At 35.5% G+C, this 72,089-nt stretch overlaps 1 protein-coding gene across 1 annotated transcript; it reads right to left on the bottom strand.

Annotated features, from left to right (window-relative positions):
- Positions 1-43,110: 43,110 nt before the first annotated feature.
- LOC131064290 (protein RGF1 INDUCIBLE TRANSCRIPTION FACTOR 1) lies at positions 43,111-46,805 on the bottom strand. Its single transcript, XM_057998390.2, has 5 exons — positions 46,439-46,805; positions 44,736-44,927; positions 44,546-44,620; positions 44,293-44,433; positions 43,111-43,687 (listed from the first exon to the last, which is right to left on the bottom strand). The coding sequence occupies exons 1-5, from the start codon at positions 46,439-46,441 to the stop codon at positions 43,367-43,369; spliced, it is 732 nt and encodes a 243-aa protein (XP_057854373.1). The 5' UTR covers positions 46,442-46,805; the 3' UTR covers positions 43,111-43,366.
- Positions 46,806-72,089: the final 25,284 nt, after the last annotated feature.

The following is a 72,089-nucleotide window of genomic DNA, read 5'->3' on the forward strand; positions in this document are numbered from 1 at the left end:
CATACAAATTGCAGTTGACACCCTTACCCATTTGATTCTTGGTACTAACCTCCCCAGTACCGATTCCTCTCTATCCAAACTCAAACTTCTATGTATCGTAGTGGAGGACCAGGTACAGTGCTTGGAAGATGTTGTTGAAGCCACTGCAAAGAAGAACCATGAAAAGGCACTCAATGTTGCCTTAGTCAAGCAAATGAATGAATTGCGGTCACAACTATTGAAATAGCATAATGATATCAGTGTTACTATGGGTGAAGGTAAATTACTGTTGAGTAAAATCTGCCAACCCCATCTATTTTGTGACAATGTGCTTAAACAGAAAGCTTAACTCCAATCGGAGTTACATGATTATATCAGCAATTTCAAGATGCCATATGATTCATTCACTACATATGGGCAAACGGTTCATCATTATCATCTTCAAACTGCTAAGATGGACTCAGAGATCGGCAACCAGACTAAAGATTTGTAGGAGCTTCAACTGCTCCTATTGCCAAGATTTTAGATTCTTTAGAAATGTTTTCTCAACCTGGAAGCTATCATGGTAACTCAAGAGATGAGTACCATCAATGCAATGAAAGAAATAGTATTCTAGATGAAGACTGAAAGTGAGGTTGCTACCTCATTACTTGAGTCATGGACATTGGCCCTGAAAATTTTTATCCAGGACTTCAAATCTGTTTTTGAGAAATTTCATTCCTTATTGTCATGAACATCTACTCTATTTTATTATATCAGGAAACAGGGGTTATTTTTCATTACTTTTTCATTGTTGGCAAAGGGGGAGTAGTGTACATTAAAATTTTGGTGAATGATACCATTTCATGTACTTTCATGTTACCACTTTGGGGAATAGTGTACATTGTAATTTCTGCAAAAGGGATAGTGTATATACTTAGGGGGAGTAATTTTGATTATGGCATTTTTGTTGTAAAAACACTTAGATGTCATAATTTTCCTAAGTGTTGCCATCAATGCCAAAGGGGGATATTGTTGGAATTTTGAAGATGTTTTGATTGTCATTGATGGACACACACTTTCTTGATGTATGAGTTATGCTCAACCGGTAATTTCTCCAATCGGTATTGTGTATTATTGGATGTATAGTCTTTAGATTATCGGTGTTTTGTAGAAAATGGTTTACCGATCACAGATTGTATGAAGATCACAAGCGGTATGAAGACCCCAAGCGGTATGAGGATCCCAAGCGGTTCGAGGAGCTCAAGCGGTATGAAGGAACCAAGCGGTAGTTAACTTTTTATCGGAACACTACGATCTACCAGTCTTCATTTTTGACAACCAGCAATCAGTATATTGTATTAACCGGTATTACTCTGTGATGAGTTACCAACCGGTATTACTGTAATGTGTGATGAGTTATCATCCACTGACACTTTGGCGGTGATTTTGTGTTGTGTTACCAAATGTGTCTAGATGCACTGAACCTAGGAACTTGTAGTATAATTCTATTGAACCGACATGAAATCAGATTCCTTTATAAGGACATCATGTCTAGGGTTTGTATGTATGAGATAGAGTATGAGAGATAGAATAGAAGAGGTTATGTGCGATCATTGATGAGAAGATTACGTCTATGTGAAGAGATAGAGTGTGGAGATATTGAAGACTGAAGTAATGCTAAAATGCATTAACAATGAGTTGTCAATGATCTAACTAAGCATATTGTGCTATTATCTAGATCATTCACTTGTTGATTACTAATATCTTCGACAAGTCTGAAACCCTTAACCAAGTAGGCCCAGCAAAGCCTTTGTAAATCCTCTAACAAGGTGGTTCACAACTGTGGATTTGAAATCCTTTAACAAGGTAGTCTTTAACAAGACTTATCTCCTAATAGAGATCTAGATTCCTAACAGGACCTGTTCTGGTGAAGAACATTGTATGAGCTTAACCGGTCTGACCTTAACTGGTCTGGTTTCTATTCTGCAGATAGTTACTTGTGAGTTTCTGCTCATTGTGGCTTTTCCCATTTGGGTTTCCACGTCAAATATCTTGTGTTATGGTGATTGTTCTCTTGTGGGTGAATGCTTTGTTTTCTATTTGGTTTGCATTTATCTTAACTAGTTTATTAGTGAATCTGTTGCACCGATTATCTGCTAAATTGTTTAGAAGTTTGAGTACAGTATTTTTTGGTATACTAATTCACCCCCCCCCTCTTAGTATTCATCAATGACATCCTGAAAACATATTGAGAAGCCCAATCAACACGTTACATTAAGCTGGTTCATAACCTAGATAGTACCAGACCCAATTTAGGTCCACACACGCTAAAGCAATGATCCTAATCAGCCAAGTCTCGAACACAATCACTATCAGCATCATGAATCTCTACTAGAAGCCACACCAACACCACTTATGCATAACATCAAATATCTCCAACAAAACTCTACCGGTGAAACCCTCACCGAATCAACAAACCAAGTTTACCAGCATATAAGATAGCATCTAATCACCAAATCAAAACCAATTGACTGAATATGAATCTTAGTAGCATGAATATAATATCTAAGCCAATTCCAAAAGACAAAGCATACTGGAGTATATCGAATCATCATGATCTAATCCAACCAAAAACCAAACAACCTACCGGGACAAGAAGAATGTCGGTAAACAACCAAAACAATTGATGTTAACATCAATGACAAAACATCAATGCAACACATAATCAATTCCTCCAAATGACCAACAAATATTGGTATTAGGAGCATGAGTCTAACCTAATGCATCTTTTACTAATAATTTACAATAAAAGAAGAATCCATTCCATGAAAGTTATTTTACATATAATCGTAATCTAACCCCTTATATATTGCACCTCCAAGGAATCTAAATTTTAATGGATGACAAAATAAAGAAATATATAATGATCCTCACCAATTGTGTTCAACCAATTAAACTACAACCCCTAGGTAAGTGTGTAAAAATCATATATAAATAGAGAGGGGTGAAGGTGTTTAACTAGTTGCTAAGGATCTATTAAAATGTATAGACAAATCATGTGTTTATTATTTTTTGAAAATATTGAATCAAATAAATAAATAGTCACAAAGGATATATAGATTCAAACAAAGATTAAGATAAATCAAGATTTAACATACAAAATATAAATAATGATATTTGTGGCTATTTAATTTTAGTTTTATTTTTTATATGTCACATGTATTATTTAAAAAAATTAAATTTATATGAATTAAATAATTTTTAATGTTGGTATTCCCACAATAATGAATCCCAAACTTGGGACATCAAATATTGAAAGTTGAAGGTACTTTTTTAAATATTTGTTTCAAAACTACTATGTTGAGACAGGTCCCAATCGGTCATGGTACACAAACAGGGCCCTACCAACTAATCCCTCATGTTGCACTTCTAAGGCTACTTTAAAGCTTAGATTGAAGCATGAGCTAGGCAATCAATAAGGGATTTTTTGGTAAATATTCCCCCAATGTTTTCTTTATCTTTGAACAATTAGAACCCATAATTGCCTCATCATGAAGAAATTTAATGGTTATATGCACAATTTGCCCATAATACTAAACCAAATCCACACAATTTGATATAAAGATGGAGACAACTTGTGATGAAAATAATAAATAGGGAAATGGTACATGCAATACATGCTCACTTGTGAGATCTCTAATTGCATCCTCTACTTGATTGTAGTTGAGTACGAATGTTCTATAGAGATAGTCTTGATTGATTTTTTAACTAGTAGCAACATTCTATAGTCATATTGACGATATGTGTTGTTGGAAGTATTTGCCAATGTTGTCATCATCTATTGAGAGAAAAACCTACAAGCCTACAATATTGAAAGATGATGAAGAAAAACTAATGCGTGAAAAGACACTTCATCTTGGTATAAAAAGACAATGATTGTAGTTTCAAGATTAAGTTTGCCAACCATTGATCAGGGAGATAATACGGTGGATTATCTTGGATGGAAAATCTCAAATTAACATATGTGAAAAGACCACTGAGTGTTAGGATCAATGTTGAAATTAATATAATTTATCGCAAGGCTCAAATCTACACATTTGGGGTGTCCTTGACAAGCAATGTTTGATGAGCTTTGACAAAAGTATGCTAGTTGTGAAGATCCATTGAGAGCAACAAGGTAGATAGATCCAATGCCTTGCATAAAAGTTTCAAAACCCACGTTAATAATAATAAACATTAATGAGTTTCTTTTGCAATGAATTTAGTTGATGTGGCATAAGTAATGAGGGAATAATGTATGAAAGATGTGATGCCAACATCTTGATCACAACCCAAGTTGGCAAGCCAATCAAAAAAATTCCTTCCATGTAAGAATTATTTATTTCAAGACTAACAAATGTGTCCATCAACTTCCATACCTAGTTCAAGATGTATTCCATTTTTCAATTCAGAAAACGCTGTAGCCTACATGCATTCACCACCAAAAGGGAATCACCTTCAATTTGGATGCTTGTGAAGTTCAAACTCTTGGCCATCTTTAAACCTCTAAGTAAAGATTGAGCTTCTAATATGTTATTTGTGCCTATTGGAAGAATTATTGTCATTCCTCTAATAAGTTTACCTGTATGATCCCAAATCACACATACTCCCCCTAATTTCCCTAGGATACCCTTGGAAGCCTCGTCAAAATATAGTTTAGATTTATCCTCTAGTGGAGGAATCCATACACTCCTATCTTCTTTTGGCTTCCCCTATTGGAAAAGGCTTCCTTGGAATGGTAAATCAACATTTTCCATTCCTTGAGAACCGAAGGATCCCAATCTGTGAAGGTAGAATTCAATATTTTTTTCACTACATATGCATTTGTATGCTCTAAAATTGATTTTCAATTTAAAAAAAAATATATTAAGCCCTGAGACCTTCTTTCTGATGGTCCTTTGATTTCTCTCCCACCAAATATTCTAGACAATCATTGGAGGGGCAATCTTCCAAATTCTTGCAAATAGGGAAGACTTATGTAATGTTGGCCAACTTGTGAATATATCCCAAAGAGCGTTTGGTAAAGGAGCAATGCCAATTTAACTTATTCATAACAAATAACCAATGGTTTTGGAGAAATCTACATTGGAGCAGAAGATGGTCAACATCTTCTTAAAATTTTCCACAAAGTACACACATGAAATGTTCTGAAATAAGTAGTTTTGAAAGCCTTGAGCTAGTCAAGATTCTATTTTTTAAAGCTAACCATGCAAAGCAACATGCCTTTGGTAGAATAGAGTCATTCCAACAGAAAGAGAAAGATCTACGAGTCTCTACTTATCCCCCTTGGGACATCAATGCTTTATACCCTTGTTTGACCAAGTAGTTCCATGACTTTGATGGACCCATATTAGCTTGTAAGTTTCATGTGTTATGAAGATGGATTTCTGGTTTAGATGAGATTGAAATAACAAATTGTTGTCTAATGAGAGTTGAATGTTTCTCAAATATTTCCATACTCTACCTTGAGAATTACCATATGTTGCTTGCAAAATAATCTTTCATTTTGTCCTCCAGATAGATTTTAGAAGACCTTTGGTTGGATTGAGTTCTTCAATATTGGATAGAGGTGGATATTAGTTCTAGGAGTCCTCCCAAAATAAGGCTTTTTCTTCATTATTAATTTTCCAAGTGGAGAACTATAATCTCTCTACTTGTAATCATGAAGTTCCACATTGTTGATCTTGATGGAGGATTAGATATTGAGAAAACATCGGGATCAGATATTGAGAAAAAAATTGTTGGGGAATTTAAATCCAAGTATTTGGTCTGCATGATTTTACACCATTTTGATTATGGCTTCGAATACATATACCAAGCCATTTTGGATCCTAGTGCAAGATTTCAGACCTCTAAATTGTGTATTCTCGCACCTCCTTTCAATTTGTCAATACACAAGTGCTCCATTGAAACCAATGTGATCTTCTTTTTTTGGTCTATATTGCCATTCCAAAGAAATTGTCTGATGATCTTCTCAAAGTTTCTTAAGATTATTTTTGGAGTTTGGAGAACAACCATGAAGTAGTTGGGGATTGCAGATAGGAATAATTTCACCATAGGATTTTTTCCTTCTAGTGAAATCCATCTACCCTTCCAAGTAGATATTTTATTTTGAATAGCCATAGTTATTGTAGACACCCAAATCTGTCCACTTAATTAAATGAATACTTAGCATTTATTTGAAAATTTAACCATCAATCAACGATTAATTAAATTAATATTTAATTAATTCACCCTAACCCTCTTCTCCTATTAATTAAATAAATTATTCAATTTATTTGATTGAATTCATTTGGCCAAATTCTAGCTTTAAATTAAATAAATCATACTTATTTAATTAAATCCCCCTTTCACATTTAATTAAATACCCCTTTTGACATTTAAATAAATTAATATTTATTTAAATCTATCCAATGCAAGTTGCAACCAATAAATTGAAATAAATTAATTTTGTTCCAACTAAAAATCCTAAAATCCCCCCCACTTGCATTTTCCTACAAAATCCACTTGCTCACTAACCCCCCTTCTAGATTCTTCTAATCCCTTAAGAAGGGGTCACTTCTCAAAAACATGCAAAGTCTTCATAAACCATTATAGTCTTTATCCCTTCTACAAGTTAATCCTCAAAGTCTTCATAAACCATTAAAGGCTAAAATCTAACTAACCCACCTTTGACCCTTGGTTAGAGACTTTCTCTCTAACTCAACCATCCATTTAACCCACAAGTCTTTGTTGGTGTTGGAAATAAGCCACACCTAGGACCTTCCATCAATCACACGAGAGGTGTGGCTTAAGGGGGGGTGTTGGTGTTGGAAATAAGCCACACCCAGACCGACAATGGACTAGTCCAAGAGGGGCTAGTAGCTCAGCGGTAGAGCACTCCAGTAGTGTATGGAAGGTCCTAGGTTCAAGTCCTAGCTTGTCCATGTCTCAACAGTCTCTTCAATCATTCAATTCTTTGACCATGGTTATCCTTTAACTCTTTCACATTCTTTTATCCCTTGCATAAAATAATTATCCATTAACTCAATCCTAACCAAACCCCCTAGGGTAACCATCATGTCCCCTCAGGCATTTAATGTCTCGTCTCTCTCCTCTCAAGCCTTCTTATGTTGACACTTGCCAACATAGGATTGGTTTGAAAGTATCACATGGATTGAGGATCACTACTTCCTCAAGCAATCCTAACCCTTCCTCAATCAACTCAATCTCAACCCTTCATTTTCCCATTTTCCCTATAAATAGGGCTCATTCCTTCATTGTTGAGGAGAAATACACACACATAGGAGTTATCTATGGATTATCATTGCTAATTAGAATTTGGATATTTTGTAGGAATCCATTGTATTAGTTTTTATCTCTTCCACTTGTTGGAATTTCTATTTAACCTCTAATACTTCATTTGCATCCCCATTCCACTCTCCACAATCATCAACCACTTCAAACCTTCATTTGTCATCTTGGTGTGAGTGCTTAAGATGAGGGCATACTTCATGTAGCCACGAGATCTTGAAGAGGAGAAGGACAAGGAAGAGTCAATATCATCAAGAATAGGGGGAATTATTAGAGTTACCTATTTCTTTATCTTCCTATTTGCTTTGCTACTAATCTTTCTTGATATGATTTTAATGGATTTATCTTCATGTTATGCTTGTGGTTGAAAATTTACTAACATGATTTCATTGTGATTGTCACTAATCCCTTTTTTCATTGCATCAGTTATCTTGTCCCATTATTTTATCTGGTTGACCCTTGTAAAGAAGGGAATTCTCAAATACTTATAGGAAAACTCAAACAAATGAAATCCTAATGTATGAACAACTCTTCTTTGATAAGGATTTTGGTGTTGAAGATGCATATTTTTTATTTGGCTATGTCAATTTTGTACTTGAGAGACAAGAGTATATCCATATACACCATTTTGAAGATAATCCAAATTTTTTTAGCACTTGGATTAAGAAGTCCCAATCCACTTTGTCAAATGCTTTCATCATGTCCAGCTTAATAATGAAGGTTGGAATCTTATTTTCTTGAATTGAATGCAAAATTTCACATGCTACCAAGGCTTCTTCTCGAGTTTCTCTTCTTGAAACAAAATCTCCTTGCTTCTCTAAGATGATCTTGTTCATGAGGAATCTTAAATAATTTGCCTTAGTAAATATTTTATAGAATGTGTTACATAAAGAGTGGTCTGAAATCTGAAAAAAGAGCTTGGACTCTTCATTTTTGGAATCATAGAAATTTGTGTTACATTGAATTGTTTCAAAATATTTCCTAATCTTCTCGACTCTTTCAAATCATGTAGTGAATCCACAAATGAAATCCCAACATTTTTTGAAAAAGATGGTTATGAAGCCATCGTGGCATGGAGCTTTGTCTCGTGGAAAAGAGAAGATTACCACTTTCAACTCTTCCAACAAGAATGATTTGAGTAAATGATTTTTTCTTCTTAAGAAATCATAGGAGAAATCACTACTAAAAGTTATTCCCTCATTTGACCAATCAACTTGTAGTGTCCCTCCTTGACTTGATTTGACTTGATGCTTATCTCATTCATGATAGACTTATCTAGACTCTTTATGATGTTTTGGATTATGATTATACATGTGTTTTAGTTACTCGCTATGATGCTAGACATTATTGGACATATGTTATTCTGATGGTTTATATGGATGATCATGTTATCATTATTAATCATGTGATTTGATGGATTCTATATGCATTACTATGTTGATGGATTATTCATGATTTATATTGATCATGGATTTGATGTTGTTAAGATTGCACTAACCCTATTTCATGATTACATATGGTGAGATGTTTATGAAATGTGTTTTATTATTGTATTATTGTCTTCATGAGAGGGATGATGTCACATCACTCACTGCAAGCGACATGTGTCGTTGCGATTCCCTATCACTTGCCTGTTATGAGATATATGCATATGTTGTATCATTGCTTTGTGGTTGAAGGATTTGCAGGTACCAAACACCGACTCCACCTAGCTCCACAGGTCTGAGTGTGTCTTTAAATCTCAATGGTATGTGGTTCGAAGATGGCATGAGTTCCCTTCCAATACTCGAGGTCTAAGATGTCTACCTTGAGTCGTCAGTGTCTTAGAGTAATTCACCATGTCAGTCAGTGAGTTATGGTGTTGTGAGTATGGAAGTGTGTATTGATTTGTTTAATTAATTTGATGTGGGATTATATGGTTTATGGTTGATTAATTGAATTGTTGGTTTAATATGGTTTTATTCGAGTATTTAGTTATTTGGGATTTAATGCCCATTTATTTATTATTGATTTATTGGTGTATAATTATTTAAGATTTAATATTTATTTATTTATTGCTTATTTAGAATTTATTGTTTATCTATTTATTTATTGTTGGTTAATGATTTATTTAGTATTTATTGTAATTTATAGTTGTGGTTTAATTATTTATTTATTTATTTATTGTTTATGGTTTATTTATTTATTTAGTGTTTAATATTTGTTGTGGTTATTTATTTACTTTATAAGCATTTTGAATTATTTATTTATTAATCATCATTTGATTTATTTAATCTTAGCCTATGGTACTTCCATAATTTAATTATTAATTATGTGGGAGTAATAAAGTATCTTATGTTATATTCTTTTTACATCCCACTTATATTTATAAAAGTTTTTTAATATTTTCCCTACCTACCCTCTATTCTCATTGGTTGACTTTTAGGTTAGGGTTTTGTCTTGGAGGCTAGGGTTTAGGTTTGGTTTTCTTTTTATCTGGTTGCCTGAGCTTGTTGTCGGGTTACCATCTTTTGAATTTCTTCTGCAAATTTTACTTGAGCTTGGATTTTTTGGCTTTGGGGAGCTTGCTGGATTTTGGTTGGGTGCTTCAACAACTTTCTTCCATCACTTCTAATCCAAGTTGGAGGCCCTTCCTTTGAAGTTTTAATTTTTGGTTTTGTGTTTTCACCGTGTCTATGTGTGGGAATTTTTTAGGGAAATAATCCTTATTATAAATTTTTATAATGTTAGAAAGGAAATATTTTTAAGGGAAAATCTATGTGATATAGTTTTACTTTAGCTTTCCGAGAAAATTTAATCATTTGTGGCTCTGAGTTTTTCTTTGCCGCACGCACGACTCTACATATTTTCCCCTTTGTAAATATTTTTTGTGTGGGTGCCTTGCCTTCTTGTGGGGGGGTGGATGGGGGGGGAGGGGGGGTGTATTGGTTTTCTCCCTAGCCTATAATGGTTTGTGGATGCCACTTTGACCTTATTGTATTATCTGCAAGTTTTCCTTGAGTGTATTCTAAGTCTGTGGTCGTGAAGATGTATTACAAATACCTTCTATTATAGTTCATGATTTCCTATTGTGTTTCTTTCTATCATTTTGTATTGTCTGGTGGTTTCTTTTAAGCCCTTATTTGGAAGATTTCATGATGTCTTTGATTTTATATCTTTGTCGCAAATTGTATCTTTTCGAGTCTGTGGTAAATGCACTAAAACCCTATGTATATGTGTTGAAAGAATCAGTAAATGCGCAGTTTGTTTTAAGGAATGCGATGTCTATTTGAGAAAATGTGTTATTTTATATTATATGCGATGTTTAAATCTGTGTATGCGATTTTTTATTTAGTGTATGTGTTGTTTGGGTCAATATATGTGATGTATCATTGGATATATGCATTGTACTGCATGACTAAGGCGCTAAACTACCCAGTTTGGTTACTTTGATCATTTTTCTCATTTTATTTTGGTTTTCTGATTTTACTATCATACTAGAGGCATTTATGGAGGTTTGTTGATATTTTCCAGCTTGAGTTTGATCAGATTTGATGGCCTTTTGTGGTTTTTGCTTCTATTTGTTGTTATGCTTCTTTGTTGAGGTTTTGTACTCTCTTGATGAGCCATGATTGTGAGTGTTGTTTCATTATTGTTCAGCCAGCATGTGAATGTGCCTTGCTATAGCTTTCATTTTGTATTGGTGGCAGAATTTGATGGCCTTTTTGTGGTCTTTGATGTATTAATTTTCTATGAGGCTCTTTATTGGTTTACTTGGCATTATGGCAATTGGGAGATCAAGCATAAGTTATGGCTGCATGGTGTTACCTATGGGTTCATATTTTCATGTTGATTATGAGCCTCTTGTTGAGATTTTGTTGGGTCCATGTTAGGGGAAGTGGGCTTCCTTGTGATGACCAGGGTCACGAGAGATATGCTTGCATGAGGCTCCTTGTAAGGATGCATGAAGTCTAGACCACCAGGGAACATTGGAAGTTTACCATGGTTATAAACAAGTGATAACCTAATAATAAATTAATGGGTTGGGTAAATAATTCACTAATCAAGATAATGAATAGTTGAGCCCCGTGACTTGATCCTAGGGAGGATGTTTTAGGATAAGCTTGGGAAGGCCATTGTGGTGGTAAGTCAATTTGTCCTTGATTCTCTCATAGGTTGAGTTGGCTCCATATGTCTATCGGGTTTATGCTTTGAAGGGTTGTGTTTCTATATTTTGGAGGATAGCATGTGATGACACTCCACCCCTACATGTGTCCCCCTTGTTGATTTGTGATTATGCCTTGTGGATTTGTATTTATGACTTGATGATTTGTAAGACTTTGGGAGTTTCTTCTTGTGATTGTTTGTGGTTGGTCCTAGCTTGAGAGTCCTTGTATTGTTTTAGTCTCTTTGGTTGTTAGGTACCAGCTTAGGTCTAGAGTGTGTGTTGGGACCTTGTGTCATCTCCTAGCACGGGGGGTGGTACCTTTGGTTCTACATGGTCAAGTGGCTGGTGCTTTTCAAACATTGGGATATTCTTTGGATTCTTCATGTGTGGATGTGGATTCTTCTCATTGTTGCTGCTTATGGATGTTCTTGAAGCATATTTATGTAATGGTTATCTTGGATTCATATAATGTATTATTATGTAAGGATGTAGATGAATCATGTATTAGGAAAGAGTTATGCACATAATGTATTATTCATATGAATGTAATTGTATTTATATTGAAGTTGATATCTTAGGACTATGACATGATTTGTAATAATGAGACTATGAAATGCATGGTGATGATCTTGTATTATGAAAGTAAATGATTTCTCATGTACGTATATGTTTGTAATGGAATTATACTTGGAATAGAATGGATTCATGTGATGGGTTATTTGTAGTAGTTTAGATTCCATAGTTATCATCTAGGATGTAGATCAATGTTTGAAAATATCTTAAGGAAATGGAAAGAATATAATGTAGGAATTATGGTTGTTTAATAATATCATGTTTAGTTGATAATGTCATTCATGTGATTGCATTGAAAGTTACAAAGCATTGTATTATCCTTATAGATGAATAATGATCATGTAGATAGAAAATGGTTAAGGGTTTATGCATATTTGGATTTGGTATATAAAATGAACGTAGAAAAGGGATTAGTCTTGCATGGAATGAGTAAGAATATCATGTTAGAGTAGAGTGCATCTCATAATGGCTAAATAATAAAGTAGTTTGCATATCGTAATGGAAAAGAATATATAAGTTGCATTCGAGTAAGATTAAGGCTTAATTGATGATAAGTGTGGCAATCAAGTGAGTAGAATGTTATTGCTTAGGATAGTTAATTAAGTAATGGTGTTAAGGTACTCTAGATAGTTGTAATGATTGTGTTGTTTATTTCACTTGTGTATTTGGTTAATGAACTTATGTGAATGCTTTAGGTTCTTTATGCTTAAATTATAATGAGTGTTAATTCATTGTATAGAAGATATGATATGTAGTAGTAGATGTTTTAATTTTTTTTTTATCTTTTTAGTATAATAGATGCTTAGTTTCTCTAGAGTATTTTTGTGGGCATTACACAACTAGTCTTGCAGCACTAGTTTGCCCAACAAATTTGAAAAGAACTTAACCGCCTCCTCTTGAATGTCTTGATCCTTGTGAAGTGTTTCCTGTGAAAGGTTGTCTTTAATTGAAAAAATGGAATTCATTTGTTTCTTGATTATGGTTGAAGCATGGAAAATAAGTATTGCAGCTTCCTTTCAACTAAAGCTCCCTTGACTTTTGTCTCTAGAAAATATCTTGTTTAGAAATAAGTTCTACTAATTCACCTTGTAATATTTGTTTTAAATCATATGTAGTTGCATCCAATCCATGAGAAATAATGAAATTATTGACTTTGGTGAGTTTAGATTTGTTGGTGTAATTTATGTCTCATGTAATTGCACTTTACTTAAGTTGACTTAGGTTAATTGTATTTCATAGTAGTTTGCATATGACACTTAGGGAATATGGTTGTAGGATAAATTCCACCTTTGGTGGGTGATCCACCTTTATTGAAATTATCTATTATTAATCCTACCGAACCCCACCTACCCTTGCATCTAATTGATTTGCATGTCATTATTGTGTGTGTGATGCTAAAAATGTAGTAAATAGAAAGGCATACACATATAATGAGACAATAAAACATAATGGAAAGCTTAATTGAAAACTAAATTAAAGATGCAAACCATAAGCCTTCCTTGAAATGTCTCATTTTCCTCTATTCTTGAGGACCTTGAAGGTGTTGGATTTATTGGCTCTGAGCAGAGCAATGACCTTCAAAGTGGCAACTCAATAGTTGAGTAGCTACTTGATCATGATTGATTATGTAAATGATATGAAATGCATTATCTAAGAAACTATATTAACATGCTATGATTAATCCAAAATGCTAATTACTAGATGATTGAAATGAAAATGAGTATAGTAATGATGCTAAAAATATGAATGTAAGGGATCCTTATTGCTCCAAAATGAGGGATATTTATAGAAATTCAAAGGCCAAAGCTGAGGTGGCAAGAATCAACTGTCCAAATCTGATCTGAAGATATCAAGGGCCAAGATTGAGGAAGTTGGAGAAGAGGTTGGAGGAAGGGACACTTGTCATCTCTATTGTGACAAGTGTCAAGGAGCCTTGCTCATGAGAGGGCAAGTGTCCAAGGGAGGAGACATGTGGCAAAAGTTCCATGTGTCTCAAGGGGAGAATATCCACACCATAGGAGGTTAGGATGTGCAAGATAGGATAGGGCTAGGCAAACCCAAGGTTGGGTGGAATGGATTAGGTTAGGGAATGGTTTGGTTAAAAGTTAGGAGTCATGTGCTCATTTGAATTTAGAAATTCAAATAATTTGGAAAATGATAATTAATCTCAACAAACTTGAGTATGTTAATTTTAATTAGGGATTAGAAGAATTGAATTATATGGGGGGAAATTAATTAATCAAAGGGGGATATGAAATGAACTATGTAGATAAATCATGTAGATTTATTTACTAGTAGATGAATAGAGAAATTAATCAAATTGTTTATGAATTCAATTAATTGGGAAGGGGGATTAATTAAATAATTGTGTATTTAATTATCTTCAGACCATTTTTAGGTGTATATAGTGTGCTCTCATTTCCCTGTACCCTTGCCTTTATAAGTAGGCTCTTGTACATTGTACTTAGTGGGGTGTTTTGCATCTTGATAGGAATATAGTTTATTCTTGTCACATTTATTCTCTCTTATGTGGTATTCATTTGGCCTCTAGATCTTGGGTTGCTATAAGCAAATTCTTACATGGTCTCAGAGACATTAGAGTGCCATTGGTTTACCATTTGAGAGAAATTTGATGCAATTCAAGGGTTTTGTATTTGGGAGCTTTCTATCACAAGTCAAATTTGGAGCTTGTTGGGTCAGATCTAAGGTTACCATTAGATTTAAGAGGTTCGATAAAGTCAGAATTGCCTTTCGTTTCATCAAAATCTGACACCCAAGGCCAAATCTAGAGACATTTGAAGGTGGAAATGGTTACCTATCCCAGGAGCGATCTGCAATTTTGGAGCACTTTGGGTCAAATTCAACATTATCATTGTGCTCAGAAGGCCTAAAAAACCCAAAGATCGTCTGTCCAGTCATCTAAATTGGAGCAAGGCACCCAAAGCTGAAGAAAAATTTCACCCTCCTCTTGTTGGTCATTGTACGAACTTGCAAGTCTGATTAAAAAAAATATATTATTTTCTTGTTTTTAAAAAAAATTGAACCAAGGGAAAGATCACAAGAGGGGTTAATGGTTAAATTCAAAAAAAAAAAAGCATGAAACATGTAATCAAATGTAACAAAAACCATTATACCTTCAAATGAAGTTCTCTTTTCCTCCAATTGAGCTTTTTGATGAAGTAGAGAAGCGCCCTATCTCTACTTGATTGGATTGGCTCCAAGGTTGGATGTGGATTGCTCTCCACTACACAACAATAATGATGTTTTCTTGGATGGGTGAATGGATAATTGAAATGGCCAAGTATGGGCACTAATTTGACTATAATGGTGATGCTATGGATATGATTCTAAGCTCAAATGGACAGCATATGATTGCACAAAAGATGGATAATTTGTGAGGAGAAGAGGCTCCAATCTATAGATTGGAGAAGGTCCAAATGAAGGGCCAAGATTGATTTGGAACGAAGGGTTAAGATTGAAATAAAGAGTGGGAGAGGATTGAGAGGGCAAGGTGTGGGATTCAAGAGATATGCCATAAAGGCATTTCTTGTCTCCACACCTCTCAAGTACATGGGGAAGAGTTCCCCAAGTACATTGGGAAGAGAAAAGGAATATAAATTCCTTGGGGGAAGGGAGGAGGAATAAAAAATTCCAAAATAGAGGATGTGTGGGAAGACTAAATGATAAAAAAGGAATTAAAATTTCCTTGGGAAGAGGATGCATGGGGAGATTCAAAGAATTTGAATTTCCTTGAAAGGATCCAAGTTGGTAGCATTTAAGATTGGAGGATGAGATGGGAAAGTCATTTATGGCAAAGAGTTGACTCATCCCTAATCAAGGTGATTAGGAATGTGCAAATGATTAAGGAGATTGATTAGGTGGTGTAATGAGGGATTACAGTGCAAGTGGCAAAGTTAGGAGGATGTGACATGAGGAGAGAGAATGAGTGGAGAAATATAAATTGAGAGATAATGATAAGCATGATTAAGGTGGATTAATTAGGATAGATGATAGGATTAGAAAGGGTGATTTGTAAGAATCACATGATTAGTTTAGTTAATTGAAATTAATTAACTAATAGAGATTTAGAAGAAATAATGATTGAGGTGACTTTAGAAGAATAGGGAAATAATTAATTTTGATAAATTAACTATAGTGATAAAATTAATTAAATTTGATTTAATTAATGTTAAGAAGAACATAACCAACACAATTAAATTAATTAATTATGTGGAAAGGCTTAAATTAATTAAATATTAATTTAATTAATTTTAGACTTCTACAATTTTCAAAAATTATAAAAAAATAAATTAAAATCTGAATTTAATTCCAAGGGGGGCATTGTTTTTTTCATTTTGGTGGTTTTGTTAATCGAAATAAAAATTAAATATTTTTGTACCCTGTAGGCAATGTACCCGATAGGGTACTTGCATCATCCCTGTTGGGCCCCTGCTTCTGCAAGGTGGTGAGCGTTGCAAACCTATCGTTGAGGTACTATAGACTTGTTGTGGTAGGCCCGACAGTGTCTGTCAATCAAACCCTTTTTTATTTTTAAATTTTTTTTAATTAAATTTTTTTTTTTTTTGGCAAGGTGGCAATGCCACTTGATATATTTTATTAATAATATATAATTTTTATAATATATTTAAAAAATGATTCAAACTGAGCTCCCAGAGAAAAGAACCAGCAAGAAAAACTCCAATCATTGCTCATCAACATGACTATAGAAGAGAAGTAGTGAACAATCCTCTAGCCGGAGCTAGTTTCAAAATAGAGATCAACAAAGGAGCATGCAGGCTCATTTACCAATAGGAGCAAGCAATCTCATTTTACTGAATAGGAGCATGCAAGCTTATTTACAAAATAAGGACATGAAAAAGAAATAACATCGGCTGCCCAGTGAATGAAGAAGAGAGCTCCAAAAAGAAAGAGGACTAAACCAGCATCGAAGGATAGATCCATCTTCATGGGATATCTTGAAGGCCCTGCAATCAAAATTGACATGACCCTACACCCAAAAACACTTGCAACCAAAATATATATATATATATATATATATGCAGAGAATTTACAAGAAACACAAGGGTCCAAAACATGACTGACACCAATGACATCAGATCTATGGTCTGCCATTATAGACAAATGCCAAAGGAGAAGAGGTGAATGCAGAAATGCTAGAGAGAAATGAAGCCCAAAATTTTTATGTCGTAAATGAAAAATAAGAGGAGATATATCATAAAAATCTGACAAACCAAAAGAAGTGGTGTACAGAGATAATCATGAAAACAACGCCACGCCAAACTTCAAATGGCATATGAAGGACGGATTCCCAATGTGAAAATAAATATCTCTAGATTTCACACTAGAAGAGAGTACCAAACACACGAACAACATCAATAACAACCAACTCATCATTAATGAATGCCAAGTGATGATCGAGTAAAGCAAAGTACCTCAAATCAAAACCAAATGGAATTATGAAAAGGAATACCTCACCAAGAGAAGAGAATATCAACTTGTATAAATGAGAAATCATATAATAAGAAAGATTAAATACTCGACTCTCTACGGGCTATACTTAATAGGTTTGGGAAGCTCATCAAATCACACCCCAATCGAGAGGAATCAATAACAGTTTTGTCACAACCCATATTAGCGAGGCAATTAGCCAATGCATTAGCTTCACGATAAACATGTGAGATGATGAGGTGCTCAAATGTATCAAGAAGAGTCCATATTAATTTGTTCAAGAATATACCAGAAATGCCAATTATCAGCTTTTCTTGCCTTGCAAGCATTAATGACAATAGCCGAATCACTTTCAATATGAAGGTATTTGAAATTCAAATCCTTAGCCATAACAAGACCTTCTAAAAGAGCACAAACCTTGGCCATATTATTTGTGCCAAAAGAAACTGGCATAGCTTTTAATGCTAATAAAGAACCCAAATGATCATGAAAAACTATCCCTATTCCTAAATCACCAGGATTTCCATGGGAGGATCCATCAAAATTCAATTTACAAAAAGAGGCATTAGGAGGATGCCATTTTATGGAATTTCTATCTACGGGTGTTTTCCGAATCCTTGGAAAGGCCGATGATACAGAAATAATGATACTTTTCCAAGAAGAAATCATAAAATTGTCCCAAGAAGAGAACTCTGAATTCATATTAAAATATTTCTGAACATGAGCATTAAGTTGCTCAATAATACTTCTTTCCAAAATCCCAAGAACAAGAGATAAATCTGATGAGTCACATCTAAAAATGTGCTTGTTTCTTTCCCACCAAATGGTCCATATGACTGAAGAGGGAATTATAAACCACAAATAAGCAAATAGAGAAGATGAATACAAAACTGGCCAAGACTGAAACATGTCCCATAAAGATAAAAGCAAAGGGAATGAAAGAGATAACTTTTAGAGGACAAAATGCCAACAACAACTCGCAAACTCACAATGAAGAAAAAGATGATTGACATCTTCAAGAGCTTTACCACATAAGACACAAGAAAAGGAGGTTGCAATATTAAATTTGACTAAACGATCACTAGTCAAAATTCTATTTTGCAGCGTGAGCCAGGAAAAAACATCAGCTTTAGGTAATACTGAATTATTCCAATAGAACAAAAAGGCATGATGAGGAGCATTTTGATTGGTCATTTGTTGAACAAAAAAATATCCTTCTTTAATAGAGTAGTTTCCCGATTTAGAAGGGCACCAAATAAGTTGATCTTTGATGTTAGAAAGGAAAGCCACTTGATCTTGCAAAACATTTTTAAAATTTTGAATTTCCTGCAAGGACAATGGAAGAGTACAGGGATCCTTCCATGAGACCTTGTGAGAAAATAGATCAACACTATCTACATAATCAACCAATCTAATTCCCCATGATTCAGAAAGAACCAATGAAACAGAAGCAAGAGAATCATGTTGCGAAAGAGGGGGACAGCCATTCCAGGAGTCTTTCCAAAAAAGAATAGCCTCCCCCAAATGGACCTTCCAAGAGAGAAAATTAGAGACCACTTCCCTACATGAGATCATAAAGTTCCAAATAGCAGACCCCTATGGAGGATTAGAAATTATGAAGATCCTAGCAGGATTCTGGGAATCCAAATACTTAGCCTGCATAATTTGGCACAACAAAGATTGGGGCTTAGTATACATAGACCAAACTATTTTGCCCCCAAAAGCCCTATTTCTTTTAGATACGTCCTGAATCCCAGCACCACCAACTTGTTTGGAAAGAGACATCTTGGTCAAAGAAATTAGTGGAATCTTTTTATCTTCTGTCATGTTATTTTTCCAAAGAAAAGATCGAATAATCTTTTCAATTTGGGAGATGACTGATCTGGGAGCTTGAAGAATTGAGATATAGTAACTAGGAATGGCAGATAGGACCACTTTAATGAGAAGTATCCTACCTGAAAGAGACAAGCACCTAGCCTTCCAAGCATAAATACGAGATTTAAGTCTCTCAATAACTGAATTCCAAAAAGAACACTTAGAAGATCCCATAAAGAAAGGAATTCCCAAATAGGTAGAAGGAAGAGAGTCTACTAGGAAACCTAAGATATTCACAAGTCTATCAGCCACCAACTAAGGAGTATTAAAAATAAAGATCTTGGATTTATGGGGGTTAATCTGTTGGCCAGATCCAACAGTATAAGTATCCAGAATAAATTTAATATGAGCAGCCTCTTGAAGAGAAGAAGACCCAAATAAAAGTGTATCATCAGCAAAAAGGTTATGAGTGACTGAAATATCAGAATTAGGAATTAACACCCCTTGCCAAAAGTCCAGATCCCTTTGCTTAGTAACCAATCGACTAAAAGCTTCTACCATAATTATAAATAAGAAAGGAGATAAAGGATCTCCTTGTCTAACACCTTGGGTTGAACAAAAGTATCTAGAGAGAGCTCCATTAATGATGACAGAAAATGAAGCAGTAGAAATACAACTCTTGATCCATTTACATGAGCTTTCAGAGAAACCAAATTTTCTCAAAACTTTGAGCAAAAAAGGCCAGCAAACTTTATCATAAGCCTTCATCATAGCAAGTTTGACCACAAAAGATGGGATATTGGACGAATTTATGGAATGTAAAGTTTCATGAGCAACTATTGCTCCCTCATGAGTTTCCTGACCCAGAACAAAACCTCCTTGTTGAGGAGAGATGATACAAGGAAGGAGAATTTTAAGTCTTAAATAAATAGCCTTGGTGAAGATTTTGTAAATAGAGTTGCATAAAGAAATGGGTCTAAATTCAACAAAAGTTTGGGGATTCTTAGATTTCGGGATAAGGGCAATATAAGTGATGTTAAAAATCTTAAGGATATACCCACCCCTCCTAGACTCTTCCAACGCCATTAATAAGTCAAAACCAATAAAATCCCAACATTCCTGAAAGAACAAGATAGTAAACCCATCACGACTCAGAGCTTTGTTAGGGGCCATGGAAAAAACAACAAAATGAAGCTCGTCTAAAGAAAAAGGCCTCATAAGAAATTCATTATCCTCATGAGAAATAAGGGAGGGGATAGAATCTAAAAGAAAATCCACATGATGATCCATAGAGGAAGAAGTAAAAGAAGGAGATAACAATTCCTTACAAAAAGACACCCCCTCCTCTCTAATCTATTGATCTGAATTAAGGACATAACCAAACTTAGAATCCTTAATACTAAAAATTGTAGAAGCAACTTGTTTAAGCTTGGCTGCAGCTTGAAAGAAGGCAGTATTCCTATCATCTTCTTTTAGCCAAACCTCATGAGACTTTTGCTACCAATAGATTTCAACCCGGGAGCAAAGGATCTCCCAGTAAGCTTGCAATTTCTTTTGAGCATCATTAAAGGAGGAATTAGTGCCATGTCTAATAATCTCCTCATTAAGAAACCTTCAAATCATTGGCAACTGCCTCTTTTTCATGAAAAATATTCTTAAAGACCAATTTATTCCAAGCCATAATTTGAGATTTCACAAATTTCAGTTTGGAACAAAATTGAAACATCTTAGTACCTTTGCAAAATGGAGCACTTATCCACCATTGCTTTAATAAAGAAATAAAATGAGGATGAGTGAACCACATTTTCTCAAACTCAAAATAAGGTCTAACTGTTAGGATTCCCACAGATACTGAGAGGGGGGAATCAAAGCATCAGATATTTCTTTTCTTAAGGAGGCGAGGTAATCCAATTTTGGACTGTCTCCACTATAGATCTTTAGCCTTTCCTTTTATTCTTTCCTTCTCTCTTTCCAACTTTAGTAGTTCTTCCTCAAAACCTATTAATTTCTACTCAAAAACTAATAATGAATCAGATGAATTAATGAAGTTACCAGCTAATTGATTTATTTCCTCCTGTACCTTGCTGATCTTCTTGTCTATATCAACTGTCAAAAAGTTAGTTTTACATGTATCCCTGTACAAGGTTTTAAATTCCTTCAATGTACTACACAGTTCCAGTAAAAAAGTGTCAAATTGCCTTTTACACTTCTTTATTTCTTCCTCAAAGAATTTGTGTTTTTCCTTCTCTAATCTCTCCTTGAATGCTTCCTCTTTTATTTGTTCAACTGTCACAGTGTTGTCAGTAATATACTTAGACAAAGTGTCAAGTTGACTCAAGGAATCTTTATTTTCTACATTACATTTAGGTGCTATCATTTTCAAAATTGGAATGGTATCATCTATTGCCTTACAATCTGTTATCTTCTTTATGGAATCCAAAAGAACTTTTGTTACATTAGTTGATTTGAATTCTGCATTTGATGAACCAACAATCTGTATTCCACTGGTGGGAGCAATTTCCTTGCTTGTGGTGACCTCTGGTAGGTCAGTTTGTGTTACCATTTCTTTAAGCAAAGGTTTGGATTGCTCAGCTGATGTCGGTGGCACTGTCTCTATGTGAACCTGTTGTTGTGATGGAGCCTGTTGTTCTGCCTATTGTTCAGTGTTATCATCTGCCGGTTTTCCTTCTGTACCATCTGTTACTGGTGGCTTATTCTCCACATCTATTTTTCTTGTTGAATCCTTATCTACCACAATATTGACTTTCTGAGTGTCAATATTCATTGTATATAACACCTCAAAATTGGGATTTGTGTCCTCTTGTGGTATGTCCATACTCTCATTAGTCGGTTGATTGTTTGTGGTAACTACCGGTGGAGTATCTAGAGGCGGTAGGGATAGATTATTTGTTATTTTTATGCTAGGTGGTCCACCAATCTTGCCTTTTCCCTTATTCTTCTAATATACCTTGATGGGTTTAGGGTTTCTATATTCTTCCTGCTTTTCCTTCTCTACAAGGAATATGTCCCATGCATTAGTAGTTTCCTTTGCTACCTCATTCACTCTACCAACCATAAGTGCTACATGTCGGTGTGCAGTTGAAAATACTGACCGGTTAGCCTCTGAGATCAATTTATCTATCTCATTTGGTGAGTTGACTGGATATACAGCAAGAAGTTTTTCAATTTTTATTTTCTTATCAAGCTCTACAATAGCTTGCCTTCTAGCTTCAATTAATTCATCTACAACTTGCATTAGAAATTTCTTGTAAATGTCCAAGTGTAGGATTACACTATTTTCAACTTTTTCTTTGTCATCAGTTGATAATGAATCATACAATTTATTGATGTTTTTTATCTTTCCATCCTCTGTAATTTCATTTAGAAGTTTGTCAATTGGAGCAATGGTTTGTTGAGTCTTCTTCTTGGGTGTTAACTTCTTCTTTGGAGTTACTTTTCTAGATGTGGGCCTTACTGCCTGTTGTTTTTGTCTAGTTCTTCTAGGAGAAGGTGTAGATATCGGTGAAGGTTTCCTTTTTCTCACAACTCTTTTAAATTCAGCTGGTATATCACTTTCTGAAGAATTTGCAACCGGTGAAAGGTGAGTTTCCGGTTGAAGTGTTTCTAACTCATCTTCAGTAATACCAATTTGTTTGAGTACATCATCCTTAATAGCTTTTGCTTGCCTAGATCCTCTTCTAACTGTTGCTTCCACCTTCTTTACCCTTTTATTTGATTGGATTTGATTTTCAATAGTCTCAGCACTACCAAATACCTCTTCTTTAGGTTCCTTGGGTGCTTCCAGGAGGGCTTTTGCATATGTTTCAATTATGTGATCATCAGTTTCATACCCCATTATAGTAACCCAAATGGTTCTTGGGATAATTTCCTCCATCCAAATCTCATCCTTCTTAATAACAAAGCATATTTCATCCTTATACTTATTTACAATTGCTTGTGATATTTTGACTCTTGTCTTCATCTGGGCCTTGAATACCTGAAAGTAATCATCTATGTTTGCCTACCGGTATGTCAAAACCAAGATTTTTGTTACCGATACCGGGTACTTGTTTTGTTATGTGTAGCATTAAACAGACAAGTAGGTTTCCAAATCTAAATGTCCCCTTTTTGTCTTTCTTTATCTTTCCCAAGTTGTCAATTAGTTCATCTTTCAACCATTCATACACATCTATTTTTGCATTATCTTTAATCATATCGTAGGCACTCTTTATGCATAGGCTAGAGACTGAATTTAACCTATTTGCATGTGTGGTTTTGTAGCCTAAAATCATGCTAATGAATCTGGCATTGATGTCGGTTACATCATTTACTCTTAAAGATCTCTTATTAGATGTTGCACCTGTAAGGTTAGTCACTAAGTCATTTAAGACCTTCTTTGTCTTATCATGTCTGTTACCGGTGGAAGGTAACCCTGTCACAACTTTTACTACGTCTTTAGTGATTTTATAAATTGAGTCCAACTAGAACAATTCACCATGAACCCTGCTTAGAACTATCCTTATAACATCCTTAGGAATATCTAGAATGCTGAGAATTTCAGTGAAACCTAGGGTTTCCACTATCTTGTGCTCAGGTTTAACATTACTAGTTTCATCACAAATTATAGTCTTATACATGCTCTTGATTTCCTCATCACCTAATTCTTCTATGTGACAATGAATGTACATTCTAGGGTCTTCAGCAAAAACTACTCCTTTGGGGATTTGAGAAAATGTACCAACATTGTCATCCTTCTTAGCAATTTCGGGAACTAACTAAAATACGGGTCTAGGGCATTTAATCACTTCGACTACAATAGGGTTTTCTATGAATTCAAGAACAAATGAAGAAGCCATGATTATAAATACCTTTATCTGCCTTAGGAATGATTGCTTGTTGAATTGCTTCACTTCTTTGCTCGAAATGCCTTTGCTAAGGAATTTTCGCGCTCTTTGAATGTTTGAATGCTCGGTGAAATGAAATTGGAGCCAAAACACTGATTTATAATGTTATTTTTGCCAACCACCACATTTAATGATTGTCGGTTAAGTAATCACTTAACTTATCTGCCGGTATAGAAGTAATTTCAACTTCTTACCATCAACCGAGGGAATTATAGCATGTCACATTTGATTGCCAAACCCTCAAAGAATTTTCTTCAGTTGGATGAAGAGACTCTTGCCAGTGGAGTGTTACTCTGTTCTGCCAGTGGAGGAGTATTCATATCAACATTTAGTTCTGATTTCCTGATCCATTGTTTTGAGAATTCTTGCTTAACTTCTTCAACCATTTCTTTACCTTTCAAACTAAGACCTTTGTTATTTACCGATGAGGACTTGCTTCTACAAAATTTTGCAATATGTCCAATCTCTTTACAGGCATAACAAGTCACATTATTTTTCTGAATAGCTTTCCCATATCCTATGTCGGTTTGTGTTCTGCATTGATTAGATAGATGTCCAAATCTTCCACAAACATAACATCTTACATTCATTCTGCAATTTTCTGAATTATGACCAACTTTGCTGCATTTTGAACATTGACCGGTGAGTGTATTGGTATTCTGATAATTTCTAGATCTACACTGATTTTCTCTATGACCATACTTGTTACAGTTAAAGCATTTGCCATTAAATTTATAAGCAGTAGGTTTTCTTACCTTTTTGCCTTGATCCTGTGTGTTTGCAGTACTAGAGATTTCACCAGCTTCAAATCCAAGACCATTAGTGTCACCATTAGATTTTTGATTCTTCAACAAGTCACCAAGTTCTTCTGAACTTTTCTTGAATTTTTTTTTGTGCTGATTTGCAACAGCCAGTTCTTCTTCCAAGATACATTTTTGTCTCATGAGTTCATTTGAGTCATTTTGTGCATGCATCAGATCTGTCTTCAACATATCATTTTCATAAATAAGTCTTGTGTTTTCATTTGCAGCGTCATTCAGTCTTCTAGTCAAGTCTTCTTCATTCTTCTTTATATCTTCAATTTCTTTACAAAATCTCATAGTCATCCTGCATTTCATTCTTTGTTGTCATGTTTTCTTGTTTCAGCTTATTCATCAGATCACTAAGAGTTTCCTTTTCATCATTCTGATTTTGCATCTTTTCACAAAGTTCTCTTCTCTTGTTTCTTGTAATGGTAAGATTTTCTTGAAGTGCTTGAATAATATCCTGTGCAGCTTTTAGATCATCTTCAAGTTTGATATTTTTCAATTTTTTTGTATCATAGTCTGAGAGAGCTGCTTTTAATTGCTTCATCAAGTTTTCCATCTCTATCGGTGTCAAGATCTTCCTCAAGCTATTAGGCTTCTGAAAATAGAGGACCAAGCTCTAATACCACTTGTTAGGATTCCCATAGATACTGAGAGGGGGGGTGAATCAGTATCTAACCGGTTGAAATATTTTCTTAACTTAAAAAATGTAAAGCATATCAATATTGTATACCGGTAAACAAGAAATAATGCAATAAACAAAGATAACAACAACCACATGAAAACCACACCATAACATAGTAGTTTAACGAGGAAACTCGGTGTGGAAAAAACCTCGGTGGGATTTGTGACCCACAATATTCACTTACTGGCCAATAAGAGAATATTACTGCTACAAGAAAGGCCTACACATGCAGGAAGGCCAAGTGCCTAGAGCTCACTGCTCAATTACAAAATGGGAAGTCTCACTAACTTACAAAATGAATTATATAAATCCAATGTCTTGTACTACTTCAAAATAGCATCTACTATGCCAGACCCAGTACCGGTTTAAGCTCTGCTTTAAACATAAACCCTTAACCTATAATTCGCATAATAGGTCTGCCTTATTTCACCTATATATTTTCTTTTTCTATATACAAAATGTTCTACAATGATCTCTTATATATATGAGTCATTTTACAACTTGCCAAGTCGGCTTACAATGATTTTACAATAATTAACAAAATATATTACAAACAAAATTTATGTCGGCTTCTATGTCGATATGCTTCCTTTCACTGTCGGTGTCGGTGGTCTATGTGTCGGTGTAGAGTCTGACCTTGCTAGTACCAGTAAATTGCCTTGTCAGTGTCATAGGATTTAAAGGTTGCCATCAATGACAAAACCTTCAATCACCTACAATATCTCATTAGAGTGTGCATTTGCCAACACTAACAGAGAAAACATGATCCAATTTATCAAAATTGAGCAAAATTGGGAAATGGTCAAAATCTAAGGAGGTAACAATCTCAGAAGAAAAGGAAAAGTTGCTCAAACATAGGTTTAGGGAAATAAGAAATCTGTCAAGGCGAGAGGCAATCTGGCATTTAGACCTATTAGTCCAAGTGAAAGAACCATTAGAAAGGAAAATATCGAATAACTCATTGTCTTGTACAAAGGAAGAAAAGTCATCAATAACCTTCTGAGTTATAGGATTACCCCCTCTTTTTCATCTGGGGAAAGGAGAGCATTAAAATCACCCCCAAGAATAATAATGTTAATGTTTGTAGCTTCAGTCAAATGATCATTTAGAATACATATAATATATGTTGATTAATAATAATATATTATTATGTTATATTATTATATTATTATTAATCATATAAAATTTAATATTCAATATTAATCTATTATATTATTCTAAATTAATAATTGATTGATGAAACATTATAATATTGATTAAATTATTATAGTTAAAGGAGAGACATGTTCGTTCAAGGACATGCCTCTCCAAAGGAATATATATAGTATAATGTTATTCAATTTGAGAACACATAGAATTCCAAGAATGCAAGTATTAGATTGAATCAGATATATACATTAAAATACATCCAATAAAACCTGGGAAAATCAACATGGTATCAGAGCTCAGGCCTGTGAAGTTTAATTTGGAGGTTGGAGAGGGTTGGAGAATTCAGTTTTTTCTAGAATTTTCAGTCTGAAATATGCCATTGTACGGCCCTTGGTTGGCCTCAAAATGAGGACTATAATATATGGATGGAAAGATCTATGTTTCTAGTTTTCAAATATGTTTATCTCATCAAATTTGATTCAGTTTTGTGCAAGATATGACGACTTTGGTGCAAGTCACTTGAAACCCTACCTAGGGTTAGCAGTTTTGGGAAAAATGTCATAACTTTTGTTTTAACCGTTGGATCTAGCTATAACTTGGAGGAAATGTTTGTAATTATATTTTCTAACATCTCACTAAAGAGATTGGATAAATTTGGTAAATTGCAAAATTTATTAATGACTGTGTGTGGCAGATCATAATGAAAGTGTTGATCAAAATTATGAAAATGTTCTACATCATTAAAAGGGAATTATGATGAGAGATGATTCATGCATGATATTTCTTATATGGGCTCACCTTATGAAAGGAAATGTATTAAACTTAAGGATGAAAGTACAATAAAATTAAATTAAAGGGAGAAATAAGTTGATGTTTATAAACGAATTGATGATTGAGACCAGATGCAGAGGGAGTCTGACATTTCAAAAGAGGACAAGAGGTTGATACAAGAACTTGAGCTTCAGAGGGAGCACATGGTTCAGTCAACTTGTGACAATTTCGATCATAGTGATTGAGAGGGATTTTCACTATTGAAGGTGAAACACTTATGAGGTAAAACTTGATTCAATTGATTATTATACTAATGAAATCATTTAATGCCTTATGGGCCCTGTGTAAATCATAAGGAAGTGATGACTTCCAAATGATTTCCACTTGTATTTTTGAGGTTATTGGAAGGTGACGATCTTACAATAACTTGAGCTTGTGGATAGAATCGCCGACAGAGGCAATCCACATGAGAGCTCATGGATAGAATCGCCGACTGAGGCAATCCATGTAAGAGCTTGTGGATAGAATCGCCGACTGAGGCAATCCACGTGAGAGCTCATGGATAGAATCACTGACTGAGGCAATCCACTTAAGAGCTTGTGGATAGAATCACCGACTGAGGCAATCCACGTGAGAGCTCATGGATAGAATCGCCGACTAAGGCAATCCACGTGAGAGCTCATGGATAGAATCCCCAACTGAGGCAATCCACGTGAGAGCTCATGGATAGAATCGCCAACTGAGGCAATCCATGTAAGCGCTCATGGATAGATTCACCGACTGAGGCAATCCACACAAGAGCTTATGGATAGAATCACCGACAGAGGCAATCCATGCAAGAGCTTGTGAATAGAATCGCTGATGGAGGCAAATTCACACCTTGAGACTATGGTTGATGCTAATACTCCCCTGTGATGAGCATCATATGGTTGATGCAAATACTCCCAATATCATGAGATGATATTTTTGAGTTATGATGAATATCATGTGCCTTGATATTCTTGTTTATACCATACTTCCTGATATCATAGTGAGATAATATTTTCTCTATTCCATAATTAATCTAGACTTAATGCATTTGCATTGATTTTATTTTCCCTAGGTAAGAGGGAGTGTTAATTATGTTTTATGTAGCTATGGTGAGGGCCATAAGTGTTGACATGGGAGATCACTACACATTTTGTCTGATCATCCTCCCTAGCTAAGAGGGAGTGTTAATGTTTGTAGCTTCAGTCAAATGATCATTTAGAATACATATAATATATGTTGATTAATAATAATATATTATTATGTTATTTTATTATATTATTATTAATCATATAAAATTTAATATTCAATATTAATCTATTATATTATTCTAAATTAATAATTGATTGATAAAACATTATAATATTGATTAAATTATTATAGTTAAAGGAGAGACATGTTCGTTCAAGGACATGCCTCTCCAAAGGAATATATATAGTATAATGTTATTCAATTTGAGAAGACATAGAATTCCAAGAGTGCAAGTATCAAATTGAATCAGATATATACATGAAAATACATCTAATAAAACTTGGGAAAATCAACAAATAAGAAAATCATCATATCGTAAAAACAATTCAGATAAGGAATCCCATAAGTCGGTTTTATTTGAAGGAGAAGTCGGACCATAAATATTAAATAGAACAAAAGAGACTTCAAACCAGTCAACCTTTAACAATTGCCAATGAGAAGCAAAATATAACATCTCAACTTTGACTGATTTAGGATTCCATAAAGTTATAAGACCACCAAAAGCACCCAAAGAAGGAACGTGAACAACTTTCCAAAGGGACCATTTAGAAATTATGTTATCAAAAGAATCCTGAGAAATTTTAGACTCTTGCAATAAGATGATATCCACTTTTGAAGAATCAAGAAATTTCTTGATCCTTCCCCTTTTGTCAGGGGCATTTAAGCTCCTGACATTCCAAGATAAAATCCTCATTTATCACAAGGAGAGCAACATGCCCTCCTTGTTTTGACTTGGGAAGAAAATTTCTCTACAATAGTGGATAGAATACCAGCCGCAATCTCCTCCTTGATTTTAGCCAATTTTGGTTTCTAACCCCTCTTCTTAGGAGTTTTAACAATAGGGGGAAACAGGAGGAGATTGCTCCAAGGCTAACTTCTAAGATAAATCAAATCTATACAAATTAGAAACAGTTGAAGAAGGACTATCAATAAGATCCGCATCCACACCTTCAACTAAATTTGGCTGAGAAGAGGAAACATGACAACCATCATGGACAGGCCCCAAAGAGGCAGATACAGAAGAAAAAGAAAATTTGGGAAATTCCTTTCCAACAATCTCATCAAATAGATTAGATGAAACTAAAAATAAAATATCTGAAGCAATAAGCTGAATCTTCTCTTTAGAAACGGAAAGAGAAGAATGAGACCTTGGAATGGGCAAAAAAGAATCACTATCAAAAATCAAACTATGAACAATTTTGGTATCATCTGCCATACCCACAAAAGAAGAACGAGGAGAAGAATTAACAGAGAAATGATTTGTGCAACCATTAGAAGGTAACAATAATTTTGGAAACAGAACCGAAGGACAAGAAATTTAAAAAAAACTCGCAGAAGAGAACATAAAAGGTTCAAAACGAAATTCAGAAGACCAATAATCCTTGAAAGGACTAGGAAGAAACTTAACTGAGTTTGAAGAAACAGAACAAAACCGACGAATGGTAGATAGAACAAAGAAGAACACGGCCAAAGAGCAGAGAAAAGCAAAATCCATCAGAGGCACATCACATGCGGTATATCCAGAAAAAGGAATGAGAGATGTAACAGAAAGAGGTAAAGGAGAAGAATCCTTAACATTGTGATCCTTCAAAGACTAATGATCCTTACTTTTAAAAAAGGAACATTAGCGAAAATCAGATGAAAAATCTGAACAAACTTGTAAAGGTGCATCAGAATCACCACAACATTGATAGGTGAAATGGCCAAGTAATGGAGCACAAGAATGAATAGTGATCGAATCTTGAATTACCATAGGCTGAATCCACGCACCATATTTGGAGAAAATAGTAATCTCAGAGGGAATGGGTTTAGAAAGATTTAATAACAAACAAACCCTAACCAGAAGATGAGGCCATTCGAAAGGAACTAAATCATGCTTAATAAAGATGCCCAATTTGTTTGCCAGGATTTCAACCATATACACATCACGATACTCCAAAGGAAGACCTGGGAAAGTTACCCAGAAGGGCATAAACTGTGGCTTCGTCGATTGAATATCAAAATGAGGAGACCAAGCATAGGTAAAAATTCCTATCCCAAAACAAAACCACCTTTAAATCTATGCACACAATCCCTATACTTTTCAAAATCGAAAATCACAGTGAAATATAGAGAATCTTTATCAAACAAAAATAAATCCTTCATACCATCCCAATTAGACTTTGCCCATGTTAACAATTTACCAAAAGAAACCGGAGAAAGAAGCTTACCAATGAGGGCAGTAGAACGCAATAACTTCACAGAGTCCTGAATCATGTAATCGGGGAATATAACCTTATACTGCACAGAAGAATGCGGATTACCCCTTATTGAATCGGAAAATGCAAAGGGAGTGTTATGGGGAAATGGATTTGGATGGAAGGGAGCTCGTTTAGCAACATGAATGTCATTCGGGAAAGAAAGGAAGTGAGGGTTAGAAACCAAAGTGTTATTTGGCCAGGTGACATAAGATGGGAGGGATGGATTGCAATCCTAGGAGGGAGATCCAAAAGGAGATAATGGGGAAAAACCATCAAAACACGGGGAGCCATCACAAATGTCGAATGGCGGTTGAGGCGAAATAGATCTACACTTCCTAGGTTTTTTAGAACCAAAAAAGGAATGAAAACGCTTAAAAGGAGTCTTTGGGTGATCAACAGGAGGAGGACCCAGAATGCCCTGAAATATTAATGCCTTGGGAACAAAAGATTTATAATAAGAACGCGAAGGTTTTGGAACATAATTACCTATAAATTTGTGAAAATATGACGAAGCTGGCAGAAATTTGTCATAAGCCAAGTCACGCCAGCGACCATCCTTGACAACCCATTGAGGAGAATGATTAAAAGTTTGTAACTGAGCCAAATCATGGTCATCAAATGACACATTTGCCCATCGCATCTGCCTATGAGGAAGGACTAGTGCCGTCGTTTCCCAAAAATCATCAATCCTAGCGCCATGCACTTGCTGTTCAAAAAAATCATCATCTACCAATCGTGATACACCTACATTGTTTAAGAGTGTTTGTGTTGGGTGGTTTGGCCACATAGGCTGCAGCCTTCCCGCCCCACCCAAATTCGTCGTCCAGCCTGAGAAAACTCAATTTTTAGATTGTTGCCACCTAGAGGGACACCTTGTAGGCCCTCCTTTGCAGCTATTGCATGCTCGATATGCTTAAAATACACAAACGCATAGTTCCATTGAGGATACGTTATTATGTTATCAATATCTCCAAATTTTGTGAAAGTTTCCCTCAACATAGTCTCTGTAACGTTGGTGGACACATTACCCACCCACAAATTCTGCGATGGCGGAGATTCTTCCTCCCCTCCCTTCATTTGGCGGTGGCCCTAGCCCATAAACCCTCCACTCATTGGCGGCGACATCGAGTGGAAGAAACCGTCTAAACCCTAACTTCTTTAATTAAAGTTTTTTAAACATTTTTTAATAAGTTTCTCTAATAATTCATTTTATTAATTTTTTAAAATTTATTAATGGTTTTAATAAATTTTTAATAGTTATTAAATTTAAAAAAATGTTTTTTCTTTATTGTTTCAATAAAGTTTTTTAATCTAAAAATTTAAAAAACATGGTGTTTTTTTTCTTTATTATTTAATAAAAAAATTTAATCAAAATTTTTTTAAAATATGTTTTTTTAGCTTTATTTTTTAATAAAGTTGTGGAGCATAAAAATGGAACCAAATAACTAAGACCTAACCCACTCTCATGTACACATAATGGAATATGAAAGAGCCTAAGGAGATATCTCACTTTGACTACTTGTAGGGAAGAGAGAGTCAAGGAATATCTAAAGCAGTCACCAGCAAGGAGGGACCTCGAGGAGATCAGTCCAAACTAGTCAGCAAGAGTAAACACAACAAAAACACACAGATATGATGGAGGCAATGCATAATAGATAGTTTTATTGCATTAAAAAGTTAATTACATCCAATCGGTAACAACTGGGTTACAACATACTAGCACACATGCCTGGTAGAATAGGTCACATCGGGACCTTAAAGCGAAAGAGCTATCTTCTAGGCACAATCCATCTATCTGATACTTCTTGATTTCTAAATTGAATATGAATTCTAAAGCATTATTACAAATATATATATGTATATCGATCCAAAGGATCCTGTTGGCCAAAAAAGATCAAAACCCGAAGAATAAGACCTAACGTGCAAAATGAATAAGGTCGGCCTCTGCCAAGAGATTCCCTCGAAAAATCCAAAGGATGAAATGCAAAAGGTCGGCCACATGCCAAGCAACATTGAGATCAACGCCCAAGGCTCTGCAAGCTTCGGAATGGGTTCTAGAAGATCATCAAAATAGGTCTCAAGCAACCGGCAACAATAGAACAACTGGTAACAAGAAACTGTTAAGGAAACTGATAGCGATATCTTGTCGAAGAGTGCTCCAAATGTGATCCGGTTTGAAATCAAGTAGGATGATTAGGTCTTCAAGTAGATTCGAACTCCACAAGAACCGATGAGCCAAAACCAAGACACACATAAAGGAAAATTGAAACTGCAAATAGAAAACAAAACAAAAAACAAAATATTTTTGGTTGATGCAAAATTGTTGTGAACCGGGGATGCTCCTGCATCAATATCTCTTAGGGTTTTTATTCCTTTGCTATAATGAAGAGTAGATATGCAAAATACGATGCCACAATCAATTATGTTAGGAGATGAGAAACAAAACACACTCAAACTGAAAATGCATATTCTATCTAAATTGAAACTGAGGTACTGAAAGCAGGATTGAAAAATAGACTTAGAGGTGCACCTGCTGCTAAAATCTGATGCAGATTGGGTAGGACCGGGGTGTTGGGCGCCTTGGTCCGTGTGCTGATAGAAAGCTAGAACTCTTGATCTAAGGTCCCGAGGTTCTAAGATGCAGATCTGACACAGAAAGCTACAAAACCCTAGGGACCAAGGTGCCACGCCTTGGTCCTGTCCCAAGGCGCCACGCCCTGGTCTTTGTAATTTGAGATCAAATTTTGGCATTGAGACTGTATATGTGTCTTCTATCGGTCCCAAAAATCATGTGTCTGTCGAATTCATGTACCTACACCTGCAACTTGAAAGAGGGTATCTAGGTGGCTATATAGGGTTTTGCCTTATTCAAACCCCTTGTTTTGGTGGTTTCCACCTCCACAAATAATCGATAATGTACTAAAAATGTGTGTGCAAGAATCTTGTGTGTATGCAAGATCCTAAATGAGAGTGATAAAGAATCTAGAGTTCTACCCTACGCTTTGGAGAGAAAACCCTAAATGCTTGTAAATGTGAATGCAAATGCTTCAAATCATAAATGAACTAAGAAATCTAAAGCACGAATGTAAATCTGAAAATGAAGCTCATGCAAAGACATGAAACCATAACATGAAACCATAACAAACCCTGAGGGAGAGGTACAAACCAATCAACATTCGTTGATCTCCTATTATTATTCAATGTCTTCAAAGCTCCTAATGGATGTTGAAAATGCTTGATTTGTTGTTGTAGACTTTATATAACCTGCACTTTCACTTCACAAGAGGCTCCTTCAATCGCTAGATATTAGATCCTTCAAATGAGGAAAGAAAGGCCAGTCATAGGCCGACCTAGAAATAATATTCTCTGCCAATCTCTTGGATTTGAATATTAAAATACCGCCAAAACATGCTCCCGAAATGGAGAAAAATTCAGGACCAAGTAGGTAGCTACTTGGTCTGAACACACGGTCTGACCAACTTTTCACCAAATTTTTGGGGAAGCAAGATATTGTTATTTTAGAGAAAATTCCAAGAGTATATGAGAATTTGAGATGTCTAGATATGCAAAATTGGGCCTTGAAGGTCAAAATAGGACAAAATTAGGGCTTTTGATGAAATTATTTATTGGGAGAATAAAATAAAAGGGGCACACTTAATGTAAAAGGGCCCAATTTTATGATGTGTAGAGAGATTGAAATGCTTAAATTTAATGGAATTAATTAATTAAATGCTTAAGGAGGAATTTAAATGCAAGATGCAAACACACTAAGGCAGGTGCTAACCTAAGCATGGAATTGTACCACCCACTTAAGGGTGTACAATTTACAATGCTACAAAAGTGTTTTTTTTCAAAAATTAAAAAAAAAATCAAAATTTTCTTTATTAAGTTATTAATAAAGTTTTTTCATGGTTTTTAATAAATGTTTTTAATGAGATTTTTTAAATCTTTTAAAAAGAAAATGTCATAATAAAAAAAAATTGGGAACACATTTTTTTTTGTCTGCCTATCATACCTATCTTTTAGCATCCTCCAACCAAAAGCCAAGGGGGCTAGTAGCTCCTACATTTTTCTTGATGACATACCAATCAGAGGCATCTTCATCTGCAATCTTCTACAGAGCTTCTTTGGTGGTATCATCTTCATGTTTCCATATTTGCACTATGTCATGTTGTATTCTATTGCATGAGCTATATTGTACACGCACTAATATAAAGTGTCACGCCTCTTTGTACTTTGTCATTGATGACATATTGGATGCAATCCTCTTGTACTTCATAGATTAGAAAATATCTTGTGAGACTTGGCGCATGGCTCTAGTGAGACTTAGATTGTACCAATTTATGCACGGCTCCAATGAGACTTAGATTGTATCAATTTGCCATTGATGAGTATCCAATTGATGCTCATATAGGTTTTCTCCATGCCTGATCTTCATTTTGTTTTAGTGAATGACTCATTGGTCATTCTTCATCAACATTGGTACCTGGTTTTGTCACACTTTGACATTCTTGGTGCAACATTGACTCTTTTTCTTCCTAATGGGGAGAATACTGATTATCATTGTTGGACCATCCTTGCAGGCGATTCTACATTGATTGGGGGCTTCATGGTCTCTCTCCTCCTCTCTTATGAGGAGGACTTTTTCCTCGCATGAGGTTTTGTTCTTCTCATATATCATTAAGAGCATTGTGTTCTTTTATCTCTCTTTTGGGTGGGAGTTTTTTCCCATTGGGTTTTTTTCTCTTTCTCCATTTGTGAGAAATTGCATTGCATTTGTACATGGCTACCTTACATGGCCTTGTAGTCGGGACCCATCTTGCATTGTTAGCTTGAGTCCACATTCCCCTTAATTGCACTTAAGGAGGGGTGTTGGTGCAATTTATGTTTCATGTAATAACACTTTACTTAAGTTGACTTAGGTTAATGCATTTCATAGTAGTTTGCATATGAGACACTTAGGGAGTTGCATATCCAAGGAATATGATTGTAGGAGAAATTGTACCTTTAGTGGGTGATCCACCTTTAGTGGAATTGTCTATTGTTTCTCCTACCTACCTCTACTTGTCCTTGCATCTCATTGAGGCACATGTCATGATTGTGTGCTCTCATTTCCCTATAGCCTTGTCTTTATAAGTAGGCTCATGTACATCGTACTTAGTGGGGTATTTTGCATCATGATAAGAATACAACTTATTCTTGTCACATTTATTCTCTCTTATGTGCTATTCATTTGGCCTCTAGATTTTGGGTTGTAGTAGGCAAATTCTTACAAGGTATCAGAGTCATTAGAGTGCGATTGGTTTGTCATTTGAGAGAAATCTGATGCAATTTGTGGTTTTGTATTTGGAAACTTTCTATTGCAGGTCAAATTTGGAGCTTGTTGGGTCAGATCTGAGGTTACCATTGGATTGAGGAGGTTCAATAAAGTTTGAATTGCCTTTTGTTTCATCCAAATCTGACACCCAAGGCCAAACCTAGAGCCATTTGAAGGTGGAAGTGGTTATTTGTTCCAAGAGTGATCTACAATTTTGGAGCACTTAGGGTCAAATCTGACATTGTCATTGCACTCAAAAGGCCCAAAAATCCCAAAATCAGCTATCCATTCGTACAAATCGGAGCAGGGCATCCAAAGTTGAAGAAAAATTCCCCCCTCCTCTTGTTGGTTATTGTACGGACTTGTAGGTCATCATCATTGGACCATCCTTGCAAGAGATTCTACATTGAAGGGGGGCTTCATGATCTCTCTCCTTCTTTCTTATGGGGGGGACTTTTTCTTCACATGAGGTTTTGTTCTTCTCATACATCATTGAGATCATTGTGTGCTTTCATCTCTCAATGGGGGGGGGGGGGGGGGGGGTGTTTTTTCCCATTGGGTTTTTTTCTCTTTCTCCGTTTGTGAGAGATTGCATTGCATTTGTACATGGATACCTAACATGGCCTTGTAGCTAGAACCCATCTTGCATTGTTAGCTTGAGTCTGCATTCCCCTACGTTGCACTTAAAGGGGGGTGTTGGTGTAATTTATGTCTTTTAATTACACTTTACTTAAGTTGACTTAGGTTAATTCATTTCATAGTAGTTTGCATATGAGACACTTAGGGAATTGCATATCTAGGGAATATGGTTGTAGGAGAAATTCCACCTTTAGTGGAATTATCTATTGTTTCTCCTACCTGGCCCCTACCTATCCTTGCATCTCATTGAGAAACATGTCATGATTATGTGCTCTCATTTCCTTGTAGCCTTGCCTTTATAAGAAGACTTATGTGCATTGTACTTAGTGGGGTATTTTGCATCTTGATAGGAATGCAATTTATTATTGTCACATTTATTCTCTCTTATGTGCTATTCATTTGGCCTCTAGATCTTGGGTTGCTATAGGAAAATTCTTACAAGATTAAACATGTTCTTTCTCCACAAATGAATTTTTAAAAGAATGGATATTCCAAGTTTTGATTTTCCCTTTTATAAATTGGAGCTTTTTGCATAATTGAAACATTTTTGAGTCATGGACATAAGGTGCATTGACCCACCACTCCTCAATAAGTGGTAAAAATGTAGATCCCTGAACCACATGGTTTCAAATTTGGATGAGGGTCTTCTTTTTTGAGAAATGATTCTTTGCTAGAGATAAGTAAACAACATAATGGTTTGAACTTGAAAGAGGCAGAATTTCTGAAGCTAACTGAAGATCTAACAGTAACTAGTTTGTTGCTATGAGAAATTTGTCAAGTCATTCTATAATTTGGAGGAAATCCTTGGATCTATTTGTCTAAGTAAATCTCTCATTTCTTGGTACCATATCCACAAGTGCATTATGTTGGATGAAGGCTTAGAAGTCTTCCATGGTTATGGGTGGAGGTAAAATCCCTCCCTTCTTTTCATCCAATGCCATGATGGCATTAAAATTCCTTGCTACTACCACCTTTTCATCTACTAGTTGGGCTAATATATCAGAGAGAGTGTCTCATAGAATCTTTTTATCAACCATGGAAGAGGGACCACATACATTTAGAAGCCAAATGGATAAATGAAAGTGTGTTACTTTGACTAGGAGCCAGTTCTTTTGGTGTGCTATTACCTCTATTTCCACTAATCTTGAATTCCACAATATAGCTAGGCCTCCTAAGGCACCTTGGAATCCAACATATCCAAATTCCCATTTTGACCAATTTTAAAAAAATTTCATGTTCATGTCATCTAATAATTTTGCTTCTCAGAGTAAAATAATATCTACCCCACAAGAATCAATTTGATGCTTGGTTAGGGTTCTTTTGTTAGGGTCATTAATACCCCTAACATTTTATGTTAATATCCTCGTTTATTTTAAGGAGAGCAACACACTTTCCTCGACGTAGTTTTATTATTAACTATTTTTTGTAAGGATTTGTCAAGAGTGGATTGAAGATCATTATCTCAATACCAAAACAAAATAACTAATACACTCTTCCTAGGGAATTAATCAATAACTATAATGTAACTATAGTAAAAGATGAATACTACCTAATGATCATGTGAGAGCTTAGGGTGTAAGAGATGTAACTAAATGCAACCTTATACAAAGTCTTACATTAAGATCCAATTCAAACATCTCTTTATCATGCAAACTCAAAAATTAATGGAAACAAAGCGATAATGAATTTGATAGATGCATTTGTAATTGTCATGTATGTACTTGTAAAATTTAATCAAATACAGTCAAGACGTGTAATCCAAATGAATACATGTTAGGTAATTGATTTTTGTGGCCAATAAACAATAATTGAAAAGGATTTAATAATATCGCATACATTCAGTCTAACACATATCTACTTGACTACTATAACAAATTTAAACGAAAAGACTTTCATTTTCATCACAATATTCACAAACAATAATGTATAAATCTAATATAATTAATAACTCTTAACCATCTTGTTGTTCTTTCTGGATTTGATTGTGTTTGTATTTTTTGTATCGACATTTTGGATCACACTCTGTGAACCATCATCGGGATGTTAGAGAGCTCAAGGATTATAATACAAACATCCTAATGATGGTTCATAGAGTGATCCAAAACGTCGATGCGAAAAATACAAAGACAATCAAATCCAGAAAAAACAACAAGAAGCATAATAGATTGTGGAAAACTGATAACTTCATTCAAACTCTTAACCAACTTCAAATTCTTCCAAAAGATCCCTATGTTATATAAAGAAAAAATATTCCATTTACTCCTCTCTTTTTTTGGTTGGTCAAAAGAACATGATTTCAGCACTTTCATTGGTTTGCAAACTTGTACGGATGTCAAAAGAGATTCGTGCTTACTCGATTACACCAAAGAAGTTTTCAACATTCTTAACTATGTCAATTTGCCAAAAGAGTATTGTAGGAAAAGTTAAAGGTTCGCTGAAGGGATATTTTGTCGAAACGCCAACAATTTGGAGTTTAACGTCATGAGGTTACTAAACTGTTAACATATGTCATTATTTATTGATAATGATTCAGTTGAAAACAATTCAATTTTCAAAACTGATATATGTATAAAGGAGAAATGTATTCCTCTTCCACTAGGGGAAGAGCACCAGTAGTCGTCATAGCTAACTTTGCGCACCCACAGATCCTAAACGGCACATCGAATTTTGATTTTTTTTTTTAGTTGTCTTCATATGCGACTTAACTGCTTATAGCTATTGATCTGGCTTCTAGGTAGTAACGATGCACGCTGTCGAATCAGTTATGCGCACAAAGGTCAAAAAGTGCACATTTCAAAGTGTTGCCTGATACCTAACTAAAGATGTTCCAGTAACCGTCAACTCAAAATCACTAGTACTTGTTGACAAATGTCCCAATAGTGGTGCACAAATGATCCAATAGTGGTACACAAATGGGACAAATGTTCCAATAGTTGTGCACAAATGGGCCAATTAATTACAAAAAATGATTGGCTATTGGTACAAAACAAATTTATTAATGGTGTTTTCACTATGACAGCTATTGGGGGGTCAACATGACAATAAGGTGATGGTTATTGGAACTATGTTATCTATTGGTACTCTTCCCCTAGTTGAACCTCCACATGAGAAAGTATAAAGGAAGATCAAATTTTTAAGATAGGGGGATCGTAAGGGAAGGTGTAGGAAGCAAAGTCATGAGGAAAGGTGTAGAAGATAGGACTGCTGAAGAATCATCACAGAAAACATAGATTGGTGATAGAGAAATAAAAGATGAACAGTTGTAATTCTAAACATATTTATCAATGAATAATATGTTAAAATTCTTGTGATTGTGGATATTTGAAAAATTGTTTGATTTTTGTGGCACAATATTGGATTGCACAATAATACATTCCACTATTGATATGTATCATCTTTCTACAATTACATCTTGTTGAGGGGTGTGTAGTTGCCTTATGCTTCACAATACCATATTTCTTACAAAAAAATGTCAAACCTTGTTAAACAAAGAATTTCATTGTTATCAACCCTCAACATCTTAATCTTATTTTTTTAATGAAACAAGATCTTTGAATCATTTACTTGAATAAAGATATCAACTTTGTGCTCGAGGAAAAATACCATCAATTTATTTGAGAAGCCATCAAATAAAATATACATGGTATAAAGATTTTCCTAAAGATGGTACATCCACAAGACAAAATACAGCATTATGAATCAAATATTAAATCTCTACAAATCTAGCAAAACTCAAATTAGGTTTAACCTTATTCTATATTTAATATAGATAACATTCGTAAAAATCAAAATCTAGGGAACAATCATAAGCCCCTCTACTAAATTTTTACATTTCAAATCCCTCAAGCCTTTGTCAAAACTCTTCTGAGCATACCCAAAACCAACACTCAAAGCCTAAAATTCTCTTAGATACCTTTGATACCTTAATTTTTGGGTGATTCAAAATTACTCATGGATCCAAATACTTGTGAATAAAAAACCATGAATACTTTTCTAAAACCATAGGCTCGAAATCATAAATAGTTCACATTCAACCCATGTGCCTCACTCCAAAAGCAACTCTTTCCAACATAAACTGTAACTCTCAATTGACCAATTTGAGATTTATGAGCAAGAGGTCCAAGTGTTGACTCCCCTCACTCCAACATGACACAATAGCTACACTTACACATGATTATAAATAGTTAGTCAAAGATGCTAGTCATAGTCCACTTAAGCATGGAATAATAATAAGACCAATGACACATCACAAAGAGTTCCAACAATTTAATCCAAGTGGAACAACATTTTTTTATTGACATATTATTCATAATATTACAAATATTATAATAATTACATCTAGACCTTGAACTTTACATGGTGTACAACATGTAGTCCTCTATACAACACTTTGCACTTTACATAGATCATCTCTTCCTACGTGAAGTATCTACTCTCTTCCAACTTGATTCCGTTCTTTGAATGACTAATTGGAGTAAGGTCATGTAATGTAAGCTCTCTAACATTCCTTCATTAGGTATGGTTGCAACAACCACCATATGCTCCACAAATATTTTAGTATCTTTTTGGTTACCCTAAGTAGTACCCTGTTTACAATTATTGCAACTAGTAACACCTTGTTCCACCACAATTGGAGGATCTCACCCTTCCCACATTTTATTTTCATTTAATTATAAACACATTTTTAATTTTAAATGTCTAGATGATGCTACTTGTTGATTTAATATTCTATTTTACATTCCTACTCGCTCAATCACTAAGGAACATTAATCACAATACCAACACTACATCAACATCCAAGTCATTCATTGCATGTTTATTTGTTGTTCTTAATCATTTACAAATTTATTAACTCAACATCCTTACGAAATTTGTCAAAAATAAAAACCATCCCCTAAGCCAATTTTTATGCAAGTTCAAAAAAAGAAACAAATAATTTCCAAGACTTCACAATTGTTACAAGTCAAATTTTCAATTTTACAATTAAATAAGAGAAATCTAGATTTACAATAGTATGATTCAAACAAAATGAAATAAAATATTATTGATTATGATGTAGTTGATTGACATTTCCTCTTTTTAAACTAAAAGAATCAAATATCTAACAAAATATTATTGTACCTCAAACTAAAAGTTAAGTGCTTTATTGTTTATTAAAATTATAAATATTTAATACAAGATCTTTTGAAGTTCGACTTTAATAATTCATGTAAAGAATTTTTTTCCCTTTCCAAATATAAATAGTAAATTGGAAATACCTGATCAACCGAACATGCCAAGATATTTGACATTAAAATATCGACCAGGAAACCATGTGCACATAAAAAATGATAATCTTACGGAAAGGCGTAAGTTTCGTCTAATTGACCTCCATATGTTTCGGAAAATTCAGACTATGAAATCGGAACCAGATTTTTTTAAATGTGGTTAAACTCTAGCTTTAGATTTTTCTGCAGAGAATAAACGCTTCCAGACCTGAAAAGTAAAGACAAAATAAAGGTTTCAATGCTTTTTTGCCTATAAAGGAAACCGCATTTTAAAATAAGGGTCAGCAATTTACGCGCGTCACCATTACATTTTCTTCGGGCAGCTGCAATCCGCAAATTTTGTTTGTATTATTTTATTCTTGAAAGCAACCAGCCGCCTGAATTTTTAGCATTTGAACCGATCGAATCTGATGACAAATCACAAAATACAGAATGAAACCCAAAACGGCGCCGGCAACGCATTCTGGAAAATGGCAGGGAAGGGGGACAACTTTCTAATAAATTAATTAATTGATGCGCTAGATTTGCACTAAAAAAATTTTAAATTCTCAAAACCGAGTCCCACTAAAATCAAATCTTAGATTAAGTCCAGTTTTAAACAATTTCGCCGTCCTTGCAGTACAAAAATCTCTACGTCCAGTCTTCCACTGACAAAGCACATTTGAAAATGTAATTGCCCCCCATTTTCTCCAGATAAAAAGCCTTTTTGAATAAAACACAGAATGCAACAAGAGAGACCCATAAAGAACAGAACGGCTAAAGCATATAAACAATTGCAATTCATTTGTCTGAGCCAATGCAAATTTTAATGAAAACTGTCTGTCCGCGAGGAATGCATTGGAAAAGAAAGATGGATATTAAAATTACAGATGGTCACTCTAGTACACAAAACTCTGTCGATTGATTGCAATCATGGACCCAGAAAAACTTGGCTAGTGGCACTTCGAAATGGCAAGCACTCAACCCAACTTACATAAAATAAATTATTGAGAAATAAGATAATAATCTATTGATTAGTATATGGGGGACCTATGAGGAATGCCCTTTCTCCTGCTACCTGATGTCCTAGTTGGAGCAGACTCTGGTGCAGCAACACGTCTGCATATTTTCTTTAACAGAGGCATGTCTATTGACGGACATGGTAACATCCAACGTAGGTCATTAGCTGTGGATCCTGATGATGTCTCCTCTAACACAGAGGTCGGTGATAATTCTTCTTCTACCTGTTTAGGACCCTCTCTGGGAGAATAGGTAAATATGTCAGGGAAGGTTAATGAACTGCAATTGTTGATCAACCGAGATAAACTTTTATCTTTGTTCAATGCAGCATCTACCTGCACAAAAGACATTCCAAGATCCAAATCAATATTGATGCATGATTTCATTTTTATTGGTAATAATTTAGGATAGGTGTAATGGCAGGTGTACCAATTTCTCATTAATTTTCATAGGTTTAAATGATCTCATGGCTATTTAATATATATAAAAATGTTTAAAAGAGAACAGCCTTGTGTAGGAATTGCTATCCAACTTCTAGAATGTACCAAACATCTATTACAATGTATAAAAAATAATAATGATGTCTTGATACATTCTAGAAGCTGGATAGCCATTTCGACCCTGTGCTAACTTTCTAATCTCATTCAAACATATTTAATCATATAATTTTCTTCAATAAACCTTTTAAATTGTTGAAATTTAAAAAAAACCTTTGAATTTTAACAAATTATTATATCGTCTTACATTTCTTCAAGAAATTGTACTAAAAATACCCTTCAAATTCAATTTTTTTAATCTAGAGTTTGCAAAACCTTGGGAACAAATACTTGACCTTGTTACCATTGGATACCTACTGTTAACTACAGTAATTTCGTAAGGAAAAAAGTTAAATCCCAAAGATATTAATTATGGGCATCTATGAAAGGGATAGCCATATGACCTTGCAGGAGACAGAGCAATATCGGTACGACTCTGCCAGACTTCTGTCACAAGTTTGGCAAGAGTTCGCCAGGCCTTTGGCTGGTCTGGACTGGGGCCGCTGATTCAAGAATACCACCTTTGCGCTATTAATTATGTAGGTCTGCAACACTCCAAAAACAAACAGATATCTTGGTTAAGAATAAATGGGTTAAGTATTTTAATGCCTTGATTTGTCGTTATCTACTGGCAGGTAAATGACCCATCAAGCTCACCTGCACTTGAGAACAGTCGAGTAACTTCTGTATGTCCAGCAGCCTGATAACGTCATGGTACACATACCTTCGCACCTGCCACCACAAAATGAATGTTTTTGGAACATGGTAAGCATACAATTAATGGCAATTGGGTGTCAAAGAAAATAGTAAAAGTTAAATGGCGATTTGGTAAAGTTCTAGTTGAAACCTGTAGAAGACGATGTGACTGATGGTTGGGCAGACAGTGTTGACAGATACTTTTGCTGCAATCGACACAAAATATATTGTTCTCGTTTTTCTTGATCTCAAGATGCCTTGGGCAAGCAACAAAAAATCTATCTGTCAGCAGCGCCTCCAACCATGCTGGTTTTGGTGGAGTCTCGGGCAAAGGATATCCAACCTGCAAAACCCAGAAAATTTGCCCAATTACGGTTAATTTGAAAGGAAGAATTAGTCAATTACTGCCTGCTCTACCTAACAATCTACTAACAAGAAAGCCGGTTAACCAGATAAATTAATGTACCATAAGGTCAAACATTGTTCTCTTCCTGTCGGTCACTAAAAATTCTCAACAATTACTCTGTTTCGACTAAATTAAGAATATTCGACGAAGTCATTAGTAAGTAATGAATTCTAGAGGAAAGGGCGGCAACTGTAACGACTTGTCTACAGATTCCCTAATAGAAGGGATTCGAACTAGTATCCGTAATGTTTGAGGACTCAAATCTAGAGTGTGCCTGGCTCGGCAGCGTGAATTAAACAAGTGTCAAGGATCACTCCAAGAAGTTGAATTAGTCCAGAAACGAAAATAAATGAGAGACCAGAAACAACCCTAATTTACAGTTTTAATGGAGAGATCACACAATATTTATGAAATCAGACAATACTTGTAAACAATTCACAGGTTATTTAATGGAGAGATCACACAATATTTATGAAATTAGACAATACTTGTAAACAATTCACAAGTTATGACTGCGACAGGTCCAACCGTTTGTCTGGTAAAAATATTACATCATTCAAGACCAACGAAGGCTATCTAGTTGAAAATTGTATACTCGGGATTTACATGTTCACAAATAGAAATTAGAACATGCCACAGCTTCAATCCTTCGAGATCCATTATACTACTGGCTAAATCGTTTCCAATTCGATCATAGGCAAATACTCTGTACCTCAAAGGCTATTGAAAGAGAAATCTTAAATAATTCTCAAAATTTCTGGACTATTAAGGAGCAAAGCTCAAAGAGTTACAAAATCTGCCTTAATTCTATGGAAACTTAACGAAATCAGGAAGGCATACCCAAACACTTGATAAATTCAGTGTGTCGGTTAAACAATTCACGAATATGCCCCTCAAGATCTAAAATCTCTAAATTTGAACAAACGCGTTAATTTTTTAAAATTAAATGTTCAAATCCTGAAATTTTCGCAAATTCTTGGGAAATTACGCTATTTAAAGCTTCAGGCAGCTATAGTTTGGCTGGCGGCGGCTTGAATTCGTTAAAACCAAAACCAACAAAAGGCATACTAAAAATTAATTCATTCATAACCGCTCTAATTCTAACCAAACACTTCCTTGCTAGCCCAAATTAAGCGCACCTACTTGACAATCAGCCACTCAAATGCTTCAAATTCTCAAAACAGGGGAAAATTCAGCACAGGACCATATTTCCACAACTAAATTCCTGTGCAACGCATAAACTCCCCACAAAGATTTACAACAAGAACACAAAAGAAATTTAACTACTTACAACTAAATTTTCCTCCTCCACAATTAGAAAAAACAATTCAAATCCACACAAAGCAGAAAAATCAATTCACGAGCCATGCAATTGTTCTTCAAAGAACTAAACTGAGGCAGGGCAAACCACAAATGATTTAAAAATACAAGAATTAAGCATAACTAACCATTTCGACTGAGAGAAAGGTAACCCGCCGCTGAAAATCTTCAAACAAACGCCGGGCAAAAATCTGGAAAATCCTTAACCATACAAAATCTTTCTCAATTAAGCGAATTGGAACTTCTCTCTGTGAATGCAGTGCTCCAACATGGTGTTCGAAACCAGGAGGCGGCGGAAGCAAAACACAATCCACAGCAAGCGAACTCTTTAATAAAACGACCAAATTTATTAATAAAAACACCGTAAAACAAGGAATCCCTCCAATAAAAAGTTGTAAAGAGAACGGAATTACGCGCGCGCTCTGAAAAGTTGTGTGCGTACCAACACTCTCTCTCTGCCGTCGATATCCCTCATCGCACGGCAGCGCACAACACAACTGACCCCCGCGCCATTTAACGCTAACGGCACAGCCTCCAACCCTTCTGAACCGCCGATTCCTCTGATGCCAAAGCTTTTAGACCGTCCGATACACCGAGGCAACGCATACCAATTTCAAAGAAAAACGGAGTATAAGGAGCTTGATTTTCCGATCATTTTCCCGGCGACATTGCCGAAACCCTAGCCCGGAACAGTGACAGCGGGAAGCCACGTCGGAGCCCACATAAGCAAAGGCGTACTGTCAGTCAAGGTGGATGACAGAGCAGGGATGCGTTAAAGGCGGTAGGGACGTACTTAACGTGGGTCCGCCACCGATTCTGAATCATCACGATTCCCGCCGATTATTTGCGCCGAAACCTATCGCTAAAAAACCTAAACCAGCCCCAAAATTCTACACCCGTCCAATTTCAAACTTATTCAATTTTTGGAGGCCTTCCATCCCTTAACTGACCTGCTAAAATGAAAAGCTTGCTTACCCACTTTTCCCTCCTTTTCAGCTTTGCAGGTGGCTAGTACGATCTGTGTACAGTAGAATTTAAAGGGGTTTGATTTTTTGTGGTTGACGGATAGCCGATTTTGGGCTTATAAATCTTTGATTTACATTCCATTAGAAAATTAGTATCTTGAAAAGTTAGCAGTGCCATTGCCTATTTTTGGTTAAATCATTTCTGTGGAAAGTGAAGTTCAGACTGCCACAATAAAAAAAAAATTTAGAAAAAATCTGATCATTACGGAAGGCCAAGAACATTTTTCAAAGCTCTTTACGCTAAAAGCCCGCTTTTTATGATAAGGAAAGGTTAACATTTATAATATCATTTAATTTAAGTGCACATTTGGAGAGTGATGATCGTGTTGATAATGCTGTCGACCTTTCTCTTCTTCTATTTTTTTTTGGTTTGTATTCTTTTTTATCAAATCTAGCTAGATTGTTTTTATAATTTGTTGGGTTTTTGTTTTTTGTTTTTTTCTAATATAAGTAAACTTTTTAATGCATTAGTTGGACATTCCGTGAACCGTTTTTGATCAGTAGGAATTTGAATCTTGGTGGTCACAACAACACCACCACTTAGACTAATTTCTCTCACCAAATTACCTATAACCTTCCAAAGTCTTTTTCTTTCAATAGTTCATTCCGCTTTTTTAATTTAAATGGATGAAAACGTGTGAAGCTATGTGGTCTAAGACATTTTTAGATGGGAACAAAACGAAATAAAGAAACTCTACGCATTTGATAATCCTTGGTTTTTCTTGTAAATCTATCGTGTGAACTTAAACTAATTCATATGAGATGAACCCCATAATAATTTGTTTGTATTATGATTAAGAGTTTAAGTTTATTTTTTTCAATCCTGATGTATTTATTTCATCGAAGTTAACATCGGTACTAGGAGCACTAGTCTAAGTTAAGTTTTTTTCAATTAAGAATTAACTAATAGTGAGTGTTTCATTCCATTAAAGTTATCTATGACACTTCTCACAGGCCACCAGGTTACAAAAAATTGGTTTTATTGGTCCTTTCAAGTGCATCATGTGCGGTGACAATGAGGAAACTCTGGATCATCTTTTCTTAAATTGTAAAATGGCTAATTCTTGCTGGAGATTTGTTACTAAAAATTTAGAGTGGTTTTTTTTCTTTTCCATCTTTGTTGAAGGAACTCTTTAAAAGCTAGAATTTGAGCACCCCGAAGTTTGTTTTTTCAAGTATATGGAAGATTTGCCCTTCCACAATAATTTGGGAAATCTGGAAGGAGCGCACATGAGAATATTTCAAGACAAATGGGAATCTCTTCCTAGGTTTTGTGGGAAAATTGAAATAGCAATATCTGAATTAGTAAGTGCAACAACATTGCAATAGAATTTTAGAAGGTTGTATTCAACAAGGAGGATAGTTTCATTCAATCAAAATGGTAGAAAATCAAGTTTCAGCGTGTTAATGGTCCTTCTAGGGTTAATCCTATGACTAAGGTGAATAGGGGTGTGGAATGGAGTAAGCTAGAGGTGGGATAGACCAAAGTAAAATTTTGACAGAGTCTCACTCAAAGGAAATCTCGGCCTATCATGTGTTGGCTATATGGCAAGAGACTAGACGTGGAGTATTATTGCCTTGGGGTAACTAAAGTTGCGATAGGGACAAATAATGGCAGAAGCTCAAGCAGTGTGGTTGGCAATTAAAATGCCAAAAAAATAAAACCTTTCCATGATCCATTTGGAAGAGGATTCTCAAATAATCGTCAATGTTTTGATTAAAGGAAAAATTGGAGTTTGGAGGATTAACAAATTTATTAAAAAATAAAAGGGATATACTAACAACATTCACAAAGTTTAAAATCTCTCATATAATGAGAGAAGGTAATTCGGTTGTTGATACGCTCTTTGGTGTAGTCACAACAGGGAGGGTCCTCAAAGAGAATAGTTTGGACCGTGCATCAAGAGTTAACACAACAGAAGCAACACAATGTGATGGAGGCAATGCAGAAAAGACTAAATTATATCATGAAAATCAATTACAATATGTCGACAACATGTGGGCTCACAAGATTCGGCACACATGCCTGATTACATACATGCTCAAATACAATATCCAGCTCAAGCAAGACTACGAGCCAACTCTAGACCTCCTAACCTTATGATTATTCTTCCCTATGCTAAGAACTAATTTCCACATGCTTAATTACATTGATTTATATGATCAAGAATGATCTACGTCAGCCCAAGATGAAACAAATACCAATGAACAAGATGAAATGTGTAAAACAACAAGGTCGGCCTTCACCAAAGAGATCCTTCCGAAAAATCCATAAAATGAAATACGGACCCAAGGGAAGGTCAGCCACATGCCAAGGAATGTTGGAAACAACGAATTGAAGCTTCGCAATCTACGGAAATGATCCACAAGATTCGCCAATAGCAAATACGTCCAAGTGGTTCCAAGCTAGAAAATTTTCTCAGATTCCGGAAGCGATAACTTACTGAAAAAAGATCCAAACGTCTCGCAGACTTAGTATAAGGTAGATGAACATGTCTAAGAACTATATATATATATATATATAAGTATTTATTATGGATGTTGTTGGTAAATTAGTTTTATCCGTTAATTAAGTTATTTTTAGATGAGGTATATATATACATAATATGATGTGTATATAAGTATATATTCGATGAATATATAATTATATGCATATATTTAATGTGATTTTATTATTTTCAGAAATTGTATTATTTGGGGCATTAAATAAAATGAGGCTTTTGTGAAAGATGTATTGTTTAATATGGGATGTTTTATTTCGTTAAGTTATCATGATTTTTACTTGTTCAAAAATAAAAAGGGGGAATTGGTTAGTTGAGGTTAGTTTAAATTCTAGCCTTATTAGATTAATGACGGCTTTGAATTTCTTTTAAAAAGGAGTGGTTGTGTTTTCTTAAAATTTAAATGTTGAATTGCAAGTGTATAATGATTTAATTATTTTCAAAAGATTGTTGAATTATGATATTTAGTGAATTCGGTATTTCTTAGCTAAGAGCTTGATTTCGTTGCAATTCTTGTAAATGTTTACTCGTCATGTTGTAGTGGTCGTTGTAGCCTCTTGATTAGGTGTTGTCCTTATAACCTTGTTGATGCAAACCATGTTGTGTTATGTTCCATATGGTTAACCAAGGGTTAGTAAGATTGTGCTTTTATCACCTATGTTTTGTAGTGGTTATATGGTTGTCAGTATCGCCATAGGATTATCGTAGAGAGACCGTGATTGTATAGTGTCCTATGGGAGAGTGGCTTTCGAGTGGGGGGGCTCGCCCGAAGTGGTTGGTTGGATAACCCCTCGAAAGTGAGTTAATAAGTGATAATTAAATAATATATTAGGGGGTTTGGTAGATGAAACATTAAGAAAGATAATTGTGCCTCGCTCATGGTTGAGTGCTAGTACAGACTCAAGATGTAGTGGGAAGGCCTGGAATGACAAACTGACCACCTTGTCTTCACGAAGGGTTGGTAGGGTTCGCATGAGTCTTGGATGGAATCGAGGATTCGGGAAAGGTTACCAGGATAACCCAGGTTGGGGGTCGGGACCTATGGAGGCCTACCTAGGGTAACCATCACAAGCTATGCGATGACACTCTCTCTTTAGGGTCACTAGTGTATTGTGATGTTGAGTTCTCTTGGAGTATTGTGGAGTCACACTTGTATTGTCGACCATGTTTTGCTTATGCTTGCTTGAGGGTCTTCTACTATCTCCTAGCACGATGGGGTGGTTCCGTTTTGGGATCACATGGTCGAGTGGCAGTGCCACTTCCCATCAGATGTTTATGTTCGTGCCTTCTTGCGAGGATTGGCTTCGCAGATATTACCGTGGTTTGTGATTTTTGGATCATCTCATGTTGGAGATTTTTGTACCTTTGAGACCTATGTGGTCATTTGTATCAGTGGATTATGTTACCTTGGCATTTGGTAAAGATGTAAATTCATATGTATTATTGGAAGCCATGTAATAGATGATTAATGTAATCTTAGTTTATTTGGATGTTTATTATATCAGTTATCTTTATTCATTGTGCAAATGCTTTCTTGAAAATAAATATATTGTAATAATTTCAATCTTTAAATGATGAAATTTGTTGTATGAATATGATTTATTTGTGTTCTATAGGTAATGTTGGCAATTGTATGTTTTTGAGTATCCTAGGATGGATAATTGGATTAAACTTAATAATGAAATTTAATCTTTCAAATAATTCTTCGTTGGTAACCCTTTAGGAATTCTTTGTGTTAGACTTCCGCTTGTGTAATAAACGTGCAATGTAGTAATTAAAGCACTTCATTTGGTTTAAACTTAAAAAAAATAAAATTATTTCACCCTTAGTTGGTTAGTTTGTGTGTTTTTTCCTTTAGGGTTCTTGGTGAGGCATTGCATTTGGTATCAGAGCCAAAGGTTGCAAACACTGGGATCTCTGGTGTAGCTTGTGCCCTTAGTTGGTGTGATGTGTATAGTCTTTACATTGTATGCTTGTCCTCATGTTGTATGCGTGTGATTAAGGCATAGGATCTTGAATATCTTGAGGACTCGTGCTCGGTTGCTTTTGCTTACTCTTTCTGAAAACCCTAATTGTGTGTAACATGTGTGTTCACACCTTGCTTTCACCTTCTTGATGTTGGTGCTTTTTGAGTGATTATATGTGCTTTGATGGTTTTTTTTTAGATGTCTTCGGTCTACGATTACTCTTATTACAGAGAGGATCGTATGTACCTCCCAAATTGGTGTTGTATTCTCTAGACTAACCCATTGGGTTGGACAGTGCTTGTCTTGAATCTGAAAGTATGAAATGTGTTTGTATTGTGATTATGATATGGCCTAGTGTCATGATCTTGAAGAAATTATATGGTAGATGTTGAGTGCATATGATGTGGTGAATTGAATGTATATCAACCTTCCTCCTCTTTCTCTCTAGGAATTAAAATGTTGCTATGTGTATTTATCGCTTGTGTATGTTTTCCGATTGCGAGTGAATGTTGTGACTTCATGAACCCTTTTGTGAGCCTAATGATTCTATTGTGCATTTGGAAAATAAGAGGGCTATGAATTATAAAAATCATAATGGATATTGGGAGGAAATTGTATGTTTTTCATAAAGGAACTCACCATGTGTATTGTAGAAGTAACATAATAAATTTATTTCTTAGGCTCTGTGCGATTATGTATGTACAATTGATATGTGAAACTGACTTGTTTGTAATAAGATGTGTAAAAGGGATCCTGTTATAGTGGCTAGGAGGGAATTGATGTGTTTTCATTAAATATTTCATTATGTGTTTCATAATACCAACTCAAATGATGACCTATTTGAACAATGCAACTATGTACTTACGTTTGGATATATATAATTGACTTAGTATGGATAGAAGGTGCAAATGAAACACATGTTTGATGTGCATGCATAATTATGTATTATTTAGTTGATAGCTCCCCTTCCACCTTCTTCTCGTACTTTGACATTCGATGAAAGGTTGCAGATAACAATGTATTTCGTATTAAGTAGGAGTGGTGAGTGTTTCACAAGAGTTCTTGCATGAAAGAAAAGATTGTCTATCTTGATATTTTTTTTGGAAAATTAGGACATTCAGTAGCATCCATAATATTTGGAAATATCATGATAGGCCAATTGGTATTCTTCTAGACGATACTGGAAAGAAAATCGTACAATAAAGATGATAGGCATATGGAGAGGAATTTAAGCATGCTTGTGTGACCTTGTTTATTTATGTGCATATGTATGAAAAGGGTCGACTGTCAAACTCTCTTTCTCTTCTCTCTACCTAGTTATAAGATTCCTAGAAATGCTACTAAATAATACATTGATTTGAATAGAAGTATTTAATTGCTTGTCAATAAATATTATAGGGAAATAATAAGGAATGTTTGATCAATTCTGCATTAAGAATCCAAAGTGTTACATCGCATATTAGGATATCATGAAAAGTACGTTTACAAGTAAGTGGAATACTTTTTTGCATATATATTATTAGTCATATGATTTTGTCGCTTAGCATATCATGTTAGAGAAAAAGTATTGATTGAGATAGAATTATGCATAACGTGTAGAATGTGTATAAAGCATATGAAATTGTATTTTTGTGTATTGGCTTCATGTGGAAAGATGGAAGTCTTAAGCTTCGTAAAGAAAATTTGCATGGTTTGTAATGTGAATATGAATGCTGAGAGGAATTAGTGAAAGATATAGAAATGATGCTACTTCCTTATTTAATTTAAATTGTAAAGAATGTGTTATTTAATGAAAATCCTAGTAGAGTGGATAAATGGTGACAAATTTAGTGCGTCCAAGTGTTATTGATTTTATTGTGAGTATTGGAAATCATTAAATTATTTGGAATTTATGCTTAAGAGTGGCTTGAGAAGGGTAATGTTAGGAATGCATAATTTGATATCATGAAGAATGAGATTTATATAATGAGTGTATTCTCTGTTTGTGTGTAATCACATATTATTACATCTCGACATATGTATGCCTACATAAAGGATAGTTAGATGAACTTTCATGTGTATACAAGATTTCATTCATAAAGAAATATAGTTAGTGTAATAGCCTTAAATGTCTAAATTTTCACTCTCTATCGCACTTAGGACATGTGACCTTGGGTTTTGTGTGGTGGTTACTCCCTAAGGTGTGACAAAAAATGGTCACCTTGTTTTAAGTTTTGATTGCGGCAGTATTTTAACTGTCTTTTGACTAGTGTTATGTGACTATGGGGCTAGCATTTTAATTTGAGATTTCTTATTACGGAATGACCACTAAATTCTCGTTTCTTTTTATTTTTTAATTATGACACTTGTCATGTTTTCGATTTTGTTGAATTTCGAAATTGCCGACATCTTTCTTTATTCCATTGTGGATTTGGTAATTTTAATTTGGAATTAATATCGTTTGAGGTGTCAGGTGGTCATTTTGAATGTTTGAATTAGCTAGCCCTAGTTATTTGATCAGTGTTTATTCTATCATGTTCGCTTGAACCTCTGATAGTGTGTTAAGGGAGAACATCGCAGAGAGTGGATTTAGGCATAACGAGGTAATCAATAGTTTTATATTAAATTAAGAAAATTAAAAGTGTCCTTCTATGAGGAAACTCATTGTAATCATTTGTATCAAATATTTATTAGATAGAAGTGTAAACTAGATTTAGTGAATTGTGCAATACGCCTTGGATAATTGTGAATGATTTCTCATTGCTTTGATGAGTGTGTTGGAATGCCTACATGGATTATATTTGAATTAAGCTCACATTAATTGTCATTGAATGTAAATTATATTCACTTACTCTCTTAGAATGAGATTGCATTATGCCTTAATAGTTGATGTTGTGGTGTTACCATTGTTATAGTTTTACTCCATGAACCTTTATGCTTTCAATGTCTATACATTATGGACCCTTAAGGTAGTATGCTACCCTTTCAATGACAGAATTTGTGTACTTAACCTTGAGTATGTTATGCTGCCCTAGTAATGTAAGAAGGAAAATATATGTGTAAGATGATATATCAGATGTGAAATTATCATCACTATGATGAGGGTTGATGTGATATGAGTGTTCTTCATGTTTGGGTAGAGTAAGTTATGATGTTTGTACTCTGTGATATATGATTTGGACAAGAGTTTTAATAGATATTGTATGACTTATGCAAATACTTAATGAAATCATGGTTCCTAGTAGTTGTAATACCCTAAAAATGGTCATCTAAACCATGGGCCCCTAATCTCGACAACATCACCAAGGTCCTAACCAAAGACAATTAAATAAATCTTGAGCACACAATTAATTCTTTAATCATTAAATGTCACATGGCAAAATTAATCAACCAATATTAATTAAATATTTATTTAATTAATTAAGTCATTCCAAGTAAATCATTTTAAATAATTATCTTATTTATTTTATTAAATATCTTTTGCATATTTAATTAAATAAATCAATTTGCCATTAAATCATCAAAAAGAGGAATTAATTTGAAAATAAATCAATTTGAGCACAAATCTTCAAAAATGGAAATAAATCAAAAAAGGAATTAATTGACCAAGAAAGAATTAAAAATTTGAGAAAAGAAATCAATTTGAGATAATCTTGAAAAACAAATTAAAAATTGATAGATAATCTCAAAGAAAGCAATTAAAACAATTGAATATTCAAATTGAATAAAATAGAGAATAAATCAGTTTTTTTCTGATTTAATATTATTTTTAGTTCAATTTCCTTTAAACTGAGAAAAGCATCCAATCACATCAATTCACCTGGATTGTGCTTCGTCTTGGAAAATCTTGACCGCTCATCATCTTTTGATCTCAGTCGTTGGTTTCTTTCTGAATTTTCTATAAATTCAGGCTCTCATCTCTCATCCAGAAATCCTGGATCCTGGAGAATGTATTGTTATTATGCTAGTTTTTCTCTAGGTTCATTGCATATTAGTTATTTCACATATTGCATGCATATTTAAATCATTTAGCTCATTTATTGCTTAAATCTTGTTAGATTAATATTGCATCCATCTAGCATTCATCATGCTCATATAGATTAAAATCCTTCGTCTTGATGTTGTCTAGTCACTGGTATTGCTAAATAATCTGAGAGCAATCATATACTCGCATCTTTTAGAAGGCAATGGGTCGATTTGTTATGGTTTATTATTCATTGATTATATCTGATTAACCATGCATGTAATGACTTAATTGAAGTGTTGTGTATTCCAGATACAGATACAGGTCCACTTTTCACACACACATTTCTGGCGCCCACCGTGGGGCAGATTACTACTTTTTTGGCCTCAAAATCATTTTTTTTATCCTACAGGTTTCGTCCGTACAACCTCTGTGAAATATCGTACGAGCAGTTTCACTGCATCGTACGACATTATATTGACACCTGCAGTTTATCATACGAAACAAGATCATATCCTTTAAATTGTCGTACGAATCAGAATATGGACTTGTACGACATACTGATTTTCTTATAGTTTGTCGTTTTATGCTAAATCCTAACTCGTACGACATACTGCTTATGCTATCCTTTTGTCGTTCTATGCTGGTTTCTAACTCGTACGATAAAACTGTTTTGTCGTTCTGTTTTATGAATAAATTGTCGTACGATTCTATTTTCTGATAGATTAAAAACAGATTACCTTTCAGGATTTTTGCTTAAATTTTGATGATGCTAACGCTGACCCTAGATTGTCTTCTGTCTGCCTGAGATTTTTACAGCCTGACCAATTTCTTGCAGGACGCTTGTCAAAGAATCTATCAAATCAAACATACGCCTGTCAAAGAATGAAAACAACATGACTACTGATGCGTTGTTTTTGCAGGTTGCCTAAGGAGAAATCAATCAAACATTGTGTATTCCTTAATTTTTCTAGGCACTTAACTTGCTATCTGGGTAAATGAACAAATCTGTCTTTTGTGTTTTTTTGGAAAATTCTGAGAGGTAGGAGAGTATGCTCTTGTCTTTTTAAAGACAATTAGAAATCTAGACCCTTGAGGCTTTTTCTTTGTTTGAGATTTGTACATCTTTAGCAGGCCTGCCTTCCCGAGGAGCTAATAACTCTATAGCCTTTATGGCTGGTGAGAGGGGAATGACCTAAGTGGGAACGGCTAAATGCAAAGTACTCCAACCCACTATAAAATAAATGTGATTTGATGAAAATCAAGTCAATGGCAGTTCTCGGGAATAGCTCTCCTCAGTACCTTTGGGTATATTAAACCTTGGTTTTCAAGGCTGGGAGACCTCTTAATTGAGTTTATACCTCGACGCACCGAACGGAACCCTTACTAGATCCGATAAAAAATTAGAAGCTACCCAATTCACCCCCGAAAGGTTGATAATCTTTGTGCAAGAGAGATAGTAACTCTCCCAAGACACTTGCCATATCGTGCCCCCATTAGCGTTTGGAGTCGGCTAATACGGCGTTGAGAATCCATTGCGTGAGACTCAGCGGTCGTATTCTGATTAGCTATTGGGTGTGTACCTAAGTCAGCAAGCAAAGATTTTCTTCTCTAAGCCAACTTCCATAGGGTTTGCATGTTGTGATTGGAGTTACTATTCATACGGTGTGTTTTTTGTGTTTTCATCTCCCAAACTGAAACTGGAATACTAAAACTGGAGAACACAAATCAACAAACTCAGTGATTAAAACTCTGTCCATGTCACAAATCAGTCTATCCTTGTCAGAAATCAGTCCACCTCAAAATTGGCCATGTTCAGTTGCCTTATCCAGTCATTGAAAAACCTAGAATTTTTAGTCTCTGATCTGTGAACAGTCGTATGAGTCTACTGAATTGTCGTCCTGCACCATATCCTGTGTCGTACGAGTATACTATATTGTCATCCTGATCCCAATCCTCTGTCGTACAAGACCCAGTAGTTTGTCATCCTGGGCCATATCTTGTGTCATACGAGACATAACTGAACAGAATCATTTGTCGTCCGGGACCTACCCATTTGTTGTACGGTACTAGGCAGCAACTCATACAAAACAGAACTGTTGTTGTCCTGCACCTGTTATACTGTCGTATGGCTCCAGAAATACAGTCGTACAAGTCTCTAATTCTGTCAGTCGAGAACAGTCAAAACCTGTCCAAAACAGTTTTACAGCGAGCCCAAAACTGGTTATCATCTTCCTGAGCATAAAACAACCTTGATAGTGTACCTCTGGAGTTGCATTGCATGATTTTGTCGATCATTTCTCAGCTAGTTCAAACAAACATCTTATCAAACCTAAGTCAACTTGGATAACATCTTACACAGGATAGATCGTTCCTGAAACCAGACCAGATCTTAAGTTACTTCTCTTAATTACCACGTTAAACAAAATACTAGCTACAATTTGATCTTGACTTCTGCAACACATCCCGCTCTCGGTCCTGTCGGTTACAAAATGCCTGTTCAAACAAGAAACTCTCGTAGCAAAAGAGACAAAGAAAAAGAGACACCCTTTTTGACCAATGACAATCCGTTTTACAAAGAAAATCCTTGTTACAATAAACCGTCCTCATCATAGATACCGTCCTCATCATAGATACCAGTTTACGATATACCAATCTTTGGTCAACCCTTATCTCCCACCATGCCTAGAGAAAGGCAAGAAAGATAAGCTAGTAAACGAAACACTCATGAAGATTTTAGCAATCATGCCACTGACAACGATTCATCAACTGAATCTGAGCTTCTTGAACCTCCTGAAGACGAAATATATAGATGTCAGAATGATAAAGAATTCCGGAAAATAATGAAGGTCATCATGGCTAGGGAAAAAGAAGACTATTTCCTAGAATTAGCAAAACAAGGTGCGAAACTCCCTACTGGTTATAATGTGGAGACCCTCATTGCTAAAGAGGAAGATACACCATGGGGAAAAATGAGCAAACAAATGCAAGCACTACAAACTGCAGTCACAAGAATAGAAAACAAAGATAAAATGCCAAAACAATATTCTTTGGACACAATATGCCCATTCCCATTTGACAAAAACCTCTACATGTCTCCATTTCCTTCACGAGTTGAGATCCCAAAATTTGACAAGTATGATGGTACCTCAGATCCTCAAGATCATGTCAGAGAGTTTTGTGCCGCTTGTATGGAGTTTATGCATGATCAAACATACCTCATGCGCCTTTTCCCAAGGAGTTTAGGGGGTCAAGCAATGGAATGGTTCGCAAGCCTACCCAAAGGAATAAAAATGTTTGAAGAACTAATCCAACTATTTTTACAACAATACTCATACAACATTCGTCACCCAGTCACCATGACAGAGCTTTGCAATTCCAGACAAAAGATAGGAGAACCCTTTCTCACTTTCCTCCAACAATGGAGAAAGATGTTCTCTAGATATTCACGGACTATCCCAGATCTTGAGAAAATGGATATCTTCGTCAGCAACTTAGTCCCTGAATTGAAATGCAGTGTCCAGATGCAAGTAAACCCCTCATCTAACAAAATGGTAGATAACACCCTCAGAATGGAAGACGTACTTATCAAAAAGGGAGATATATCACTTTGGAAAGAAACATCGCAAGGTTCTAGCTCTAAAGAAAAGAGTAAATACTGGAAATATAGCAAAGACAACAACAAGAACGTTTTTAGTGATGGAGTGGTAGATATTGTCCAAGCAAAAACAAAATCCACAATATTTAACTTGGCCAGTGGCACACAAGCACTCAAGGCAGCTGAAACTACAATAGAGAATCCCCCAAAGAAAACAAGAGAGTGGTTTAAAGACAAACCTTGGGTCTCAAAGCCTAAGCATGAGTTTACTCCTCTAGATGAGTCATATGAATCGGCTTTTAAAACTTTATTGGCAAATAATTTGATAACATTGCCAGACAATTCCCGACCCTATGACCCAAAAATTAGACCCAAATGGTGGAGAGAAAATGAGTACTGTGATTACCATCGAAACAAGGGACATAACATAAACCACTGCATGAAACTCCGACATGAAATCCAAGATCTCATTGACGCAGGAAAGATCGTTGTTGGAAATCATGCAACTAATGCTGATCATAAGGCCTTTAAAGATCCCTTACCCACTTATGAACAAGGAGATTCCTCAAAATCCAAGAGAGGAGCTAGAGTCAATTATACTTATACTAACAACGATAATGTGATCAACATGATTGAATATATTCAACCTGAATATTGCAATGTGATCATAGTCCAGGATCATCAAAGTCAAACACTGACTGCTAATGCCGTGACTCGCGCTCAAAAGAATATTTCTCTCCCAAGAGCTAGTCCCCCAACTTTTGATCAAACAACATCAAAACTGCCAAATAGACAAACAGACACAATCATGGCTAAATCGAAACAACCAGCTTCATCGTCTTCCCCTGGTTATAGTATTGTCAAATAATTGAAGAGAACCAATGCTCAAATCTCCATTTTAGAACTGCTTAAGATCTCTTCTGCTCATAGAGAGGTCCTGGACAAGGCTCTACTTACGACCAGTGTCCCTAAAGATTTGGACGTAGATCGGTTTCAATCTATGGTAGGTCATCTGACTTCACCTCATTATCTCACATTCTCTGAAGAAGATGATAATTCACTGAGTCACCCACATAACCAACCATTGCACATTGAAGCCATGATCCATAAACACCGCGTTAAACGTGTTTTGATAGATGGATGTGCTGGGTTGAATATTTGTACTTACGGTCTATTAACACAACTGGGATTCTCTGAAAATGTTATTGATCCAACAAAGAAGATAACAATCAAGGCTTATGATGAAGAGGAAAGAACTTCTAAGGGACTGGTATCATTACCAATCAGAGTAGGACCTATGGAGAGAGATGTCATTTTTCAAGTGCTGGATCTTCATCTTTCATACAACATCTTATAGTGTAGGCCATGGATTCATGAAATGAAAGCAGTACCATCTACGTATCATCAATGCCTGAAGTTTCCCTATAATGGAGTTGAAGTCAGTATTCTTTCCGATACAAGCTATACGTGCAATGCATTAACACGGGGTGCTGATGCTTTTGTTCCTAATAATAGACCAGCTTCTGCAGCTAAAAGTTCAGAATCTTTGTTGAAAGATTTGGAAAAGAAACTGAGAATCACAAACACCGGCATGGATGGTTACAAGATAGAGCCTATATTCTCACTAACGTCTATTCCTCCATCACCAAGATAGACAGGAAAACCATCAGAGAGCATGAGGCCACAAACTTCAACTCCAAAAGTCATTTATGATGGCACCTTTATACAATCCTCTACTTCTCTTGCAGGTGAAATAGAAGGGGATGATGTCCTTAAATCGCTCTTCAAAGAAGACAGTGCAGATAAAGAAATATGACATTGTGAGATTTATCCAACACAATATGGTCCAAGCTATAAGATGCTTCAACGCATGGGATATTCAGGTACTGGTCCTCTTGGCAAATGCCAAAAAGGTATTGTTGAACCTATTCAGTTACAAACTAAGTTGACCAATGATAAAGCTAGACTGGGATATGATCCAAGAAAGTCATCAGATCAGAAGCACACATCTTGACATCAACGTAAATGGAAGAAAAAGGTACTACCTTTAACAACACAAGAAATTGATACTCAACAAACTTAGGAGGAATGTGACGGTGAACAAAAAGAATTGCCCACCTAGAGAAAGGAAACAGATGGTAATCAAGTTCCAGTTGTATCAGCTATGATACCACATGAAGTAGACACCCCAGAGGATATAAGAGATGAAATATATAGAATCAGAGAATTGTTTGCACCACTGAACATTCCGGTCATATATACTGGCAGACAACAAGTAGATGACTCAGAAACTGATTCAAATGAGTATGAATGGGGTCCAGATCACATCTCAGATACATCTACTACATAAATGCTTGAAGAAATCAGGGATACTGCAGATGACGCACAAGAGATGATATGCCTAAGAATGCAAAAGGAAATAGAAGAAATCAGATTCAAACGACAAGAAGACTATGACCGACAGCTGGAGAAAGAAAGGACACAAGCAAGTCTTTCACCTACCAACCCTCCTAATGAGATAGGACAAATCAGGTACGAAACTACAAAAGAAGAACTAGAAGCTACATAAATAGAACCAGTCATCAGTCCAGAAGAAGTTGAATGGAACAAACAACAGGGATTAACAGAACCGTCAAAGTCAAGTCCACAAGTGTGTCAAATGCAAGCAATCAATGAACCAAATCATGAAGGAACTTGCAGCACCAAAGATGTGGGTGTTGATACTATATATGCCTTCACTAAACCAATTGAAGATGAGTCAGCAACTTCATCCTATGACTCTGATGACTCAGACAGGAGCTCTATCTATGACAACAACTATTCAACAACACATTATGACTACTCTGTCACGAATGATGAGATACTGTCTACTGTTATACCACGGTATGTAGTCCAGTCTGAAGTAGGTGATGACGCTAGAAGTAGGTCAGTTGAATTAGGTCCAATACATACTAACATGAATGACGATAATCATGTCGTAACTCTTCTTGGTCTCGAGACACATACGCAAGGTAGTCTTCTAGAACTCGATTGGTCGGTCCGAAACAATGATGATAGTACCGTGAACTCCCTTGAGCCTGTTCCAACCTTATCTTTAATACATCCAGAACTGATTGATTGCACCCTTTATAACCAGCCCTTGAATGTACCTACTTTTGCCAATGACTATACACTAGCCTACTATCTCAATGCAGTTGAACCCATGTACTCTTCCACCAGCGAATAGAATGAAAACATGACTGAAGCAGATATCAAGTATCTTAGTCGCAAAAACAAGAAAAATAAGAATAAAAGATCTGATGGCGAAAACCACATTGTGGTGGTATCAGACTCTAAAAAAGAGAAAATAAAGGACGAACCTAAGGGTGAAAACCTCTCTGAGGCACCTAAAGGTGAGATACTTGATATATTGTCGAGACACTTCCAAGAGAGATCTTCCATATTGATTGAGCCAACTCAGCCAGTGAACATTAGGAGTCAAGAGATACCGCATATCATTCATTTAGCTCAATCACTATTAGCAGAAGAGTTAAAAGATTTCAGCAATTTGTTTTTAGAAAAGAAGATCAACTTTGCATGGACATACTCAGATATGCTAGGACAAGATCCTGATCTCATCATGCATCATCTCTCTATTATGCCAAGAGTTAAACCAGTCAAACAAAAACTCCGTAAGATGCATCCTCATGTGGCACTACTAGTCAAGGCTGAACTAGAGAAATTACTAAAAGCTGGATTTATCAGAGCTATAGACTATGCAGAATGGACATCCAACATAGTACCTGTATCAAAAGCAAACAAATCTATTAGAGTTTGCACAGATTTCAGGGATCTCAATAAGGCATTTCCAAAAGATGATTTTCCATTGCCCAACATTGACATGATAGTAGATATGACTACTGGATATGAGATGTATTCATTAATGGATGGATTCTCCAGTTATAATTAGATCAAGATAGCGCCTGAAGATCAAGAGAAGACAACTTTCACATGTGCATGGGGAACCTTCTGCTGGAATGTTATGCCATTTGGTCTAAAGAATGTAGAAGCAACTTACCAAAGATCAGTAACCACTATTTTCCATGATATGATGCATAAAAACATGGAAGATTATGTTGATGACACCCTGGTAAAAACTATGAAGAGATCTACACACATTCAAGAGCTAGGCCTCATATTAGATCGAATAGAAAGATTCAAGCTCTGCTTAAATCCGAAGAAATGTGCATTTGGGGTAACATCGGGAAAATTGCTTAGGTACATAATATCCAAAAAAGGAATTGAGTTTGACCCTGAAAAGGTCCACGCTATAATGGAAATGCCTCCACCAAAGAATATCAGTCAGATGAGAAGTCTACAAGGCCGTCTTCAGTCCATAAGGCGTTTTATATCTCAGCTAGCTGACAAAGCTCAACCCTTCATGAAGGTATTAAGGAAAGGGATTCAATACAACTGGGATGAAGATTATGAATGACATTTACAACAAATCAAAGATTATATTTCTAATCCACCCATATTAATGCCATCGATTCAAGGTAAGCCACTGATCCTATACATATCAGCTACAGATACATCACTGGGGGCACTTCTAGCACAATAGGATGATAATAAAAAGGAACGAGCTATCTATTACATCAGCAGAACATTGGTGTCATATGAAATGAATTATACTATAATAGAGAAAGCATGCTTAGCTTTGGTCTTTGCATCACAAAAATTAAGGCATTATATGTTGGCACACTCTATTAAGCTGGTAGCCAAGATTGATCCACTCAAGTATCTTCTTAGTAAAGCAACGCTTACAAGAAGACTGGCCAAATGGGTCATGGTCCTTATAGAATTTGACATTGAATATGTGGAATGTACAACCATCAAAGGACAGGTTATTGCAGACCAACTTGTCGAAGCTCCACTAGAAGACGATCAACCTCTGCATATAGAATTCCCAGATGAATCAATCATGCACCTTATTGAACAATCATGGAAGATGTTCTTTGATGGGTCTTTCACTCAACATGGTTCTGGTGCCGGGATACTATTTATTACTCCCCAGAAATACTCAATTCCAAAAGCTTACAAACTTCTCTTCCATTGCACAAACAACATTGCAGAGTATGAAGCTTTGGTAAAAGGGATCAAGCTAGCCATCGAGTGGAAGATCGTGGAATTACACATCTATGGAGATTCTCAACTCATTATCAACCAAATTAATGACCTATATCAGACGAAAGATGAGAAGTTGATGCCTTACAAGAGAATGGTGGATGATCTCAAGAAATATTTTACGTCAGTATCATTTCAGCAGATCCCCAGAACAACAAATAGAGCAGCGGATACAATGGCCACTTTGGCATCTATACCACAGCTATAGGAGTCTAATTTGCACTTTGAATTCTTGGTGGAAGAGTTACATTAACCTGCCTATGATTCTCCCGAGTCCCTGGTAGTCTATTCTATTATTGGACATGACTCATCTCGTTATAGCCACATTTTCTCTTACCTGCATGACTAAGTCGTCCCTGCTAATCTTTCCCAAAATGAAAAAAGGAACCTAATCCGAAATGCGTCATGGTACGTCATCATTGCTAACGACCTATTCAGTCGAGGTTTAGATAATACTTTGCTTAGATGTCTAGAAACTGAGGAGTCTCAGTGCGCATTATCCGAAGTTCATGAAGGTGTTTGCGGATCTTATTCGAACAGTCTAACTTTAGCACGAAAACTACTAAGGGCTGGCTACTACTGGCCAGACATGGGGAAAGAAGCTATAAAATTTGCTAAAACCTGTGAAAAGTGTTAGTTGCATGGGCACCTTATACACGCTCCGGCAAGGGATCTCATACCCTTTGTGACACACTGGCCCTTCCAACAGTGGGCGTTCGATCTGATTTGAAAACTTCTTGTGTGTGTTTGGGAATTCATGAAATTTTTATTGGAAGCTTTAAATTTAGTTTGAGTTGTGGGAATAGAGTGATTTATATTTGAGTGAGTCTCTTCCCAAATTAGTTTGTTAATTTTGGAGAAATTGGAATTTAGAACCAGAAAATTAGTTTTATGTGTGTGCTTTCAAGTTGAGAAATTTGTTGTAAATCTCTTCATTTCTAGTTTGGAAGTAAAATATTTGTTTCCGTTTGTTTGGAGGTTTTCAAATTGTTAAAGAACAGAGGTTATGCTGGCCAAATTTTTACAAATTGACCTCCCTACGTGTGTTCTTGATTTTTTTTCATTTGTGAAGAACAATGGAAATTTGAATTAAACCCTCTCTATTTTGTTTAAATTTCTCATGAATTTTTGCCCAAGATCTTTTGATTTGGGTCTTTTATGTATTTATTAGTAAACATAAATTTTTATTAAGAATTTTCTTTCAGGGAAAAAAATTCTGTTATACTCTATTTTACCAAAGTTATTATAATTTTGTACAGAAGAAATTTTATCAAATTAAATTTTTTTTTTAAAAAAATAAAATAAAATATATATATATATATATATAACACTACCCACGTGGCAAGGGACCCACCTTCCCCCACCACGTGGGATGGTAGTTGCACTACCATAGGGTAGCAGCGCACTACCATATGGTAGGCGCTCTGCTACCATATGGTAGTAGAACTACCAATGGTAGTCGCTACTACCATATGGTAGCAACGCTACCATGTGGTAGCAACACTACCAAACAAATACTGCAGTCGACATTTTTATTAAACCTGTTGTTAAATGTTTTGACTGTCATTTTTTACAGCGTTTGAAAAGAATAACATTTCGTCAGTAAATTTTTATATGCAGATTTAATTTATATATATATATATATTATAAAAGTATTTATTTATTATGGTTGTTGTTGGTAAATTAGCTTTATCCATTAATTAAGTTATTTTTAGATGAGGTATATATATACATAATATGATATGTATATATAAGTATATATTCGACGAATATATAATTATATGCATATATTTATATTATTATATATTTTTAATGTAATTTTATTATTTTTAGAAATTGTATTATTTGGGGCATTAAATAAAATGAGGTTTTTGTGAAAGATGTATTATTTAATATGGGATGTTTTATTTCGTTAAGTTATCATGATTTTTTTTTTTTGATTGGTAATTGGCCGAAGCCTGAATAGCTTTTGACTGGATCTATGAACCAGTTGGGACACAGTAGGGGGCCCCATACCCATTACATTTCTTTGAATTATTATTATTATTATGTTTGATAGATTGACCCCAAGACCTTCCCCATCCTATGGAAGGCCAAGAGTCACAGTTTAGAATTCCACTTCAAATGTCCCTATTGGGAATTAAACTTGGGTCTCCATAATGAGAACCCAGTGTTTTAACCAATTAAGCTCAACCCCTTGGACAAGTTATCATGATTTTTACTTGTTCAAAAATAAAAAGGGAGAATTGGTTATTTCAGGTTAGTTTAAATTCTAACCTTCTTAGATTAATGACGGCTTTGAATTTCTTTTAAAAAGGAGTGGTTGTGTTTTCTTAAATTTTAAATGTTGAATTGCAAGTGTATAATGATTTAATTATTTTCAAAAGATTGTTGAATTATGATTTTTAGTGAATTCGGTATTTCTTAGCTAAGAGTTTGATTTCGTTGTAATTCTTGTAAATGTTTAGTCATCATGTTGTAGTGGTCGTTGTACCATCTTGATCAGGTGTTGTCCTTATAACCTTATTGATATAAACCATATTGTGTTATGTTCCATATGGTTAACCAAGGGTTAGTAAGATTGTGTTTTCGTCACCTGTGTTTTTTAGTGGTTATATGGTTGTCAGTATCGCCATAGGGTTCTTGTAGAGAGACTATGATTGTATAGTGTCCTATGGGAGAGTGAATTTTGAGTGGGGGTTGCACCCGAAGTGGTTGGCTGGATAACCCCACGAAAGTGAGTTAATAAGTGATAATTAAATAATATATTAGGGGGTTTGGTAGATGAACATTAAGAAAGATAATTGTGCCTCGCTCATGGTTGAGTGCTAGTACAGACTCAAGATGTAGTGGGAAGGCCTGGAATGGCAAACCGACCACCTTGTCTTCACGGATGGTTGGTAGGGTCCGCATGAGTCTTGGATGGAACCGGGGGTTCAAGAAAGGTTACCAAGATAACTCAGGTTGGGGGCCGGGACCTATGAAGGCCTACCTAGGGTAACCATCACAAGCTGGAGATGAAACTCTCTCTTTAGGGTCACTAGTGTATTGTGATGTTGAGTTCTCTTGGAGTATTGTGGAGTCACACTTGTATTGTTGACCATATTTTGCTTATGCTTGCTTGAGGGTCTTCTTCTATCTCCTAGCACGGTGGGATAGTTCCATTTTGGGATCACATGGTCGGGTGGTAGTGCTGTTGGATACAATTGTTTAATTGTGTATTGTCTTTGATGTTACACAAATGTCATATCAGTCTACCGAGTTCAGAATGTTCGGCAAAGCAGTTAGACAGAGTCTACCGAGTTCAGAATGTTCGGCAAAGCAGTTAGACAGAGTCTACCGAGTTTAGAATGTTCGGCAAAGCAGTTAGACAGAGTCTACCGAGTTCAGACGGTAAGAGAAGCAAGTTACAGAGTCTACCTAGCACTCCAGTATGCTATACCGAGTTCGCAATCTTTACCGAGTTAAGTCGGTCTTCGAAGAATATGTGAAGGAAAGTCAGTCTATACCGAGTTCGCAGTACTTACCGAGTTCAGTCGGTTACCGAAGAATCAGCAGTGTTCACCGAGCATCAGTGAAATGTTTATGCAGCCGACCGAAGCAATATTTATTTATTGAAATTTGTATATGTAGCCGACCTATGTAATATTCATTTTAACTTGTAATTGGGCCAACTTGGTAACCTGAATGGTATATATGAGAGATCAAGTTGCGATTTCGAAGTGTGGTGAAGTATGAAAAGTATGGAAATGTGAAGGAGCAGAAATGTGCGAATTCTGATGAAGGATCAGTGATATCCTTGAGGTGCAGAAAAGATATATGTGATCAGTAAGGATCTATTGGCGCAGAACAGAGATCTGTATCAGCAAGATAAGTTGTATTTAATTCAGATCACTTCATTGTTGCTTTCTAACCATTGTAGCAGTGATACCGAAATCTCTTAACAGAGTTGGTCTAACAACCATTTTGTAAATCCTCTGACAAGGTGACAATTCGGTTGAATTGTTCTTAAGACCTTTCACAAGGCCACTCCTAGCAGGGTGATCAAATCCTCTAACAGGGTCACACCTAACAGTGTGTTTTGTAACCTTTAACAGGGTTGGCTCCTAACAGGGCTCACTTCAGAAGAGTGAAAATCAGTAACTAGTTACATTGGTGGTTTTCCCAAAATTGGGTTTCCACGTTATATCTGGTGTTACTTGTGTTCATGTTACTTGTTTTATGCATGTTAATGTTTAATAAACACTGATAAGTTAATTTACCGAGTTTCAGCAGTTTATATTTAAGACATCTAAGGGACTTGTGGATTTATTTTTGTGGTAACTGATTCACCCCTCCCCTCTCAGTTACTCCATCCATATTTCCAACAATTGGTATCAGAGCTTTTGGTGCTTATAGGAAGGATTTCAAGGATCTAAGCTAAAGATCAAGATGTCTTACAAGAGGGAAATTCCAAGGCTAAACAGAAATAACTTTTCAGCATGGCAAGGTCTCATGAGACTCAATTTGGCTTCCATTGGAGATACAGGATTGACACATCTTGACACAGAATATGTGACACCCACTGGTACACTAACTGTTGCTGATATTGCTGCAAAGAAGACTCATAACACCATGATGATAGACATTGCATCTGCCCTAAGCTATGAAGAGTTTGATGATGCCAAAGATTGCAAAACTGCATTTGAAATGTGGAACAAGCTGAAAGATATCTATGGTGGTGATGACAATGTGAGAAGAGCCAAAGCAGAAAGCTTGAGAGGACAGTTTGATCAATTAAAAATGAGTGAGGATGAAAATATTGCAAAATATGTTGAAAGAGTCAAAGCCAGTGTCAGTGCAATCAAAGCTTCTGGAGGTGATATCTCAGAGGAAACAGTCATAAGCAAAGTTCTCAGAACATTACTACCCATTTATGCAATCAGAGTTTCTGCAATTCAGGAAAGAAGATGTGAAGCAAATCACAAGATAAATTTAGAGGCCATAGTTGGAAGATTAACTGCATTTGAGTTAGACAACTATGACAACTATGTTCCAGCTTCCAAAAACATGGAATCAACATTTGAAGCTAAGGTTTCACTCAAGGAGAAAGGCAAAAAGAAAAAGGAATCTCGGTCAGAAAGTGAAGATGAATCAGAACCAAGTTCAGACAGTGATCTTGAAATAATTGAAGCTCTTCTAGCAAAGAAATATTCCAAAGGCAGAGGAAAATACAGAGGCAAAGTTCCTCTAATCTGTTTTTCATGTGATGAAGTCGGTCATATTGCTGCTAGATGCCCAAACAAGCAGAGCAAAGATGAGAAGAAAGATCACAAATGGAATGGCAAAAAGGACTACAAATCATTCAAAGGTAAGAAAACATGCTTTATGGCTAAGGATTCTGATAATAGTGAAGATGAAATTGTTTATATTGCTATAAGAGATGATTCTGATAATGATGAGGAAGATAAGATGGCACTTATTTCTCATATAAGCAAAAATGATACTTGGATCATAGACAGTGGTTGCTCTCATCATATGACTGGTGATAAAACCAAGTTTGAACATCTGATAGACTATGAAGGAGGTAGTGTAAGGTTTGGTAATAATGAACCTCGCTACATAAAAGAAAGAGGTAGAATCCCTATAACCAAATAACTTGTATTTGATGATGCCTACTGGGTTGAAGGTCTCAATCACAACTTGATGAGTGTGGCACAGCTACTTAATAGTGGACTCAAGGTGGAATTCACGCATGGAAAGGCCAAACTGCTAAATAATCAAGGAACGCTGATTGCATCAGGCACTCAAACAAAAGGTAATTTGTTCCGACTTGAAACAAGTGAAAATTCATGTTTTATTGCTCAAGTTGAAGAAAGTTGGTTATGGCACAAAAGGTTATGTCATGTAAATTTTGATAACCTAGTGAAAATAAGTAAATTCAGAAAAGTAAGAGGTATTCCAGATATAAAGAAACCTGAGGTCGGTCTATGTAAGAATTGTCAAATTGGAAAGATGGGAAAGACTAGTTTCAAAAGCAAAAACTATCAATCTAAAGATATATTAGAAATTGTGCATACTGATTTATGTGGACCCATAGGAACTGAAAGTTATACTGGAGAAAAGTTCTTCATTCTTTTTGTTGATGATTACTCAAGAATGATGACTGTCATGTATTTAAGGAACAAATCAGAAGCATTTGAAAAGTTCAAATGGTATTTGGCTAGAGTAGAAAAAGAAACAGGTAAAAGACTTAAATGTCTAAGGTCAGACAGAGGTGGTGAATTTATCTCTCATGAATTCAATAACTTTTGCATTGAAAGAGGAATCAAAAGACAAGTATCAGCCCCTAGAACTCCTGAGCAAAATGGAATAGCTGAAAGAAGGAACAGATCTATCATGGATTGTGCAAGAACCTTAATGATTGAAAAGAATATTGCTATCAAATACTGGAAGGAAGCTATCAGCACTGCTGTTCATACCTTGAACTGAGTACAGCTGAAGAAGGACTCATTCAAAACCCCCTATGAATTATGGTATGGCTACAAACCTAATGTAAGTTACCTAAAAGTATTTGGAAGTAAATGTTACATTTTGAAAGAATCTAGAAAAGGAAAATTTGATGTGAAAGGTGATGAAGGTATATTCCTCGGATATTCTTGCAAGAGTAAAGCATATAGATGTTTGAACTTGTCTACTCATAAAGTTATAGAAAGTGCACATGTGAAAGTTGATGAGTTTGCAGAAAGATCTGAAGAAGAAAGCAAAAGAGAACCAGAAGATTATAGAAGATTTGTGTCTATTGAACCTGATACAATACCAGATACATCTGCAAATCAGGAATCTTCTACTCCCGAGTCATCAGTAACCGAGTTACAGAAAGAGCAAACCGAGCCAGTATCTACCGATTCTGATGAACCAGAACTAGTGTCTACTGAGTCTGAAGAAACCGAGCCAATATTTACCGAGCCGGACCAAGAGGACAATGATGAAATTCATTCTAAAGGCAAGAAACCTGTATTAGCCGAGTATGTCAGACGACATCACTCAGCAGATCAGATCATTGGAGACAAATCTGAAAGAACCATGACAAGAGGTAAGTTGAAAAGTACTTGTTTACTTGCTGATTTTGAACCTAGAAATGTCAAAGATGCATTGGGAAATGATAGTTGGACAGAGGCTATGAAAGAAGAGATAGAACAGATAGAGAAAAACAAGACGTGGACTCTTGTACCCAGACCTAAGGATAAAAATGTCATTGGAACTAAGTGGGTATTCAGAAATAAACTGAATGAAGATGGCAAAGTTTCAAGAAACAAAGCAAGACTAGTATGCAAAGGATATGCTCAACAAGAAGGAATAGACTATGGAGAAACTTTTGCTCCTGTTGCAAGATTGGAAGGAGTCAGAACCTTACTTGCATATGCCGCCTACAAAGGATTCAAAGTTTATCAGATGGATGTTAAATCTGCATTTCTTAATGGTATATTGGATGAAGAGGTTTATATTGAACAACCTGAAGGTTTTGTTGATCCACAAAAGAAGGACATGGTCTGCAAATTACATAAAGCATTGTATGGTCTGAAACAAGCCCCTAGAGCAT

Source organism: Cryptomeria japonica, chromosome 2, assembly GCF_030272615.1.
Source record: "Cryptomeria japonica chromosome 2, Sugi_1.0, whole genome shotgun sequence".
Lineage (NCBI taxonomy): Eukaryota > Viridiplantae > Streptophyta > Pinopsida > Cupressales > Cupressaceae > Cryptomeria > Cryptomeria japonica.

What these genes read in the sequence shown, in the direction of transcription:
- LOC131064290 (XM_057998390.2), bottom strand. An exon ending in AGTCACATCGTCTTCTACAG is followed by an intron (nt 44,621 to 44,735) that starts GTTTCAACTAGA and finishes TTGTGGTGGCAG; the next exon opens with GTGCGAAGGTATGTGTACCA. An exon ending in ATTGCTCTGTCTCCTGCAAG is followed by an intron (nt 43,688 to 44,292) that starts GTCATATGGCTA and finishes TCTTTTGTGCAG; the next exon opens with GTAGATGCTGCATTGAACAA.